Source organism: Aplidium turbinatum, chromosome 15, assembly GCF_918807975.1.
Source record: "Aplidium turbinatum chromosome 15, kaAplTurb1.1, whole genome shotgun sequence".
In the NCBI taxonomy this organism is placed as follows: Eukaryota; Metazoa; Chordata; class Ascidiacea; order Aplousobranchia; family Polyclinidae; genus Aplidium; species Aplidium turbinatum.
The window spans coordinates 23359440-23420387 of record NC_137486.1 but is presented as its reverse complement, the minus strand read 5'-3'; the positions used below and the strand labels follow the sequence as shown (position 1 = coordinate 23420387).

Genomic DNA, 60948 nt, shown 5'->3' with positions numbered 1-60948 from the left:
CTTTTCCAATTTGGAACCTCACAGCACTATTTTCGTATTAAAAGCTGTCAACTTTTCACGGGAGTGAAGAACGTTTATTTCTTTTCCTTGCAAAGCCAGGTTGACAAAGTTGACATATTCAGTAATACGTCATAATTGTGCTTCAAGCCTATGATGTAAACACTAATAGAATCAACGTAAGATAGTTAATTGGAGTGAGGAGGTTGATGAAAAAGACTACCGAATATTTAAACAACCACTGTCTAGTTAAGAGACAGCAAAATACGTCCTGACTCTAACGATGTCGGTCTCAAAAAGACAATTCAAAAGCGACCGCGAGATGACGTCACGACAACGACGGTCGATAAAGAATTTTACGATTGCAAAGAACGATTAGATTTGAAGGGGATTCATAACACCCAATGTTTAAAAACTTTTTAATAATTTTTTTTCTAGTACAGCTATAATGTTTAAAACAATAAAACATTCGCTAACTAAAGACTAATAATAAAGCAAGCATTACACGCGAGAAAGCTTCATTATCGAATCACAACAAAAAAATCTCATTGCGGACCCTCTGAAACTGCTGTACGGACCCCAGTTAGTCCGCGGACCTCAGTTAGTCCGCGGACCCCAGTTTGGGAACCGCTGCTCTAAATGCTTGTAAACTAAATTTTTCACAACTCCACGATCATTTCTGTGTTGATCCAGAATTGTGGTACATTTCATTTTTAATTATGTAAAAGTAAAATTAACTATTCTTACATTGTCTCGACATTGCCAGACTCAAGCTAAACAACCCAGACAGAAAAACTCGTCATTTTTACATTGATTCAACGTCTGAAAAATGACGGGTTTTGCTGTCTGGGAAATTTAGCAAAAAGCAACAGCCCAGGCAGAAAAGTTGGCTTTTATATCGTTTCAACGTTTAGCTACATTGAAAAGTATCAAAAAGCTTCTTTTTTTTTCTGATTCTAAAACATTTTGGCAGGTTGAAATGAAAGCTACACTCTATGTTATGAAATGAAACGCCTGAAAAAACAGCTGACTGGAAATCGTGTTACCTATACTTCTAACCCAGCCAGTAAATCAACCACTTTCAACAATGATTCGACGTCTGCAGACGTTAAATAAATGTAAAAAGAACCAATTTTGCTGGCTGGGAAAGAATGTGATAACCTAGAGTTCTTTCAACCAGAAAATCAATCTGCGAACGTTGAATCAATGTAAAAAAAATGATTTGCTGGCTGGGACGCGACAACTATTTTATGCTTTCATTCATCTTGATTTGTCATGAGATACTGCGATGCTAAGCAGCTATGACCACATGTGGAGAACCTATCAGTGCAATTCATCACAATAAACTCAAAATCGCTTGATGTAGTATGAATATGAAAAATACTGTAGGCTATTTATTGTAGGAAAAAATAAATTGTTTCAAAGTATTTTTTTGAATGTGAAGAAGGGGTGTTCTTCCCGGGCATCAGCACAAGGCTGATCACTCGCTAGTACAGCGAGCAGCAGTAACGCTTCGCTAACCATAACGGTGTAGCTTCCACGCTAGCCATAAAAACCTCCAATAAAGCGGCGGTCGATTACCCAAGTGGCAAGAATACGGTGCGATACCGATGAGCCCAGCCTCATGGGCGAAACACGTGTCTATCGCTGTCTATTCGATGCTACAATCGGCTGCCCAGAAACTTATTGTTTTGAATGTTCACAAATCATCAAAAGTAAAATTCGAACGAAGAAAATCGGACATAAAATGACTAAATGCCAGCAAAATTCGGGTTTTTAGAGCTTTTTTGCAACATATGTCTTCAGAATACACAAACTAAGCATTTATTTCGAAAACAAATAATTACAATATAAAATAAAAGCATTTGACTATGTGCATGCCAATTTTCTCAAATGTGCGATATTTAGCGGCTGAGTTATAAGCCATTAACCAGGGCGTGGCCAAACGGCCACGTCTCGTGCTTTTCGCGTGTCTTTGAAACGAATACCAGAAAGGGTTAAGCCACCGAACGTCACTGATCACTGTGATCAGCCAAGTGTAATCATCATTATCAGTTTTGCTTTAATTAGAAAAAAGTTCAAATTTATTGGTTTTATTTAGAGATGTAAATGCAAAAAAAATGAACCGTTTTTTTTTTTTTTTTTAAAAAAACGTGTTTTTTTTCAAAAAAAACTTGGGCCAAAAAAAATACGCGTTTTTTGTTTTTTTTGGCAGTTTTTTTTCATATTTTTCTGGAAAAGTTGCAAATTTTTTTACAATTTGCAGCTTAGTTTCATTATAGTATTCTTGAAAAACATTAAACTAGTAAAAATGGTTTATGGTTGTGCTGAAATTCCTAAGTGTTTGTGCTTGGCAGCAGCATGGGCTCTATCCAAGGGGGGGTGAGGGGGGTGATCAATAGGGTGTTTTTAATTTTCTCATATCGTAAGTTTGATTTGTACAGGGCACCAGGTTGTTACAACTGGTAAGATAACAATGTCTTTCAAATTTCAAGAAATTATTTCAACATTTACAACTTGCGCAAGGAGGTTGAAAAATTCGCAAAATTAATAAAACAAGCAACTTTACAACACGCAACCAAATAACCAGCTTTATTCAGTACTTTTAATATGCACGCATTTCAGGCACGTTTATAGGATAACAAAGCAAATATAGCAACAAAGCAACTATTCTTCTAACAACCTTTACACCGTGTTTCACCCATAACCGAGATAATCAGAAGCAGTGGCGTATTTAGAAAGCTCATTGGGGGGGGGGTGGAGGGCAATACATTGTGTCAGTCAGCCGTGTAGCGGTCCAGAATCGCCAAAAATACCGTCATATGATATTTGAACGGCCCCATACTTTAAATCAAGAGCGATTCCGCAGAAGTAAGTTACTGTTCCAATCAATGAACCAACAAAAGATATCAAACACTCCAAAACATAAACAATAATGGAACATAAACAATAAGTTAGTCCTTCCGACCTCGAATACTTTTGAATATTCTCGACGATTCGCAATGACAGCCATCGCATTAAACTTAGAGTTTGCGCTTGGCAAATATGGCAATGACTGCATCATACTCGAGTAGGCTACAATATCCTTGTTTAAATACATCTGAGCTAGACCATCCAAACATGGCTTTTAATTATTTTTGGCTACGGGAAATTTTCTTCGATGATGCTCCACTACCTGCAAAACGTACTGTTTCTGCTCCTCATCTCTGGTCAATGTCGAATTGAACTCTGTCATAAGCGCCACTCCTCGTTCTGCCAAATCGTTTGTCACCCTTAGGGCAGAAACTGTTTTCTTTGCATTTTGGTACGCCTCATTTTCAGCCCAGTATTTAGGATCAAGGGTTAAGAAGCTTTTGTCTAGACCAAGTATTGTGAATAATCGTTCAGTTGCAGTAGCGCAGAAATCAGACAGTTTTTCTCTCAGCAATATCGGTAGGTACCACGGCCCGGTTTGGCGGATCTTCGGATCCATGACTGTTTGCCATACTGCGAACCATTTCCCTCTTATCAATGTCAGTGACTCTGCTGTCAAACAGTGCAAAGGCAATGAGACCTTCCGACAAGTACCACAGGTGTCTGGAGTAAGCCTTGAAGGCTAATTGAGATACTTCTCCATCAGCATACGTTGTTAAGTTCTTCATAAAATTTGGGTTGTTGAGAGGTGCCTGTATGGCTGAATCACAGCTGTACCAGTGGCCTATGTAAACACTCACAATAAATAAGCACATGCGTAGCAATTGACTGGACGTTTTGGGCTGCGTCTGTCTTCGGCCAGCGGTACGAAGGTCCAGTTGGAATTGCTTCCTGAACAGCCATATTTTAAGGGAATATATCGCTCGTGCCATCCATCTGGCTCGATGAAGTGCACCAGGGTGACGGAATTTAACTCTTCGGCACTCCTCCGAGAAATATGATACTGAGTTCTAATAATTCAGCGTAATCGTCCCGAGGATGATTGAGATCTAGCTTGTCGCCGCTAACTTCAGGATTTCTGCGCGGACAGGTTGTAACTGATCAGAAACAGCAGGATCGTCCAGAGATGTGCTGAAGTTTGCTTGATCTATATTTGGCCAGAAGTCGCGGAACCGAGCGAATAAGTCGATGACTGGGGACTTAGAAACAGCATCTACCAGAGAGAAAACTTTTTCAAGGACAATCTCCAAGGAAATGACCTGAACTGCTACCTACCAGCCAAATTTTATCTTTAGACCTTGTCACCGCCATTGTACAAACGCAAATTGTTAGTAAACTGAAATAAATGCAACAGCACAACAGACTTGACAGTGTAATTTTTGTAGTTTTACGAGGTGTTGCAATTGTGACGCAACAATGCTTTATTTGTTCTGTGAAGTAACTTAGCCTACAAGTACCGGTAATTGCTTATATTCCGCTGCTAGATTATAGGCTAAACAACCTAAACTTTAGCTTCCTTGCGCAAGTAGTAAATGTCGACGGATTTCAACAAAAATTTGCCAAAAGGATTTTTTTACTGAAAGGAAATGAACACCACCCTGTACATTAATATTAACAATGGTTAGAATTTTGCGTATTACGCTAAAAACACCCTAGTGATCAACCCCCCACTCATTTGGCTTTGCAAAGGTTTTGTGATATTTTATTGATCAAATTTTGAAAAATATATTTTCGCTGTTAGCACATTTAGAATTTTTTATCAATATGAATATATATTTCATTTCATATATTTTCATTTCACTTTATCGTGGCGGATGGAGGCTGTCCTTAGTAATTCTGGAGTTTTTTTTCTGCAGATTGGATTACGGTTATAATATTTAATATCTTTTCAGGAATGCAGGTTTAGAGGTTTTTTTTGCAGATTAAATTACAGCTGTAATATTTAATATCTTCTCAGGAAGTACAGGTTTAGAGATTTTTTTTGGCAGATTAATTTACAGTTGTAATATTTAATACCTTTTCAGAATTATCGATTCTTTACTGTTTACATGTTTTTTGCAGACCTTCTGATGATCCGTTAGGTGAAACAATTTGTAAAGGCTTCAGATAGTAATAACTACATTTGATTTATATTTCATTTCAATATGATTTTTTGGTTTGGCAACCCTGAACTACGAGCCAGGCGTTTACACTGTGTTTTAACTTATAGTTTGCTTGGTAACCACTTTAACAAGACAAAATTCTGCCACTGCAAATGACTAGAATGACACCGCCAACCAATCAGAACATGTTATAAGAGGCTACCGTCCAATTGTGACCTTTCTCGCACTTAACCAGAGAGTTAATCTTTGTTTTGAACTTTATTTGGTAATTACAGAAGAAAGAAGAGCAATAGCAGTTGTGAGAATCGAACACACGTCAATAAAATGACTACCGTACTTTCTAACCCTAACCCCTAAAAAGCCAACCAGCTGCCTTAGTCGGCAGCAGTGGCCAAGTGGTTAGCGTGTTGGGCTCGCAGTCGAGAGCCTGCATGTTCGACTCCACCCCCCTCCGCACTTGCTGTTGTTTCTCTGGGGAAGAAACTTCACTATAAGTATAATTGCCTCTACCCAGTGATCGATTTCGAGTCATGGGTAGTACCAAAGTTAAGTTATAAGTTGAATAGACAACCGAAAACAGACATTGTCGTCGGCTGCAGCGTGGGTCAGGTGTACGTCAGAAGGCGTACACCGATGCATAGCGCTCAAGTCCGTTTTCTCGCAATGCAGGGTAAAAATATGAAAAACAAATAAACAAACAAACAAACAGCTGATAGAAAATCCAGCACTTGATTTGCTTTGTATCATCGTCTTTTCGTCCTTTTTCACGTCACGGAAAACGTAGTTCATGATTGGTTCGAGTTGTCATTTGCAGTGCCAGAATTATTTCTTGTTAAGTGACTACCAGTTTGCTTACCCAAAAATGCCCTTTCCGAAACATACTTTGTGAAACGACTTGGAAACCCTATGCTTCGATCAGAAAGAAGCTGATGCTGCAATGGGGGTCTGGGGGGCGCAGCCCCCAGAAGTTGTAATGACTATGACGATTTTAGCCCACTGTCCAAAAATCACCCCCCCCCCCAAATTCTAAAAGTGGATAGAGCCCCTGGGCAGCAGCATATGTTTTTCGCATATAGTCCTACGTTGTTTCACTTTCTTCTTCATTCTCAGACATGTTTGTGGCAGTAGACCTGACAAACATTGAATTAAAGCAATTTGTTACATGACATAATGTAGATGAGTTAATTTCTTTTTCCTTTTATGGAAGTTAGCCTTCGATGTTAGTATACCGGGACTGGTTATGCTTGTACACACTAAATGGTTTGACGAAATTTTGGCAAAAACAGGATGGCGGTATTCAGAACACACATTAATGGTACCTTGTTTGTGGTAATTTAATAATGCAAGCTATTGCCAATAGCTTCTTTAAACATGTTTTTTAACTTATCTGATAGCTTAACAACAATGTATACGGTATGCTTTATAAATGTTGAAACAGAAGTAGGCTATTCTTTTCGTGTGTAGTGTGTTGTAACTTGTAAGGTCTCATAGACACTTTGACATTGATGCTTCTTGCAGATCATTTGTGACATAATGCAAGAGATGTTATCACTGATATTTTTAGCTGTCCTAAGTGCATTTGTCAGAAAAGGTTTAGGTTAATGTTCCTTTCAAATGCCCACCACCCATGTTGACTATTGCTGGTAACTACCAACCCTGAATGAAGAAAGTTTCCCTTTAAAGTCGAGTTTTTCAGCACTGCTCAGTGTTCACATGGTGAATAAATGCTTCATAATACTTTTCCTGATCAGTATAAAGTTTTACCCATATTCCCGCAATGCAGGATATTACAAAACAAACATCAAAGATGAAAACTTATTCTATTTGGGAACTAGGTCTACTACTTTTTGAGATAAAAAGAAATTGACCTCTTGTCGTTACGCACCAATCAAACCATGATGCGTAACTTTATTCTTATTTTTTTATTGGGTAGACGAAAGATTGACAAAAAGTTTGGCAAAAAACAGAAAAGTGCTAAAGTCTCAAAGTCCTGCAAACTAGTTCAAATTGGATGGATTAACTGCAACCATACTTCTTTTAAAAATGTCTATGACAGCACAATGGTGTGATTAAGGGAAAACAAACAAGACTATGACATCACAAAGGAGTATTGAACCTCTTCAGGGAAAATAAAAAACATCAAAATGTTTCCATCTTTCACTACATTTAAATGTGATTTGGGCTAAAAGTTGGGACTTTAGCACTACACTGCTTTTGACAAACTTTTCATCAATCTTTCCTCTACCCAATTAAAAAAAAAATTTTTTTAAGTTACCCATCATGGTTTTATCGGTGCGTAACGACAAGAGGTTAATTTCTTTTTCTCTCAAAAAGTAGTAGCCAAAACTTGTTTTAATGTTCATAAACAGATAGCCCACCCAGAAAACATGGGGGTAGAGCTAAAAATTATCCAAATATGTTGAGCGGTTCTTGAGATATTACCGTTTTTGCATTGCTCCTATCTATGAAGCCACTTAGTGGCTAAAGTTATTTCACTTATTATTCGAGAACCGCTTGTGTGGTTTTCATCAAGTTTGCACCAAATGCACATCAACTGGAACAACCTCTTGACGTTGTACTGGAAAAGGTGTGGTGTGTTGGTCAAAAGTGCCTCTTGTGAAGCAGAGAAACAGGACACTGACTACCTGGTCCTAACATGCCCAATTGCCCATTAACTAAAATCCAAGGTGGCTTCGAAACTGTACACGAGTGTGCTACTGTATTTAACAACTGGCTGGACCAAATTACAGACAATACTTGAGATGTGCCAACCCTAGGACACTGTTACTACTATTTGAGACGATGAGAAATCTTTATGGTTCATGCGTTGAGACTTGAGATCTACAAAATTGCAATGAAACAATATACCAGACATATAGTCTGATTTGAAATAAGTTATACGAGTTATGAGACTGTTTGTTTGTTGAAAGAGACGCTAATTGCAATAACTTTACCCTAATTGCTGCATATGGTGACAATTAATGTCAAAATAGGTAAAAAAAACAAAAAAACGAATAAAAAACAAAAAAAACGATAAAAAAGAGCTTGTTTTTTTTTAAAACAAAAAAAAACGTTTTTTTACATCTCTAGTTTTACTGCATCAGCATGCACATATCTTTCACATAAAATGCAAAAAAAAAACGGAAGTCAAAGCGGTTTGTTAACTGCAGAAGTCCAAAATATGTGAAAATTAATAAAATCACTCAATTTCAGTCCCCCAAACTTCAACTTTCCGTAACTCAAAAAGTTTTGAACTTTAGGCTGTGAAACTTTACCAGTCAGTCTCAATTCACCATACCAGCAATCAAAGCTTTCACTTTTGTTTAAAAGGTTCGCAACAACGTAGATCCCGGGGGTGGGCCTTATTAGCTGCAGGTAGCCTACCTTATACAGTTTCTTCAAGTTACCAGGCCCCTAAAAAGGTTACTGGCTCCTAAAGATAATCCAATGCTCGGGTCCAAGCGCACCCTCCCAAACAGTGACGTAGGCTACGCACTGGGGGTCTTGGAAGTTAACCTCCTTCCTCCCATTGAGCTTAGTGTTTAAATTTTTATTGTTTATGATGGCTTCATGTAAGGGTTAGTCCTCCATATTTTTTCACCAACCAAACTTATTACAGTAGAATTCGCCTATAACGGCTTCGTTTATAACGTCAATTCGCCTATTACGTCACATTTCGCTCGGTCCCGGCAGAATTCCTATCTTTTACGTACATTGTAGTTCGGCTACAACAGCATCGCCTATAACGTCAATTCGCATGTAACAGCACCCTTCATTGGTCCCCAAACGTCTTTTGTTCGTTTATAACGTCACTTTAAGCCATCACCTTCACCACGAACAGTCAGTCTTTCAATCCAGTTAGCGCTGCTGCTTGCAAAATGTCTTCCCTTTATTTTGCTACGTCGTTCGCAGCAGGGACTTTAACTGAATTAACTTTTTTTCCGCGTGAAAAACTATCACGTGTAAAAAGCAGCTCTACAGCTGACCTTTAAACTGTATGTAACGAGCTGTAGCCTATTGCGCAAATTTCCTGTACCTTTCGCTGTAGGTTATTTTTTTTAAACAATTTCTTTGTTTACTGTATTTTCTGCTTGACTTTTGTCAGTTTGGTGGTACACAGTAAACCTGACTGGATTATACACCTCTTTCTTTAATCAAAAGACAGTTTTGGAATAGTTTGCAGTAGTTCGTCTATACTCTATAACGTCAGTTTTTGCAATCCCCTAGAGGTGCCGTTATAGGCGAATTCTACTGTAATAGTTTTTATGTAAATCGGGTTACTGGTACTAAACACGTATTTGCGTTGTAGCGCCTGCTACTTTTCTTATCTTTCCTTACGTTTTATTGCCGTTGTGGAACCTGTGTTTGTTAAGAATTTGAAACACTGGCTAGAATTTGGGCGTTTCCTTAAGAATCTATGCCACCTTAACAATAATTGTGCGTTCTCTGGCAATCGGCAGTTTGATGCACACATACGTAGTTTTACGTCTTTCTAGCGTTGTACATCTGCCGCATAAGAATTTGGAGGTCGACTTTGAAAATATCTGGGACTGGAAGCTGCTGTTGGATCCTTCGAGACAGAAATTGTCAGTTGTTTGGAGCTGCCCTCAGTCACTTTTTTGCAAGGTTTTATTGATATGATTAAAATGTTAGCGAAATACAATATAATTAATGAAGGGATTCTTCATATTTTGTCGACTACGAGATGAGTTTCACAAAAGATTTCAAATTAGGGAGAGAAGTGATCTGTCGGCTACAAGATGACAGGCACCAAACCAATCCAGTTGCTTGTTTGTCATTTTAATCACGGCAGGATATGTCTTGAACCTCATTCTCGATGTTCTCTCTAATAAACCTTATCTAGCTGTGAAAACATATCGCCCTGTCGACCGCCAATCAATCGAAGCCAGATTCGATAAATCACAAAGTTTATGAGATAAACAAAAATATCATTGCAACGCACAACGGCCGGTACATCAGTTCAACCGCAGCAACGCACAACGGCCGGTACATCGGTTCAACCGCAGCAACGCACAACGGCCGGTACATCGGTTCAACCGCAGGATGTTGGGCTCCCACCAACTCCCAAACTTCCCGGAGGTCAAATCCACTCAACGAAACATGCAAAGGATATGACGTCGTGAGATGGAGGATATGACGTCGTGAGACGGGAGGTTCTGGTTGACCAGCAGCGCCCCCATGTGACCGGGAGGGTGGCTTGCGTTTGGGAACAAAAAAATCTTTTAATTAATTTCAAGTAGAATTACGTGTGACGCAACAAAGATCGATAACACTCGGTGCCTGGAGGGCAACATGTCTTATTACGTCATAGTGATAATATATTGCAAATTACACAGATACCATTGGTTGCATGGGCAGAAGCTTGAGACAATATAAAAATAAATTCTAAAAACATCGCTTGAGCTTTAGGACGGGTTGTGCCAGTGGTTGTCGTGGAGTCCCGTCTTGCAACCGGCGTCCGACTTGCTGCTCTTGAAACAACACATCCAGTAGCTCCGGCCGTAAGGAAGATCGGAGTAATATCGTTTCGGGTGAAACCGACACATCGACATGTCCCCACGGACGAACAGATGCCTGCACTGCTTGCAAGGATCAGACAAGTATCTGAAACAACAAGGACATGAATACCGTGGAGATATTCTCTAGAATGAGTTCTAATATTTTCCACCAGTCGAGAAATCTAATAACAATATTTTCGGAAGAAACCATCTCCCTTCAACCTATTTTAAGTTAAAAATCAGAATCTTTTGTAGGAATAATTAGTAATTGTTGCAAACGTGATATAAAAACGACATCGTTCCTGTAGATCAGTGGTTGTCAACAGTTTTGACCTTGCGGCACCCCATCTAAGAGATAAATAATTTGCGGCACCCTGGCAAAACTGGATCAATTTTATGAGGTTTCTGTATTTCAAATAACTGTATGAAATAACACAGAATGAGTTGTACAGTATAACGCGCGTAAATAAATGTATTTATTCAAAAGTCAGTGTAAAATTTGGGCTTGACTTCTTGCACAAAGTCCCTTAATATCTGGATGCACATCCGCTAAAGCCACACGCCTTTCTTCCTCGACTATAAGCAGTCGTTCTCGTTGTTTAGGTTTTATGTTCGATAATACGGAAAATCCACTCTCACATAGGTATGACGTAGAAAACTGCAGCAAAAGCACAATAGCTTTTTTTCCAACGCAAGAATATTGATATTGAATTTTTATCCAGAACTTGTCAAATCTTTATCCAACAAAAGTTACCAATTTTATAATGGTTCGCAAACAATCGTGCAATTTTATAGTCGTGCTGGTTCACACAATCCGATAAAATCCATCACTGCAATTTGACTTTGTGCGCTATGAAACGCAAAATAAACCGATTATGATGCGTTTGGTTTGGTTGGTTTTGAATCTTTATCCTCGGACTGACAAAGCCTTGATAGGTTATTCCTGGTAGTTTCGCATACTTGTAGAGGCTCTTGACGCAGAGCCGGTTACCGAGATTGGCAGAGTGAAGTTTCCGATTGTTGAAGCAGAGCCACTATGTACATAGTGGCTCTGGTTGAAGTGTTGTTGCCGGAGAATTATTCCATTCACTAGGTGCCGCTGAATTGAGAGCAGTCCTTAGAATGCGTTGCTCAAGCGCACACCCCTAGAGCCAAACCAGCCCCGCGTGATCTTGAGCAGGGCGCTTAACCACTGAGCTATCGGGATTCGGGGCAGACGTTTTTATGGAAAGAACAGCAACGAGTCAAAATCTCTTTCACGCTGTTTTTCCTGGGCGAGAAAACAAAAGCTTACCGCGGATCAGAGTTAAAATAAATAAATAAATTCCGCACCGGGTTAAAGTTAAAATAAAGATTGGGCCGCAGTATTGCCATATCTCAATATCTCGCGGCACCCTTGAGCATTCCAATTGGCACCCCAGGGTGCCGCGGCACCCCGGTTGGGAACCACTGCTGTAGATAACACAAGCCAACACACTTTTTGTGTCAGCATAGTAAATACCATTCTAGGGTATATTTTGGGTGCTGAATGGAAAAATCACATCAGATTTTTTTTATCACATCAGGATTTTATGATATCTGAATGCTGTTTTTGGTAAAAATTGGTAAAATCGACTCCTGATCTATATTGGTTGGTAGACTATGGCGTTTCAAGGAATTTGAGCCCTTTTTTGTCAACAAAGTCTGCGATAAAGTCTAAATTCATTACGATAAAGTCTAAAGTCTACACAAGCGATACAAACATAATATTAATGAAAACATTGAGGTATTTCAAGACCTGTTTTTTTTTAATTTTTAATTTTATTGAAGTCTGGTAACTTGAACCCAATTCTTCAAACTTTATCTGCTAACACTAAACGTTCAACGTCCTTTTTTTTACAAGAGTACATTGTTATTTTTTTCGTGTTAAGAAGTATAGGTTTGGTGGCTGTGCAAGTGTGCATTGTGCAAATCTCCAATGCATATTTTAAACCTTTTTGTTTTCCCATCTTTTTCTTTTGTTGGTGCTACAGTTATGTGTTTGTAATGTCATTCGTTACATGCTTGCGCTAGCAAAAAAATAAAATTGAAGAAATTAAATAGAATAGACACATAAAAATACGTTCAATTCTACAGAAAAAAGGAAATTCACATGCACATTTGGGAAACGTTACTCTGGGACAAACTTTCGCTTGCATGATTTTCTTGAATGTTCTAAGTGGATTTAGGGTTTCCATTGATGCATTATCTTAGGTTTCCACTAGGGACGGTACATTACGGGACGCGCAACTCCGTTGTTCGTTCAACATTAGAAGGGTCAATTGCCAATTTGACACTTTTTTTACGCTTTACTGCTGGCTTGCTTTCAACTAAAAATCTTAAATTACTTTAAAACCAACTTCACTCTTCTTATATAACCCATAAAAAGTAAAAAATTTTGTAAATTACAAAAAAACGTAACCCTTCTAGTGTTGCGGATAAGCCAAAAGCGGATGAAGTTTCGCATCCCTATGATCTACAATCCCTAGTTTCCACACAAACTTTACATGCAGTACGTGGAGCCCATGACTTATCCTGATCACCCAGGCGAATTTTAAAGTATGCAAGATATGCTTGTTTCACAAAACTTGTTATGGTGTGCCTTTGGTTAGGAATAGTATAACTGCCACATATGTAACAAAAAACATCAGGGTCATTTTCACGCTTTCTCCTTGAAGATGCCATCCTGATACTTATTCACACCACAAACAGAATTAACACCTTGCTAATATGAAAAAATCTGAATATATGAAAATTCAAATAAGAATGAGTTATAGTCAAGTTTCACATAGGCTTAAATCTCCACGTTCAGCAGTAGCTATGGCGAACTCTTCACAAAATGACAAATATCAAAAAGTGGAATGGTACTAAACATTCAGGGGAAAATGAATGTAACCCTGCCAGTAAGGGGTGGTTTATGGTCAGTTTTCAGAAGGTACATAAGTTGAATGGTCTACCATAGACAGATGGTCCACTAGCCAGATGATCTAAGTGACCTTTTTGACCAGTGGACCATCTAGCTAGGGGGGCTTCTGACTAGTGTACCTTCTGAACATAGGTCGGTCACTCCAATGGTCATGGTGTCATCATACATCTCCAAATGTTACAAAATAAAATTATTTCCCTGATTATGACAAATTTTCAAACACTACTGTCTCATAAGGTCTTTATAAAACGGTAACGGTAAAAGAAAATTCGGCCAAAAAGCCAATATTATGAGAAAATATATCATGCAAAAATCTCAAAAACCTGATGTGATGGGTAAAATCTGATGTGATTTTTGAAATCAGCAGCCTCAATATACCCCAAATCACATCTTACATTGCAGACACAAAATGTTTTATCTTTTTTGTTGGCCTGTGTAATGCATTCACTACAGTCCTGTTGTGATGAAACAATAGAGTAGCAAAAGAATTGACAAACTACATTTAAGCAGCAGTCTATATTACAGGGTTTCCCAAACTGGGGGTCGCGTTACGAACTTCAGGGGTCGCAGAAAGTATAGGCTACCAATTTGCACAAAGTACTGCGTCTGCATATTAACACTTTTGTGCGAGATGCTGTGACAGTTATTAACTTTATTATGGGTCGCGCACTCAATAGGCTGCCCGTATTTTTGAAAATTTATGGAGTGAAATGGATTCGGAGTTAAAAACTCTTTTACTGCATCGCGAAGTGAGGTGACTTTCAAAAGTCAAAGCTTTAAAATGGCTATCCAATTAACGTTGAAAACCGAAATCGTGATTTTTCTAACAGAATGAAATTCAGTCTTGGTCCATCATTTTCGCAATAACATCTAGCTTAAACTTGAAATTATGTCAAATTTGCTTGAAAAACTAAACGAATTTAATTCGTCCCTCCTAAGAGCTCCAAAATGATTTATCTCAAATGTTCTCACTTCGCCTACCGTTCCAGTCAACAATATTGAAACCGCCTTGAGACCTGCACTAACAAACACTGAGCCACAGCTGGACTTGCTTTGTGGCAGAAAGCAGTCACACCTATCACACTGAATAAATGTATTTGCTTTTTTGTTTTGTTTCCAGTAGGCTGCCCACAGGCTTCGTTGTGATGGTTAGAAATAAATAAAAACAAACTGAACTGAGAACGGTAAATTGTCTTTGGTTTTCGTTAGACTTAAGCTTTTCAATAAATATCACAAATATGTGTATTTCGCACTGTTTGTCGTTTTAATCGTAAGGGGCCGCGAAACATTTTAGGAGATTAAAAGGGGTCGCGAGCAAACAAGTTTGGGAAGCCCTTGTCTATAACACATTACAAGGATATGATATTACAAGTTTGTGATATCAAAACAATCATGTACGATTGAGAGATTTCCAACAGTCGCTCACCCAACCGCGCATGTTTTCAAGAATCAGATTTTGGATTTGTCTCTCCTATAACTCGACCAGAAAAAAAATTAAACTGTAAATTTTGGACACGGATTAAATCTTTGTCCGAAAATCCCCACATTTGCAGTGGCCATTACATGCTTAATATCTGATGAGATGATGGCATCAGCATACATGCTTAATATCTGATGAGATGATGGCATCAGCATACATGCTTAATGTCTGATGAGATGATGGCAGCAGCATACATGCTTAATGTCTGATGAGATGATGGCAGCAGCATACATGCTTAATGTCTGATGAGATGATGGCATCAGCATACATGCTCAATGTCTGATGAGATGATGGCAGCAGCATACATGCTCAATGTCTGATGAGATGATGGCAGCAGCATACATGCTTAATGTCTGATGAGACGATGGCAGCAGCATACATGCTTAATGTCTGATGAGATGATGACATCAGCATACATGCTCAATGTCTGATGAGATGATGGCAGCAGCATACATGCTCAATGTCTGATGAGATGATGGCATCAGCATACATGCTTAATATCTGATGAGATGATGGCAGCAGCATACATGCTTAATGTCTGATGAGATGATGGCATCAGCATACATGCTCAATGTCTGATGAGATGATGGCATCAGCATACATGCTCAATGTCTGATAAGATGATGGCAGCAGCATACATGCTTAATGTCTGATGAGATGATGGCAGCAGCATACATGCTCACTGTCTGATGAGATGATGGCAGCAGCATACATGCTCAATGTCTGATGAGATGATGACATCAGCATACATGCTCAATGTCTGATGAGATGATGGCAGCAGCATACATGCTCAATGTCTGATAAGATGATGGCATCAGCATACATGCTTAATATCTGATGAGATGATGGCATCAGCATACATGCTTAACGACTGATGAGATGATGGCATCAGCATACATGCTTAATGTCTGATGAGATGATGGCATCAGCATACATGCTTAATGTCTGATGAGATGATGGCAGCAGCATACATGCTTAATGTCTGATGAGATGATGGCAGCAGCATACATGCTTAATGTCTGATGAGATGATGGCAGCAGCATACATGCTTAATGTCTGATGAGATGATGGCATCAGCATACATGGTTAATGTCTGATGAGATGATGGCAGCAGCATACATGCTTAATGTCTGATGAGATGATGGCAGCAGCATACATGCTTAATGTCTGATGAGATGATGGCAGCAGCATACATGCTTAATGTCTGATGAGATGATGGCAGCAGCATACATGCTTAATGTCTGATGAGATGATGGCGTCAGCATACATGCTCAATGTCTGATGAGATGATGGCAGCAGCATACATGCTTAATGTCTGATGAGATGATGGCAGCAGCATACATGCTTAATGTCTGATGAGATGATGGCAGCAGCATACATGCTCAATGTCTGATGAGATGATGGCAGCAGCATACATGCTTAATGTCTGATGAGACGATGGCAGCAGCATACATGCTTAATGTCTGATGAGATGATGACATCAGCATACATGCTCAATGTCTGATGAGATGATGGCAGCAGCATACATGCTCAATGTCTGATGAGATGATGGCATCAGCATACATGCTTAATATCTGATGAGATGATGGCAGCAGCATACATGCTTAATGTCTGATGAGATGATGGCATCAGCATACATGCTCAATGTCTGATGAGATGATGGCATCAGCATACATGCTCAATGTCTGATGAGATGATGGCAGCAGCATACATGCTTAATGTCTGATGAGATGATGGCAGCAGCATACATGCTCACTGTCTGATGAGATGATGGCAGCAGCATACATGCTCAATGTCTGATGAGATGATGACATCAGCATACATGCTCAATGTCTGATGAGATGATGGCAGCAGCATACATGCTCAATATCTGATGAGATGATGGCATCAGCATACATGCTTAATATCTGATGAGATGATGGCATCAGCATACATGCTTAACGACTGATGAGATGATGGCATCAGCATACATGCTTAATGTCTGATGAGATGATGGCATCAGCATACATGCTTAATGTCTGATGAGATGATGGCAGCAGCATACATGCTTAATGTCTGATGAGATGATGGCAGCAGCATACATGCTTAATGTCTGATGAGATGATGGCAGCAGCATACATGCTTAATGTCTGATGAGATGATGGCATCAGCATACATGGTTAATGTCTGATGAGATGATGGCAGCAGCATACATGCTTAATGTCTGATGAGATGATGGCAGCAGCATACATGCTTAATGTCTGATGAGATGATGGCAGCAGCATACATGCTTAATGTCTGATGAGATGATGGCAGCAGCATACATGCTTAATGTCTGATGAGATGATGGCGTCAGCATACATGCTCAATGTCTGATGAGATGATGGCAGCAGCATACATGCTTAATGTCTGATGAGATGATGGCAGCAGCATACATGCTCAATGTCTGATGAGATGATGGCAGCAGCATACATGCTCAATGTCTGATGAGATGATGGCAGCAGCATACATGCTTAATGTCTGATGAGATGATGGCAGCAGCATACATGCTCAATGTCTGATGAGATGATGGCAGCAGCGTACACCGTACATGCTTAATGACTGATGAGATGATGGCAGTAGCATACATGCTCAATGTCTGATGAGATGGTGGCATCAGCATACATGCTTAATGTCTGATGAGATGATGGCATCAGCATACATGCTTAATGACTGATGAGATGATGGCATCAGCGTACATGCGTATTTGCTTAATGACTGATGAGACGATGGCAGTAGCATACATGCTCAATGTCTGGTGAGATGATGGCATCAGCATACATGCTTAATGTCTGATGAGACGATGGCATCAGCATACATGCTCAATGTCTGATGAGATGATGGCAGTAGCATACATGCTCAATGTCTGATGAGATGATGGCATCAGCATACATGCTTAACGACTGATGAGATGATGGCATCAGCATACATGGTTAATGTCTGATGAGATGATGGCATCAGCATACATGGTTAATGTCTGATGAGATGATGGCATCAGCATACATGCTCAATGTCTGATGAGATATTGGCATCAGCATACATGGTTAATGTCTGATGAGATGATGGCATCAGCATACATGCTCAGTGTCTGATGAGATGATGGCAGCAGCATACATGCTCAATGTCTGATGAGATGATGGCATCAGCATACATGCTCAATGTCTGATGAGATGATGGCAGCAGCATACATGCTTAATGTCTGATGAGATGATGGCAGCAGCATACATGCTCAGTGTCTGATGAGACGATGGCATCAGCATACATGGTTAATGTCTGATGAGATGATGGCATCAGCATACATGCTTAACGACTGATGAGATGATGGCATCAGCATACATGCTTAACGACTGATGAGATGATGGCATCAGCATACATGCTCAATGTCTGATGAGACGATGGCATCAGCATACATGCTTAACGACTGATGAGATGATGGCATCAGCATACATGCTTAACGACTGATGAGATGATGGCATCAGCATACATGGTTAACGACTGATGAGATGATGGCATCAGCATACATGGTTAATGTCTGATGAGATGATGGCATCAGCATACATGCTTAACGACTGATGAGATGATGGCATCAGCATACATGGTTAATTGGTTAATGTCTGATGAGATGATGGCAGCAGCATACATGCTCAATGTCTGATGAGACGATGGCATCAGCATACATGGTTAATGTCTGATGAGATGATGGCAGTACCATACATGCTCAATGTCTGATGAGATGATGGCAGCAGCATACATGGTCAATGTCTGATGAGATGATGGCAGCAGCATACATGCTTAATGTCTGATGAGATGATGGCATCAGCATACATGCTCAATGTCTGATGAGATGATGTCAGTAGGTAACTGACTTTCTTCTCTTGAGTGATTGAGTTTATTGTCCCCCACATTTGTTTTGGCAGCAACAGTAGGCTACATGTAGACTAGCCATTAAAACACTAATATAATTGGAGATATTACAAAGTGCATTAAAGCCACTTGTGTGATGGTATTTCGGTGAAGATGACTAGCAGTCTTGGTTAAATGGTTAAAAATAAGCTTTAATTGTAGCACATTACCAACCTCTGCCTAAGAACACAGCAAAAACAACTACAAGTCACAGTGACACATTTTAAAACATTACTTTGGAGTACGGTACCAAAAGTGTGTGCTGGCACCAATTAAGCTTATAACTGCTTGCTATTGTGCGTGTATGTTTGTAAATAATATTGATGGAACAAACTCCGGCACCGGCCAAACTCCAGACGGGAGGTGATAGTGGCCCAGGAACCGGATATGATAGTGGCCCAGGAACCGGAGATGATAGTGGCCCAGGAAGCGGAGGTGATAGTGGCCCAGGAACCGGAGATGATAGTGGCCCAGGAACCGGAGGTGATAGTGGCCCAGGAACCGGAGATGTGCACGCAAGCTGTGTATGTAGCTGTGATCAGCCTGGAGTAAATCTAATTTTGTGTATCATTGTAATATTGTAGTAACGTAAAATATATGTAGTAGAAGTGCACATGTTGCCAGTGACATTGGTGCTATATGTAGTAGGATGATTATTTTACGACTTTTGAAATCAAAAATACTTGGGGTCTAATCAGGTGAGATTTTAGTCACATACAGACGATCTAAAATATTTTTTCGATCGCATGACTTTTAGAGGGTGCGCACTGCGCAGCCTTCCCAAACTTTGAAAAATTGAAGCGTGCTTTTATGCAAAGGCTCCTTGGTATCTCACGTGACTTCTCTTAAGGATGAAACGATTTTGTCATCAATTTTTTCAAAATCAATTTCAAAAATCGTGAAAAAATGAAACACCCTAATATGTAGTATTGCTATTTTGCATTCACTAAATGCTGGTATTTGCACAACAGTCTAACTCAGCGTTTCTCAAAGTGGGCGAAATCGCCCCCCTGGGGGCGATTTTGAACGCCAGGGGGGCAAAAAAATCAAAGGGAGCGATTGGGGGGCGAAAACACTTGAAGGGGGCGAATTTAGCAAACCATCAATAACAGTCCAACGCGCAAACCATTTACTGCAAATAGATGAATCCAACTTGGCCGACAAGGTATCGCTGCTGCTGCTCGGATATGTGCGTTTTGTTCATAATATGAAAACAAGAAAAAATGATGTTTTGCGCTCAGTCTTCCTACAGATATTTGGGCATCAAGCATATTTAATGCAGTAAAAAACTTCTACGAAGAGAAGGGGATTTCACTGAAGAATATTCTACAATACACAACTGATGGTGCTCCGGCAATGGTTGGAAACCATCGAGGGTTCATTGCACTGATGAAAAGAGCAATTCCTGGACTTATTGCAATACATTGTGTAATTCACCGTCAGCATTTGGTTGCCCGTAATCTCAGTCCTGAACTGCATGAATCACTAAATATTGTGATAAAATGCGTCAACTAGATAAAAGCGCAGGTCGAAATGTCTTAACTCAGTTTCCCAATTTGAGCGAGAATGTTATTACAGAAGAACAACGGCAAAAATACTGCTCACATTTAGACATGCATGCTTCATAAAGTCGACATGAAGCTTCGCTTTGCAGATCTCGTGGACCTGTCCTACATGTTTCAAACTGGGTGGTACAACCATTTTCTACCGGTCCTACAGACATAGTACTGTAGAACTGAACTTCAAGAGCAGTTCATTGATATGCAAACAGATGATGAGTCAAGAGTGAAATTCAGAAATGATCGATACGATTTGTTTTGCTGTCAGGTTGCTGGCAAATACGAGCTTCTCTGGAAAGAAGCTAGAATGTGGATTTTGTCGTTTCCTACTTCATGTATGGTTGAAAAGGGGTTTTCGGCTGTGACCTTGATGCTTTCAAAGCAAAGGAATCGCTTGTCAGTTCATGAACGGGTGATTTTCGACTCTATCTTACGAAGATGTCGCCAAACATTTCAAAACTTTGTAAACGTTGCAAAGCTCATCCATCCCATTGAACATTATCATGTTACTGTCAATTTCGTTGATTAAATTCCCAAAGCTAAATTTATCTATCACTCTATTATCGATGTTTATTTTACTTAACAGAATTAGGGGTCGAAATTTTGTTTGAATAACGAAAAGGGGGCGATGGACTAAAAAAGTTTGAGAAACACTGGTCTAACTCCTGAGTGCAATATATTTACAATCGATTTCGCTAGAATATTATCTTCACCTACCTAGCACATGCGAAAAAGGAAAATACGTAAAACGAACAAATGAAGCAAAGTTCAGTATCAACAAGCATGAAGTTTGAAGATAGGATCAAGGAAGCCAACTGAAAGTCTTCAATTTCAAACAATACTACATCAGGTTGGCAGAAAAGATAGCCAAGTTTGAAATCTATCTAAATGTTTTCTTCGAAGTGGACCTTATAAAGAACCGTAAGCATCGCCATGAAGGAGGACTGGATTACCGCTTCACTGCTTGGTGAGAGGGGCGTACCAACAACCGATCGGTTGAAGCATCGGTTATTATGACGTAGATATTGTCGAACGCCGGAAGCTCCGCTAGAGTTGCACTTTTCTAGCTGGAACATTCCGCCTCCGGTAAAAACGTTGATTCTGGTGGATCACTAGCCAATAAGGTACGTAAGAAGCGGGGTCTGCTACTATTCGGTGAGTCCGATTCGGTGAGTTCCTAACCTCTAACCCCTAACCCTAACCCCAAACCCCTAACCCTAAAACAGCAATGATATATAATTAGGCTACGGTACCCAATAATTTTTTAAAAAAATTGAAAAAATCCCCCGTTAAGAGATCGGACTCACCGAAACGGGCCATTCCGTAAGAAGCGAGTAGCTGGTTGCTAGCCTATAGTTTTGTTTCATTGCGTGCATTTTATACAACAACGAATCAAAACATTTGGTTTAACAATTCAAACATTTTCAATCTTGTCCTCATTGCGCCGTGGCCTCAAACGTTCAGTTCACTGCGGAATGTAGAGATGCTACCGTGGACACTCGATGATGTAATAAATGAACAACGATCGGCAACTTAAATCAACGGAAGCAGCTTTTGCGATGTTTCTAGTTGATTTGGGTCTCCTCAAATAAAGCAACACAGTCTGAACTGAGTCATGTTTTTCATTGTTATTGCACAAAAACAAGCAATGCTGTTGTCAATGTCAGGGAGGTGGCATATGCCTCATTTATGGAAATCTGGTAATTCGAAAATATAACCAAACGCAAAATCTGGGCTATATCGCTTAACCGAGTTATGACGTATCGCCCAACCGAGCTATGACGTATCACTCAACCCAGCAATGACGTATCACTCAACCCAGCTATGACGTATCGCTCAACCCAGCTATGACGTACCTCTCATCTTTCGTCCAACCGGAATCTGTGGATCGGATGTCGAAGTTGTTGATGATGAAGTTGAAGTCGCTGCAGGAGGACTTGATGGAAGCGAGGCTTCTCGTGTCCAGCATTTCAAAGACACGGCAGAGGACATGATCCGGAAGACGGAGAATCAAGCACGTGCTGTTGGAAGAGATGGATTACATGAAGCTATAGACATGACTGGAGGAAGAGGTTAGTTTGGTAACTGAGCATTCTTGCAGGTTAACACTCAGTTAGAATGAAAGTTGATAGAAGAGCTGTCATCATTGAAAAGCCTATACACAATGAAGTATGAAATCTCTGTTGTATCACAAGCATACGCAATATACATCTCGTAGTAGAAAACGGTTGGTGAATTATAAGACTCAACATCTCGGCCATCAGCATTCGAATTGTCCACGAGCAACCTTCTCACCGTTCATTAGGTTAAAAAAAACAAGTGTACAATATGACGTCATAGAGCTCACCTCTCGAACTGACGTCTACCCTCGGAAGGGACTGGAATACGAATCGAATTGAGATAGGTCGCCTCGTCCACCGTGGGTGATGCGGTGTCGTCACATCTGCTTCCGTGCATCAGCTTCTGGACTTTCCGTCGAATCTTCTGGAACTTCTCGCTAGGAGTTCGTTTCAGATTGCGACCGCTCAAGGGATGATGAGATCTAGGCTCTTGTTTAACAAGGGGCGGGGCTGCTGGCTTGGGATTGGTCGCTTTGGAAGCATGATTGACAGGTTTGTAAAACGTTCCTCCGGGGCAAACTTCAGCGCAACTTCCTTGTTCCGAAGTGGAGGAAGAGGGATACGAGCGGGAACGACAGGTTAAACATATTCGTTCTAAAACAACAGATTCTGGTTGAGTTGGGACCGAGTTCAGTGATTTCAAGGAGTTGAGAACCAAACTTAACACAATGCAACGAATCGTTAATAAGAAGTAGTTGACAAGGAACAAGGAGAGAAACTTACCACATCTCTGGTGAAAATAAGTGAAACTGGGTTCCCTTTTGCTTGTACACAAAAGCACCACTTTCGAACAAGCATAAAGTTACTCTACTGGTAACGGCAGGTTTATAAACTTGAAACAGCTTCATAGTGACAGGTGGGCACTGAGCAGTGGGCAACACTTTTTCTTATGTAACCAATTAACTTGTGTTTCATACTTCAAGGGGATTTCGTCCTTCTGCTTATCTAATGAAATTGTCACTGAACTCCAAAGATCGATATACCTTGCTTCAGAGTGCTGAGTAGCATACCTGCCATTGGGTTGGCTTGCTTCTCAAACTGCAGAACTTTGCTCAGGACATTGGATGACAATCGCGGTGGACCTGAAATCAATCAACCGTAATTATTTCTTTTCTAAAACACAAATGTTTAAATTGAATAACCGAAAAGAGGATATGGTCAACCAGTGAGTGACCACATGCTCTATCGTTACCACATTGACATAACCACATCGATACTATCGTTACTATACTGACACCTACAAAGTCACTTTCATGAATCTTAGGTTTCAATTTCACAGAATGGACTGAGAGCTTTTTGAAGGTTATTGCTGAAAGTTTTTGTAGACAGTGAGAAGGGAATTTAATGTGGCTATCAGCGGGCGGCTTTCTTCAGTCATTACGAATAGTCAACACTATTCCTTCCATGTAAAGTATGATCTGTTCCTTTCACAGTAACAATTCCAAGAAACTGGTTTGCAAAGTGATGGACTACTACTACTACTACTACTTGATCATTTGTAAGATAATTCACAACACGTATCTTTTGTACTTCACAATCAATAAGTCTGGAGCTGTCAGCTCCATATTGCCCAGTCCTACCGAATATTAAGTTTGGTGTGATATGCCGGCACTCACCAGTGCTTTCTATTGAAACAGCAGACGGCTCCATCTTTGCAACACTGCACGAAGAGTGGGATGGACTTCGAACAATCTGCTTCTCGCACTGGATTGCACTGGAGGGGGAGGATAGACACTCCTGTGTCTGCCTATACCATTTGCATTATGATAACATAAACAAGTCATCAACACAAAAATCATCAACGCTAAGGTTGTTTATTATTATAATTCTGATGGGGTTGTAAAAAGAGTGAAATGTTCATAATTTATTCCACATTCATTCTGCACTTGATAGTCTGGCTGTATGATTTTACAGCGCATCATTCACCATAAAAAGAATGTTATTTCAAATAAAAAAATTATTGATTTGGGAAACTACTTTTAGATTTCATTCAAATGTTTAATAAATAATTTACGTAATCTTAGTTTAACATAAATTATGTATATACAATATTTAATATTTGCAATTTTACATGCACCCCTTTGCATGGGGACAGTAACTACTATCAAAGTGTTACAAAGGGGCAAAGGGGTTAGTTCACTTCATAGCCGAAAACAAAATCAAAGATGGGATAAAAAAATCAAACATTAACATAAGCTTGATTGTTGGACTCTGCATGTTCTGACTGAAAAAGCTGATTTGAAAGTTAAACATGACGTTTCGAACACTTGCAGACTCTTTGAAATAATGACGCAGTCACAGAGTTTGACAAAGTAAAATTTCAGCTTGCTGTTAAATGGTTGGCTGTAACTTATTCCATCCACCAGGTGCCATTAAATAAAGAGCTGTCCTAGAAGCGTGTTGCTCAAACGCACTTTCAGAGAGTTTAAAGTATCAACACCAGCACTCAAACGAGTATCAACACCAGCACTCAAACGAGTATCAACACCAGCACTCAGATGAGCGTCCACACCAGCACTCAGACGAGTACAGATCAGTAGGCTAATTTCCTTTCAATCCAAGCTGTAGGCCACACATTTGTTGATCCAAACTAATCATTTTAACTATTCAAAAGTGCTAACTTATAGATATAAACATGATTTTTTTTTTGTAACATTTTCTTTTTTTATTTTTCCTTCATATCTTAAATTTTTCTGAAGGTGTTGCGACCGTGGCAAATTTATTTCAACTCAATAACTTACTTCGGTCACAAGCACGTTTTAACATTTGCGTTTTGTCGCTTCTACCTTAAAAACAACTGAACTGACATGACGAATTCAAGCACGTTTTAGCGTTCGTGTTTTGTCGCTTCTACCTTTGCTATGTTGACCGGTATTGCTTTTCATATGATGGTCAGAAATAAAAACAACTGAACTGACATGACGAATTTTAATTTAATAGTTCCAACATTTTATTTTTATTCCTTTCTGTACGTTTAGCGACGTTAAAACGATGTGAAAACAGTTAGGCTATGGTACCTGATAATTCTTTTTCAAAAATAAAATTTCAAAAACTCGCCGAAAATCAAAGACTATTTTAATTGAGTAAAGTAGCGTTATGGTCATGACGTCATTACCTTTCTCGCCCCCCAAGGTTTTTTGAAAAGTCGGCGCCTATGCTCAAACGAGTATCAACCTCAGTACTCAGATGAAAAAGGAACGAGACAAACCTGATCTTGGAAACAAAATCCTTCACATATCGGGGAAACACCCTTTTCCGACTAGATGAATTGACTGTGTTAAAAGTTTGATAAATTGCTGATAGGATGCTGCTTTGCTGAGCAGTTGGCTCGACAACCATGTCGTTATCATTCTCGTCACATGGAGCATCTTTGGAACCTGTTGTGAGAAATATTTAAACATTCAGAAAAAATGTCATACCAACAGTGTGCCATTCAAGCTCTAATCTGCAGATCAAGAGTTCAAGGGCGCTTAGAATAGTAGTCTGGAGCAGTGGAGCAGCTTGCAGCTGACCTGGCACATACCGGTAGTGTTTTGTCGATCAGACATGGCTGACTTCTTCAAAAAAGCAAATTGTGTAACGATAACATGTTCACCACATGCCAAAACATAAAATCGTTCTGTTGCAAATTTTGAGCTAAATAGTAATGCATGAAGATTTTAAGTTTGGTGACTCAGGTGCTGCATATATTTCACTTCTGTTCCTTTTTGTGGGAGCAAGTCTTTTAGGCGCAGACAGTTAGGCGCCGGTCAAATAGGCGCACACACTGTGGCGTCAGGATATTTAAGTGCGGAGCACTGTGGCGCCCCTTCATTTAGGAATTTTAGGGGCTGTTCCTTGTAAAGTCTTCAGATTATATCAGCTTGGCAGGTAGGGCAATGCTTTTCACACAAAATATCACATTAAACAGAAAAAAAATGTTGTTTTACTAATGCGCGTGCATTTATTTGTTGTTAGTCATGGCTTCCGTGAGTGAAGCTGCTTAAACCGGCAATGCTTTTCACACAAAATGTTATACTGAACAGAAAATATATTGTTTTTTTAATGCGGGTGTGCGGCAACTATTTGTTGCTAGTCCAGGTTTGCGTCGGCGAAAGCTTTATCAATAAATTATTCAAGTTTCCGAACATGACTGAGTGCACTTTTAGTTAAGTCAAATGATAACTACACTAAACATCAGTAAAACATATACTGTGGCCTGTTTTTTTTTCGCTGAGACTTTCCGGTCATTTGTCCGAAATGACTTGAAAAAACTCGGTCATTTTTCATTGATTTCGGTCATTTTTTCTGATGAAAATATTTCCTTTCAAGTAGCTGATACAAACCAAAATTTGCACTTCCTAACCAGCCACAACATTAAGTTTCGCTGAGAAACGTTGTCATACTTTATCTGAGAAAAGTTAGAACAGACAAACGTTTCTTCAACGTTCATCAGTGAAACTCAACCTTGCAACACCCGGCCGCAGATATCTTTTATTGCACACTAACACACGTTCAAAAATAACGCAAAACAAAAATGTAGTACAACATACAATAATAAGACATTAGATCAACGTTCAAATACTAAGTCTACGTCTTGTATTTCCGATTGACAAAAAATTGTAGAGTGGCGCAAGATTTTGACCGAATTGACTACATTTTTTTCGAACATTTTGCTAAAAAATCGGTCAAGGGCCGATAAATGACCGAAAAAAAAACCCAGAGTTGTCTGTAGCCTATGTTCAAGCGGGTGGTAGGTTGGAGTGAAGAGCAACTTAGTTTTCTGTCAAAACCCTGACCAGGTTTTGCCAAAGCTGAGCTGATGCAATCTGCAGACTTTATATATATATGATACTAGGAATAGCACCTAAATGAACGGGCGCCACAGTGCTCCGCACCTAAATATCCTGATGCCACATTGCCACAGTGTGCGCGCCTATTCGACCGGCGCCTAACTGTCTGGGCCTAAAAGACGTGGACCACTTTTTCTTTAATGAGTAACATCATAATATTAACATTTATATTTTTATGTTTATAAAAATTTGTATAAAATATTTTGCTGGCAATTGCAATTTTCAACAATGCATGTTGTTTGCAACGACATAATGAATTCTATCATGTGTTAGACAATATGATATCATTGTTGTCTGATTCATTGTAGCTCCTGAAATATACAAGTTTGCCTGCTTGACAAAATGTGAGAATACAAACAGATCACAATGCAGAACAAAATGTGATGGTTTAACTTTCCTCCCTACAAATGTAACATGCTTTCGAACTTAAAACATTTAGTCGACAAATCCTCCCACAGTTAACAAGGATAACAAAAAATAATCAGTAATCACCTTTGATGGGCTGCGTGATGAGAGCATGCACCACTTGGAATTCATTCAGCCCAAAGCATGATGATAGATTCCTGATAAAAAATAGAGATTTGACTTTTTCACTTTCTATAACGAGGGGTGACAAATATACGTGGACATAGCAAAACATCTGGAACTAAAGCAAAATAAACTGTGATATTTCACTGCTTAAAACACCTTCATCGGTTAATCAGGAACCAACATGCTGCAATTTGTGCATAGGGGAAAAACTAGCTCTTAAATTATTAAGCTGCTAAATTGGTAGATGATCCAGCCAGTTATGACATGTCGAGGCGGATATCGGGATTTATATCTAACCAGCAGGGGTGAGCCCAATATTACAAATCAATAGCTTACCTATCAGATGAGTTTTGAACCATCTCCGTTTAAGAAGACCACAATTCTTTACAATTGTCTCCAAAGCAATACTTAAAATATTTGTTTATTTCTACTTTGTCCTCAGAATATTCTGTAAGATACCGATGGTAAAATTTACTCATGGTATTAATTGTTGTAACAAATGATCAAGAAGTTACATTTAGAGTCCTCGCTTTCATTATCCAAGTTTTATTACACTCAATCAATCAATTGTTTATAATCAAAATGTGCTAATTATAAAATCACTAATTATAATATTTATAGACTGACTATAAAATATCATTAGATTTTCTCAGATTTCCTTAAAACCAGACAATAGAGCCAGGATTTTAATACTTTTCAGTATGCTAACTAAGGATGTGCCGATTAATCGGAATCAGCATCGGCAGGTATCGGCAAGTTTTGGAGAATCGGCAAAAATTTTGTAATTGGCACATCCCTAATGCTAACATACTTTCCATAAATGACTTTCAGACAAAGAGATTACAACCTTCACACACTTGAAAGAAAACAGGAACAGGTTCAAGCAAAATTGTTGTCATGTAACTTGCGTTTTCAAAAAATGTGATATTAGATCAGAGCTTCCCCAACTTTGTTGGTTGCAACCTTGACATGCCCCCCCCCCCCTTTCTCATTTAAAAATAAAAATATAAATAAACGTCAACAACAAAACTTTTACATGTTTCAGATTAGGCTATTGTTTACATATATTGTTTTTCAACTGAAACTTTATTTTCTATTTTCCACTATCAATTAATCAAAAGATTAAGTGAATCACAAATCTACTGTTCCTCGCAGTAATGAGAAGGATGTAGCTGCTTTTTCGAAGTCAGCAGTTTAATTCGTAGCTAGGGTTGAATACAACGCACATCACATGTCAAGTTTACAGTTAAGTTTGTTCTGAGCTTATGAATAACGCTCCAGAAAAAACTTGATATTCGCTGGGAATACACTTTTTTGCTGAAGCGTAGGCCACAAAAGCTGAATTGCCAAAGTAGGCTATTAAATTTTAAATATTTATTGTGGTGTTTGTTACGTTATTCTTTCAGTTTGGTACAACTTGCGGGATTAGTTTATGAACAAACAAAACAATCAATTTCAGGCCTCGAAACAATTTTTCCCGGTAGTCAAACATGTCCGACTGAAACAACTAGCAAGCTGTTTGGCGGCCAAGCACATGGCGGCCATCGGAACTTCGACACGCATCAGTAATGATTTATCCCATCAATAAAGTGTATTGTGAGGTCACTTGCATCCTGCTTATCGTCAGACATCAGCTGCTTGGTCAATCAATATTGTTAACAATTCAAGCATAGACAGTATGTATTGTGATTTATCGGGTGCTTTGACTGCTTTCTAATCCTTTGTGATTGACAAAGTGGCAAAGTACTTTATTCGCAAGACCGCTTACATTACGGACAAATGCGGTTGACGGAAGGATGAGACACGGCGGATAAAATGCGATTTTTGTAGGTTAATTGCCGCTTTCAGTTTCAAGGCCCGAATTTGGTAGGTCACCATACCATTTTTAAAAGTCCCTGATTTTATTTGCTTACATTTCAAAAATAAAAATTAATTTCTAGGCTAATTGTTTTTTTTTCAGATGTTCGTTAAAAAAGGAAAAGGTGGCAAAAATTTAATTTCGACTTAAAAGTTTGTTTCAAACAATCCCAATTTCTACCTACATTTAAATGGACGAAAAAAGTTGAATATCTGGCAACATTGTTTTCGAGGGACGACATCGGGGGGGGGGGGTGGGACGTGTTCAGGGGACGACATCAAGGTGATGCCGTCATCCACATCCGCATTAGGGTGGAGTGAAAAAATTTTTTTTTTTCAAATCAAAAAATCAGATTAACCAAAAGTGGCGTATGGACCTAAAACCAACTTCTGAGAAGGTTTTGGGTTTGTGCCACCTACACCGAGGTGGCCCATAATTTTTAAAGGTCATCCGAGGGTCAAATTTTATGAAAATCCCATAACTTGGAAACCGGTTAAGCTAGAATGTTGGTTTTTGGCTTAAAAGTTCCAGAAGGTCCATGTTTATATATGCTCTAATGCAACTTTTGTCTCTATTTTAACTATATAAGCTGATAATCATAAAAAATGACGTTTTAGTTTGAAAGCTATGCAACAAAGAAGTGAAAATGCTATATTTGAACTATTTGCACCCATAGTTGTGTGTTAAGGCATAATAGGTACAAACTGACTAAGTACTGCTTAAAATACTTTCTAAGTAGTTGGTACAAAGGATATGCAAGCAGCAATCATGGATATGTGACAAACAAACTCAATGACAAAAATGATGTAGCAAAGACTCATATGCAATAATGTTGCAATGCTATTTGACATTAAGTTTCAAAATTTACATCTTTGGTTTCCATGAAATTTATAAGAAACTACTTACAATTAGGGTCGCATTATAAAAATTATCATGTGGTGAAAAAATATTGAAAACCTTCAACCTGAAAGCATCAGCACTATCAAAGTCAGAAAAAATATATTTCGACTCTAATCCATTGCAAATTTGGGCAAGGCTGACTCTGCTTTGGTAAAGACCCTTGATAAAGACCAACCTTAATCCACCACTGTTTGCAATGAGTGTTACAGAAACCATGACATCAACTCATTTATAATTACACATATCCAATAACGATACACAGCCAGGGGCTCCGAGAAGGGGGGGGGAGTCAGGCAACTTTCCCCCCTAGCATAATATTAAAAAGGAAAAACAAATGCAGAGAAGGATGAATTTGAAACTGCTCAAGTAGGCTTCTTGAATGAGGCAGCTTTATTTTGAATTTCCTATCTGGCCTGGTTACACTTGAAAATGACACAAGCTACAGTTGATCACTTACTCCAAAAATGATATGACCACGAGAGTCAAACCAGCGCTGCATGATCTCGAGCCGGGCGCATAACCACTGAGCTAACACCGGTGGACTTACGCCTGGCCAATGCAGTTTTTGAAGTCAAGGTTCCGTTGGTCAAGCAAAAATAGTAGGCTACACGCTTAGCCAATCGCAGCAGCACCAGTTTTTAAGTTAAAACAATAGAAAATTGATGATGCAGAAATCAGTAGGCTTAACAGGCATCAAATTTTACGTCTTGAAACAGTTTAACAATGCCTACCTTAATACAAGAATGATTCGTTCTTGATGAGATACATTTGAAGTTGCATATGCTATGATCGAAAAATACTTGGAACTGCCTATTTTATTCAAAATTTTTTTTTATTTAAGTTGTTACACTATCATTTTAGTGGCAAAAATGGGCCCCCCTCAAACGTGCACAAACGAAAAACTATATACTTGTTTTTCCTTCACAATATTATGCTAGGGGGAAAAGTTGCCCGACTTTCCCCCTCTCGGAGCCCCTGGCTGTGTATTGCCAGTGGATATGTGTAATTATAAATGAGTTGATGTCATGGTTTCTGTAACACTCATTGCAAACAGTGGTGGATTAAGGTTGGCAAGGGTCTTTACCAAAGCAGAGTCAGCCTTGCCCAAATTTGCAATGGATTAGAGTAGAAATATATTTTTTCTGACTTTGATAGTCCTAATGTTTTCAGGTTGAAGGTTTTCAATATTTTTTCACCACATGATATTTTTTATAATGTGACCCTGATTGTAAGTAGTTTCTAATAAATTTCATGAAAACCAAAGATGTAAATTTTGAAACTTAATGTCAAATAGCATTGTAACATTATTGCATTTGAGTCTTTGCTACATTATTTTTGTCATTGAGTTTGTTTGTCACATATCCATGATTGTTGCTTGCATATCCTTTGTACTAACTACTTAGAAAGTATTTTAAGCAGTACTTAGTCAGTTTGTACCTATTATGCCTTAACACACAACTATGAGTGCAAATAGTTCAAATATAGCATTTTCAATTCTCCACATTACATAGCTTTCAAACTAAAACGTCATTTTTTATGATTATCAGCTTATATAGTTAAAATAGAGACAAAAGTTGCATTAGAGCATATATAAACATGGACCTTCTGGAACTTTTAAGCCAAAAACCAACATTCTAGCTTAACCGGTTTCCAAGTTATGGGATTTTCATGAAATTTGACCCTCGGATGACCTTTAAAAATTATGGGCCACCTCGGTGTAGATGGCACAAACCCAAAACCTTCTCAGAAGTTGGTTTTAGGTCCATACGCCAATTTTGGTTAATCTGATTTTTTGATTTGAAAAAAAAAAATTTTTTCACTCCACCCTAATCCGCATCCACTTCCAATTAACATTTCTAGACAAAATTGTAAAGAAAAAGTCACACCTATTTTGTGCGGAATGGCCCGTTTCGGTGAGTCCGATCCCATAACGGGGGATTTTTTAAATTTTTTTTTTAAATTATCGGGTACCGTAGCCTAATTATCATTGTCGTTTTAGGGATAGGGGTTAGAGGTTAGAAACTCACCGAATCAGACTCACCGAATCGGACTCACCGAATCGGACTCACCGAATAGTAGCAGACCCTATTTTGTGGTGTCTCATAAAAATTCAAGAATTAATTCAAGGGGAAAATTTTAAAATGTTTGTGGGAACTCTGGTCACTGACGCCGGCTTTGTACTATTTTTTCTCTCAATCTTTTCAGGGGACGAAATCGAGGGACAAAGTGTTCACTGTTCAGGAGACTAAATACCGGTAGGTTGCATACAACTATATGATACCTGTTTTTAATATCGACGTTCATAATTATAAAGAGTTATAATTTTCCTTTCCGCTCACAGACACGTTTTTTCACCTCAGTTAACTAATTGTTGATGAATATCATTCCTTTATTACATTGATTCAACATTTACAGATGTTGACTGTTGAGTCAATGTTTACCTATTAACTCGACAATTGCCGGCGTGAAATTGGAAGGCTGTGTGCCTTCCAGGATGATTGGGTAAAGTTAATCAAATTAAAAATTGCGCAGAATTCTGAACGCCAATCGTGACACACTAACATGCGGGTCCACAAATAGTGCATTATAATTGTTTAGGCCGAAAATTGGCAACTTTTAGAAATTGCCTTCAGAATTAGCTGGAAACTCTTGCCCCCTGGACCGCCTGCTTACTTCAGTATGTAAAAAATTGATGCCAATGTCTCAGCTAACTTTGCTTAGAACTTGCGTTTTTATTGTTTCTAGCTTACATTTTAATCCAGAAAATAATGAAATGAAGCATCAACTTCTTTGCACCATCAACTTTTTTAACCTAATTTACCTTGAAAGTGTAATTACATTCATCTATCACAACTGTTTCTTTTATTTAAACCACAGCAGACCATCTTAAGATAATCTTGTTGACAGCACTTTGGTTTTCAAAGTGCTCTGCATGATTATTATGTTATTGGTTTTCAGACTGTTTAAATTATTCGTTCAAGTGTTCACACAAATACATTCAAATGCAGTTCAGTGCATTTAACTTGTGACTGGACTGAAACTATTCTAAGCTAATTACGGTACAAAATGTAAATGCTGTCAACTTTTCCTGTCGGCTAACAGTCACATTGGTTCAATACAAACTGAAAATTGAATTGTTTCATTTTGAGAAACAATCAATTGAAAATATTACTCAACTTATTTCACAAGTTTTATAGGAAGTGGCTATTTTTCCACACTTAATGCTATGGTTACAATCAGATGTTGCCAGAGTTAAGATTAAAGTTAGGAAGGGTTAAGGTAAGGGTTAGAGTTATGAATAAGATTAGGGTTTTGATCTTTGCCCAGGACTAAAAAAATTTCCAAAATACAAGTTTTTGTTTTCTAAGCTTTTCTCAAATTAGGGCAGAATTCCTTATCTGGCAACACTATTGAGGCTATTATTACACTATATACAGAGTTCGATCTTAATGCTAGTCCACCAGCCAATGGCTAGTGAAAATTTGTGCGGACTAGTAAAAATGTTGCAGTAGCCTACTAGTCCGAGGATGCAACCTAGTTCGTACCCTGAACAGTTTGTACCTTCAGTTCGTACCCTGAAAAGATCAAGAATTTTTTTTTAAAAAAGCCGAAGTTGCTGATCGCAGTTTCCGCAAACATTTTAAAATTTTGCAATTTTCCCCCCCGAAAAGATCAAGAGAAAAACGCAGTTTCCGCAAACAAACTGAAAAGATCAAGAGAAAAAAATAGAACAAAGCCGAAGTCGGTGATAATAGGAGTTTCCGTTTTTCCGCAAACATTTTAAAATTTCCGGTAATAATCCTAAGAGTTTGCCGAAGTCGCTGATCGCAGTTTCAGCAAACATTTTAAAAGGGTTAGGGTTAAGAAAAGATCAAGAAAAAATTTAAAATAGCCGAAGTCGCTGATTGGAGTTCCGCAAAAAGCAAACTGAAAAGATCGAGAGAAAAAATAGAACAAAGCCGAAGTCGCTGATCGCAGTGTCCGTTTTTCCGAACATTTAAAAATTTCTGGTAATGATCTTAAGAGTTTGCCAAAGTCGCTGATCGCATTTTCCGTAAACATTTTAAAAGGGGTTAGGGTTAGTTAGCGACTTTGGCTTTTTTTTTTCTCTCGATATTTTTAGGGTATGAACTGTTCAGGGTATGAACTAGGTTGCATCCCTAGTCCGATTGCCTAGTGAAAATATTCGCCGGTGAAAAGTTTTGGTCTACAAAATGGCTATTGGCAACGTCACTCTGAAATATTGCAAAAATTTGCTTGCCAAAGGCGAAATTGCACGAAGAAAGCTGCAAAGTTGATCAACTGAACATGTGACTACTTTTTGACGCCAAAACACTTATCTTAATACGTCATCAGACAAGTGAAAAGTCAGTAAACTGGTCGGACTAGTGAAAAATCGTGCGGCTAGTTAAAACGGGGAGCAACTAGTCTGGTGGGCTAGTGAAAAAAAAGTTAAGATTGACCCCTGATATACCGTAGTGTAAATATAGCCACAGCCAGTTTTATATGACTTGATGGTGTGTTGGAAAGTTTATGATGGAATTGGGATAGAATGTTAAAAGACAGTCACGTTTTCTTTCTATCTCTTACCAGAAAAGAGACTTAGAAAAATTCAATGACATAGTTTAATGGGTTATAACCGAAAAGCAGTCAATTAAATTCACGGATAGTTCTACTAGTGAAATGATATATATATGAACATGCTTGAAGGATTCCAACGAGTGGTTCACCACTTCCAGCAATTAATCAAAGTAACAGTAAACAGCAATAGATTCCAATACTTGCGACTATTGATCTAGTTTAACGTAATCCACTCACAGCTTCTCATACAATTCTAATTTCAATCAGAAATTATATTAGTAGGGGGGTATGTTAAAAGACGAATTTTGAGTACAAACTCTGAGTACCCCCCAAAATTATGCCACTGGGAGTAAAAAAACATATTATGAAAAAAATTTTGGATTGCCCCTCCGGGAACTCCCCGCTACCGGGGGGTTTTATTAGTGATTGTCAAAATACATGGGATTTGATACCTAAAATTTGAACCGGTTGTCATAGAAGGCTGGGACCAGTATCAAAAGTTTCGTTTTGAAAAGTTAAGATAGGAATGTAACAGTTTGAGAAGTGTCAGGTGTATGGACAGGCCCATTTTGGCCCAACACGGTCTGTTTGGCCTATCGCGATTGTATGAAATTCAAAATTTTACCTTAATAAGTTTGAAACCAGGGTAATTTTTTGTTTAAAACGTTATGATTCGAATTAGTACTTTCAAATGAATCATATGCATGTCTAGTTGTAGAAAATTGATTGATTATATGACGTCATTACGTTTAAAATCAGAGACGTTTTGGGTAATGTTGTAAAAATTGTAATATAGGCATACAGCCAGTCATTATAAAGCATTTTCAATTTTCTTGCCCATGTTTGCTCTTTTGGAATATAAATATAATATATTTATATTGTGTCATTGTGTTATGTACGTGTCAGTTACCAATGCGACATATTATACATATTCAGTATTATATACTGTTATACTGATAAAATAATAAGAACAGGATGCTATGTAATATTAAATGATAGGTTGTTTGTGCATTTGCAGTTTGTGTATTATTTCGTTGTTTTGTTTTGGATATGGACAGCTTTGTCTGATGCAAATAAGTAATAATAATAGTTATGTTTCAAAGGTCCAATGTTATGGAAGTATTGTGTAGTTCCAGATATCAAATTAGTGTTTTTTTATCTTTTCATTAAGAGCTTCATTCAATAGTTGAACTGTTTCATTTGAAACACAGCATTTGATTCGGGCAGATCTGACATATGACACAGTAACAAGAAGTTAAGGATTCTCAGGGAAATCCATATTTCTCCATCTCTACTGTTGCCAACCTTCTTGAAGTATGTAAGTAGTAAGGCATCGTCATTCACAACTTCAACAATGTTAGCAAAGTACCAGTGTTACTCGCTTCCTTCAATTCAGATGGCAGCTATGAACTCACCAACTTGATAGGCTGGTGCTGCAGAATCAGATACTGGTCATTGGATGTGGAGCTTGAATTTGCCTCTGTAAGCATTGCATACCAGAAAGCACACTTTGTAGGTCTGACATTGTTGTAGTTGCACATGAACGTGAATTATCTAACTAGCTGATAAGGATGTTGGCATAGTTTTCAAATCTGGAATCTTTATAGTCTCGTTTCAGTCAGAATATTGAAGCACTTGATTTTAAGGAGAGGCATGTCTTCTTTGCATAGCGAATTTCAGTGCAAAATCTTTTGTTCTTTATGTGATCTGTTACAGCATCACTTTGAAGGTAACCACTCACTTCCTCAGAAGTGGTAAAAGGCCCTGGTGGATTTTGCACCTTCAGGAAATCTAAATCAGCAAGTTTACTTTGCTCTGATATTAAGAGCTTCTTTTTTAGAGTAACCCTTTTCTTCATAAGCTTTCATCTTTTCATTCCATTGCAGTCTAATTTCTTTGCTGTCTTATTTCTGTACTGGTTTTTCCCATTTCTTTTGTCAATCTGCTGAATATTTTCAAGTAAATCCGTGCTTTTATTGAAAACTACACTTCTGGAGACCGTATCAAGATTTCTTTTACCATAAATATTTATCTTGTAGTTCGCTAATGCGACACTACGTTCTTCACCCAGGTTGTGGACTGGCAGATTATCCAGTTTCTGTAGAACATCATCACTTGCCGATCCAGTTTTCAACAGCGATCCTGTGTCCTCATTTGCAGCAGGACCAAAACCAAACAGAGACTCTTTTTGAATTGCCAAGCCTTTTGCAAAAGATTGAAGGAATAGAGCAAGCAAGCTATTAACTTCGTTACAGTGTTCTTGCAAGCAAACATCGATCGAGCTGAGAATTGTTGGTTTAGGCAATGTCGATTTGAACATATCAATTGATGAAAAAGAAGTAACACACTCTGATGTTTGCAGGAAATGATGTGCCTGAAGCATAGTCAAGTCGGGCATATATGACTCATGCAAATATATTGCAACCCTATCATAGCTTATTAATCAAAAATTTTAGGCCCATTTCCAACTCATTAAGGCCAATTATTGCCAAATTTTCGATTTTGTACTATCGCGGTAGGCTAAATGGGTCATTTTGGGCCAAACTGGGTTTGTACGGACCAAACTATATACCTGACACTTCTGAAATTGTTACATTCCTATCTTAACTTTTCAAGACAAAACTTTTAAAACTAGTCCGAGCTTTCTATGACCACCGGTTCAAAAGTTAGGTGTCAAATCCCATGCATTTTGGAAATCGCTCGTTAGACCCCCCGGTAGCAGGGAGTTCCCGGAGGGGCAACCCAAAATTGTTTTCATAATATATTTTTTTACACCCAGTGGCACAATTTTGGGGAGTACTGAGATTTTTTTAATTTTAACATACCCCCCTAATATTAGCATCAACTTTGCTTTACTCGTAATTAATAACTTCAACTCTCGATCAACAATAATCTTTGCATCTACTACCAACTGCCACCACTACAACAATGATTTCTCACAATCAACTCATAATCAACTCCCATAATAATAATGATTACGCAAATTACACCACTATTTATAGAAGGTTTGTTCGGTCTAGTAACTTCGAGAAGGTTACGTAATGTTACATCATAGGACTGATTGTTCTGTCAAGTTGCATTAAATCGTAAACAACAGAAGCTTCTAGATTGTCACGTAAGGTAAACGATTCTAGAAAATACATTGCATAATAATGATTTCGCAATCAGTGATCCATTGGTAAACAACCTTGTGACATCATGACAAACAATATTTGGTGATTGAGAAAAACAACAGAATGTTTCAGATTCGCATCTTACAGAATGATCTAGAACTACGTTAAATAACAACGATTTCACAATCAAAGGTTACTACTGTTCATTGACCGATAATAACATACCGCTCAAGAATTTCATAATTAAAACAACACATTCTGTCAAGATACAAAGCAGCCAGTCGCGAGACCTCGCACATTGATTGTGATAAAGACTGTTTTATATCTCTTCATTCAAATCTTTCATCTACAAAATTTTCCATCTCATATTCTGCTTCAAACCGTATTCGTTTTTAACATCACATACATACAGCTTAGCCTACTTAGTACTTAAGCCTGGTCTACACTACAAAATATTTTGAGCTGAGCGTGGCTCATTCTTTGTTTATTTAACACAAAGCTTCTCTCGGCAACAGCGTCGCCGTCGGCCTGAAAATGTCTGGTCATTGCAAACTTTTTTTACACTCTGAAGAGATTCGCTTAACCAAGGTTCTGGTGCAAAATTTAGTTTGAGCTCTGGTCTTGGCATTTTGTGGGACTTTGGTGGAAAGGCAGTTTTAGTTTTCTGGAAAGATGGTATATAAAATATACTCTGTTTCAGTTAATAGGTTAGTTGGTGCGTGTAGATAAAAATTAAAAGGTTACCGGTAGGTTTAAAAAAGTCTTACATACCACATAGGCCTGCTTAGGGCTCTGTTAGTTTGGTTAAGGTGGCACTTTACTAGGCTTTTGGTATGATTAAAGTTGTCCTTCCAGCTAGTATGGTGGACGGAGGTCCTACCTCTTAGACGGATTCAAACTATCTTTAGCTGTTGGTCAGGTTTAGGTACCGGTAGCACTTCACCAGACTTTTGGTCAAACTTGGGTTGGCCTACCTGCTAGCCTTGCATTTTTTTTAGAGTTCAGTTCAGTTCATTTTTTTGTTGGCGAAAAAAAAAGACACAAAAAGCAAAAACACAATAAACACAAATAATTTGCACAACAAGGATGGCAGCGAAAGACCAAAAGGTCACCAAAGTCAGCTGCCACCCAAACATTTAAACAAAAGACCCAAAATTAAGAACATTAACACATATAGCACAATACCAGCATTGATTGCAGGGTTCAACTGTACAAGTTATAGGATAGCTCTAGGTCTACAATACTATTCTAGATTATTTTCAGTTGACCTACTACACTGTGTCAGTACAGTGATGGATGCGTTTGATTGATAAGTTTAAATCAATTTAAGGCGAATTTCCAGCCAGATGACATAACCAAGCAGAAAGTGACGTTTAAGCGTTTGAATGCACACAATCGCAAGATCAAATTTGCCAGTGTAGACAGTTTTTTGTCAGTCGAGGCTGGACAATGCAGGCGTTTGCGCTTTTCGGGCTTGTAGTGTAGACCAGGCTTTAAGACTGGTCTACACTACAAAATATTTTGAGCTGAGCGTGGCTCATTCTTTGTTTATTCAACACAAAGCTTCTCTCGGCAACAACGTCGCCGTCGGCTTGAAAATGTCTGGTCATTGCGAGCTTTTTTTACGCTCTGGAGAGATTCGCTTGACCAAGGTTCTGGCTCAAAATTTAGTTTGAGCTCTCGTCTTGGCATTTTGTGGGACTTTTGTGGAAAGGCAGTTTCAGTTTTCTGGAAAAATGGTACCTACTCTGTTTCAGTTAATAGGTTAGTTGGTGTGGGTAGATAAAAATTAAAAGGTTAGGTTTAAAAAAGTCTTACATCCAAGCCTACTTAGCTGTTAGTTTGGTTAAGGTGGCACTTCACTAGGCTTTTGGTATGATTAAAGTTGGGCCTTCCAGCTAGTATGGTGGACGGTGGTCCTACCTCTTAGACTGATTCAAACTATCTTTAGCTGTTGGTCAGGTTCAGGTAGCACTTCACCAGGCTTTTGGTCAAACTTGGGTTGCACACGGTCGCAAGAACAAATTTGCCAGTGTAGACAGTTTTAGTCAGTCGAGGCTGGACAAGGCAGGCGTTTGCGCTTTTCGGGCTTGTAGTCTTTAGACCAGGCTTTAGGCTTATACAGCAGAGCAGACTAACTTGAACAAAAAGCAGCTAGTACATACTTTTTCTCCTAAACAATTTAACAAATTCAGAAAGCGTTGCCAGCGTCAAAAATTGTAAATCAGTTCTGGTTCAAATCAGAACTTCGTTATGCGGGGTCCACACCGAGCTTGTCTAGCATTTAGCATACAGCAGGTGGCGTGTTTTCATGTCTCGCGTATTTCCGCTTTATGATTTGTGCTAACATGTTCACATTGGTTTCCATGGAAACAAGTCGTTTAGCGTATGCATGGAAGTCATTAGGTTAAATTGTTGGTTGGTTGGTATTTATAAGTAGGCCTACGTATAACCTAGTAATAATACCACAGTAAACCTCGAAATTCATAGCAAATCCCGACATCGCATCGATGTCCGCTCTGATGCTGCAACGGAAAAATTTAGCAATACTTTTGAAAACTATGCAAAAGAAAGACGGTAAGTAGAATTTTTTCATTGACATTTACAAACAGCCTAGACCTACTTCGTGGTTAGCCTGAGCCCTGATAGGCTACACAACAAAACGAACTGAACTAGCCTTCCGTACGGTATTTTTAATGAATTCGCACAAGACCTTTGGCGACTTCGGGTCTCAATTTTCTCAGTGGAGGACCGACCATTCTAATCTAATCAGACTTGCAATTGTAACACAGGCTACGTTGGCCTACCTGACTTTTTTAATTTCTTACCATCTTGGACAGCTTCACTGTTATTTATTTATTATTACTGTATTTCTTTTTCTCAATTAGCCAATTATAATTATCATTGATGAGTTAAGGGGTGGCTGCTTGACTTGAAGACCTTGAATGGTCACTTCGCAGCCTCCCGCTGTTGTGATGCTTTCATCATTTTCTTTTTTTTAATTGTAATCATTTCAACAGTTTTACTATATGTAGGCTACATTGTGTTTTGATTTATTGTAGGTTACCGTATACGTCTTTTTTGCAGCAGCCGATAAACATCTATCTATCATTCGTATAGGCTAAACATTAAGCTACCGGTAAACTTGGAACAGTTAGGCTACAATCCGGGACTACAATGTGTAGAGAAGCAGGGTCAGGTCTCAGTAGGTTAAGGGGTTCATTTGTGAAAATCCACACTCACACTCGCTCTATTTGTTGGTGCTAAATTCGTGAGTTTACTTTGCCGTTTTCTACATGTTTGCACCAGCAATGAAAGGTGAATTGAATGAATGAATGGATGTTAGAGGCGTTATCAAATTTTGAAGACCCTGGGATCATTTTTTCGTACGGTAGTTACATATTCACAAAGTCCCATCACAGCTTCATGTTCATCTAAGCGCAATCTCTTTCACAGTGGTGCCGAAGTAGGGGGGACTGGGGGATATATCCCCCAACAATATTTTGGAAGCATCCCCCCAATATTTTAGAGAAAATTCACGTTAGTTTCACGTTAGATGAGATGCAGAACAAAGAAGAGAGAGGCCAAAAGATGATGGCGAGATAGAAGAAAAGATTGGCACCACCTGGATGAGAACAGCAAAAGACAGAATGGTGTGGAAACATAATATGTGGAGGCCATCTGCCAGCAGTGGCATGACCGGTTGATGATGATAATGATGTAATTATATATTGCCAGTCATCGTTGGTGGATAGTGAAGTAGATGGTCAATTAGTGTTAGGTAGCCTACATGGCGAAACGAAGCAATCAGTTGGAACTTGTTACCCTTAGGTCAGGTAGGCCTTATCTTCCAAAAATTGTACTCGTTCAGCTGGGCATGTGTGGAATGTATTGAGAGATTACTTTGACAGAGGAAGGCATGGTGCTATGGCAATTAGCGACAGTCAACAGACAATGAACAAAAACAGTAGGCTATACTTTCCATGCAATGGAAAAGTTACGTAGCCTAAGTTATATCACAGACTTGCCTGTAAAAGCGCGCACTGCCCTGGTTAAAATTTAGCACAAACGTTTTGAAATAAAGGCCTAGCCTACTTTGCGCTGCGCGATTAAACTTTTTTGCAGTGAAATACAATTTGTAAGCATAGCTTTGCAAAAAATGTCAGTATAGGCTATACTGACATTTTTTGCAAAGCTATGCTTACAAATTGTATTTCACTGCAAAAAAGTTTAATCGCGCAGCGCAAAGTAGGCTAGGCCTTTATTTGATTGATTGATTGATTGCTTGAATCTTTATCCTCGGACTGGGAAAGCTTCTTGCAGAGCTTAATCCTGGCAGTTTCGCATACTTGTAGAGGCTTTGAATCACTGACGCAGGCCCGGTCACCGAGATTGACAGAGTGAAGTTTCCGATTGTTGAAGTCTTGTTGCCGGGGAACTATTCCATCCATTAGATGCCGCTGAATGGAGAGCAGTCCTTAACGTGCGTTGCTCAAGCGCACACCCCTTGAGCAACGCACGTTAAGGACTCAAAACGTTTGTGCTAAATTTTAACCAGGGCAGTGCGCGCTTTTACAGGCAAGTCTGTGATATAACTTAGGCTACGTAACTTTTCCATTGCATGGAAAGTATAGCCTACTGTTTTTGTTCATTGTCTGTTGACTGTCGCTAATTGCCATAGCACCATGCCTTCCTCTGTCAAAGTAATCTCTCAATACATTCCACACATGCCCAGCTGAACGAGTACAATTTTTGGAAGATAAGGCCTACCTGACCTAAGGGTAACAAGTTCCAACTGATTGCTTCGTTTCGCCATGTAGGCTACCTAACACTAATTGACCATCTACTTCACTATCCACCAACGATGACTGGCAATATATAATTACATCATTATCATCATCAACCGGTCATGCCACTGCTGGCAGATGGCCTCCACATATTATGTTTCCACACCATTCTGTCTTTTGCTGTTCTCATCCAGGTGGTGCCAATCTTTTCTTCTATCTCGCCATCATCTTTTGGCCTCTCTCTTCTTTGTTCTGCATCTCATCTAACGTGAAACTAACGTGAATTTTCTCTAAAATATTGGGGGGATGCTTCCAAAATATTGTTGGGGGATATATCCCCCAGTCCCCCCTACTTCGGCACCACTGTGAAAGAGATTGCGCTTAGATGAACATGAAGCTGTGATGGGACTTTGTGAATATGTAACTACCGTACGAAAAAATGATCCCAGGGTCTTCAAAATTTGATAACGCCTCTAACATCCATTCATTCATTCAATTCACCTTTCATTGCTGGTGCAAACATGTAGAAAACGGCAAAGTAAACTCACGAATTTAGCACCAACAAATAGAGCGAGTGTGAGTGTGGATTTTCACAAATGAACCCCTTAACCTACTGAGACCTGACCCTGCTTCTCTACACATTGTAGTCCCGGATTGTAGCCTAACTGTTCCAAGTTTACCGGTAGCTTAATGTTTAGCCTATACGAATGATAGATAGATGTTTATCGGCTGCTGCAAAAAAGACGTATACGGTAACCTACAATAAATCAAAACACAATGTAGCCTACATATAGTAAAACTGTTGAAATGATTACAATTAAAAAAAAGAAAATGATGAAAGCATCACAACAGCCAGTGATGGGCATTATCGGCGATAATTTATCGGCGATAATTATCGCCGATAAATTTTTATCGCTTATCGTTATCGCTTAATTATTTTTTCAATTATCGTTTATCGTTATCGCCAAAGGCAATATTTGATTATCGCCGATAATTAATCGCCGATAAATTTTATTTCGGATCAACACACAAGTGGAAAGATCATGAAAAGTAATATTTTTACTAGCCACCTAGTTAATGAAACTAAAATTAAAACCAGTTCTTCTTCAGTGCCTGAAATGTGTGTGCACAGGTCGTTGTCAGAGGAGAAGACACGCTCCCCTGCAGCGACGGCCCTGACAACACAATAATTTTTAGAGTTGCAAATTGCAATGCAATGAAATGCATGCAACAAGTCTCTTGTTGTTTTGCTGCAATCAGCAATCGCGAGTGAATTTTACAATTAAAATGTAAGCGCATGGCGGTACAGATTCCTTTGAAGCGAAGCGAAAGAAATGGGCAAGTGGTTTGTGAAAGTGTCGCAATACGAGGCCGCTTTTACATCGGAAACATGGTCTTTCGCGCCACCTCAGGATCAACTATTTTATTTTTGTGTTTTCTTTTTTCGTTGGAAGTGTTAGTTTTTAGTAATTGTCGTAAAAAAATAAAATCTCTCGCGTAAAAACATGAAACTTACTGTTTTAAGCGCACGAAATCTTTAGATGAGTAGATTAACTAAAATCGTAAGAACTTGCCTTGAGACGTGTACGTCACAAACTCAGTTTAAAAGACAAAATTCATACACAATAACAACACAAGATCGGTTATAGACTGTAAGATCGATTTTTTTCTAGCTTGGCGATATAACTGTAATCCAAAAATAATAACCAAATGTGTAAGTGCCATATAACTTAAAAAGTTAACCCATTTGTGCCGAAAGTGAAAGTAGGCCTACTTAAAAAAAAATTCGAAAAATTTAAATATTGCATAATTATGACCTAAAAAACATATCACAATTATTTTTTTTCTAATTGTGTTTGTACTTTTTGAGAAAAAAGCCGTCCTATATATAAGACGCTAGGCAAATCCGTTATCAAATTTCACAAGTTTCTTGTGCGTAATGCTTAAGTGTTATTACATTTTACTTATTGCTCAAAGTGATAAATGGGAAATGTCTTGTTCATGTTTTGTCATGTCAATATTGTCATCGAGCATTTTATTGAAATGAAAGTTCAAAAAATATGAAGATGAAAATTAGCAAAGTAACACAACATCACTGAAACAAGTCATTGCGGAATATGATATTGCTTGAAGCATTTGACCTGCAGACCGACATCATATTTTTTGCATCTTGTAGTAGTTTTTGCATGACAATAGGCGCATCGAGTTGCGTGATAAAATTATGCTAAATACAGTATTACCTTTCTCATTTACTTATGCGAATGCGACATAGCCTACCTCAACCAAATATTTTTATTCCCACTAATACAGTGCCTATATTGTAATTCTTATCTCAACAACTCAACGTTCTGCCATTGCTTTAATGATGGTGTTCACAAAGAAAACAAAAAAAATTATCAGTAAATTACAATAATTATGTTATTGTTCTTAAACAAACACGACTAATTTGACAAGCTTGATGGATTTCACAGTATGCACATTTTTACTACCAATAACGCTTGAGATTACTGATAAATTTTCAAGCATTTGGCGTTTTTTGGAATTTTTTAAATTACTGCTGACTTTGCTGTAAACAGCCCTTTGAGCAGAAAGCAAAATACAAAGTTTCAAATTTTTTATGGTATTTTCATTTGATTTATTCATTTTGCCTACTGCACGTTAGCGGCAGTGTAACTCAATTGATAAAAGCAGCCAACTGGTATCTGAAGGTATAATTATGAGCACGGCGGTTACCTCAGTGGTTTGATTCTGGATCAAGAGGTTGAAGATTCGATACCTACTGCCGCTGTTGCGATTCTATTCATGCATAACTTTAAAAAAGTTTGTCCCTTTACACTACAGTAACTTATATTATGTTCGATTTTTCGTCATGTTGATGAAAACAGTTCGTGCCGCATGGAATGGGGCAGCGCTAATCAAGAAAAAAAAAATTATCGTTATCGGACATTATCGGCGATAATTTATCGTTTATCGTTATCGCTTAACTTTTTTTTGATTTATCGTTTATCGTTATCGCTTTAGGCATTTTTCGTTTATCGATTATCGTTATCGCTTAACTGAAAAATGAGTTATCGCGCCCAACACTGAGTATAGGGGAGATGTAGGACCAATACACCAGCAGCGCCATATTTTCATCCCTTCAAATTTTTTTAAAGATGTGATTATATTTTTGGAGTCGAGTTTTTGCCAAGACTGGAAATATGAAGTTTCATGATGAGGTGCTTCGAGATTTGGCAGCTAGTGCAGCAGATGTAAAATATGAGGCTCGTTCAACCACACACAGCCTGGGCCTCGTGAGCACGAACGGTGCAGTGTGCTTTTGATTGAAAATTGTAGCGTAGCCTACCTTCAAAATACACATTAACGCTATTAGCCTATGTTGTGAACTGGTAAACTTCTCAAAAACTTAATCCTAAACAAACTAGGACCAGCATATTTAAAGGCTAGATTGCTTGATCACTGTGACAAAACAATAAGCAATCGAGCTGTCCATCGCGGCGTTTTAGTCGAAAACAGACTGCACGTGTCGCCCTATGCCATGTCGCGTCGCATTGTGTCCGCGCGTATGCAAAAAATAGCGACTCATTGTTTTTTATTACAAAATACAAAGTTTACAAAAACAAAAATTCACTCTCAATTCAAACTGAACCACTCAGAATAGATGAACGGTTTTAGCGCTCTTCCAGCAAGAAGGTAGCAGGCTAATATAGATTAGATGTGACTTTACGATGAACTAACGTGACATTACAAAGTTAAAAGCGACAGTGATGAGTGTAAATTAAAACAGGGAATATGTCAGTGAGGTGCAATACTCTGGAAGAATAACGATCAGTTAAGTAAAATGTGCAAATGAATTAACGGCATTCCACAATGATTTCCATAAGAAACGACAAAGCTCATCCCAATAAACTGTCGGCCCAAAGCAATACAACTATGACGCCTCACAGCGAGAAGTTTGAGTGGTTGGAGAGCTCATTTGCGCCGTGCGCGAAGTGACAGTCTACGCCGAAGCTGCATTCTCCTTTCAACCACCTGCCGAACAGTAATAGCATAGTTAGACGCATAATAAGATAAAATAATATTTTCACATAATCCATTCGATTGCGTCGTTGTTTGAAAAATAATCCATCTTGAAATAAAAACTTTCGACGATTTTGTCATTCTTGTTCGACGCGTGATGTTTGCTTAGGCGTATTGCACACCATACATTTTACTGCAGAATTGGACATCTGTGCGCAGTAATAGCATCAGGCTGCAATAAAACTATTATTTAGTGTTTAGTGTTGTGCATATCATGTGATCTGTAAAAGAAAGCATATTGACTCCTGCTCCAACTCCGAAATTCATTTTCAAGAGAAATAAGCGTGAAACTACCTTTTTCAAATAATTTTAAAAAACACAAAAAAAAATCCCAAAAACACTCTCAAGGGTTTTTCTTAACCTTGTTTTTGCTACACTGTGGGAATGCAATTAATTGTGTTTAGAATTCCCTTCAAATCAACAGCAAGAAGCTAAGATATGTTTATGTTCATCTCGAAACACTTGATGAAAACATATAACTGCGTGCTTTTGAAGAGAATCGAACCGAGGCCCTTCCGAACGTTATTGCAGCTCAGTGTGCTGTTGCGCAACCTATGGACCAACTCTGGTGAGCAGTGTATGCACTATGCAGGGCACTTGAGTGACTTACCGGTGGCAGATCTCCGTTTTGAACTTATAGATGCTGGAGATGTCTTTTCGCTTTTCTTCGTCGTTGTGAGCAAATTTGCATTGTTCTCCATAAGGACACCTACCGGTGGAGAGGAATACTTCACACATTCTTGTTTTAAACTTCCCGCTCAATTCCCTGCTTCCTGTATATGACGTCATAATGGTAAGCGTTCACAAACCATGTACAATTGGGTGCACAATGTAGTTTGTGCTGACCACAGTTGCATGTTCCAGCTAGCAGCATTGTGATCTATATAATTCATTTATTAGCTGCAATTGATTTTCTCTGTACTCACTGTTACAGTAGCCTATAATTAATTGCAGAATGGGTGGTTCGCGTTGCATCGTTGGCCAACAAACTAACGACCACTAACCGTGTGCAAAGTCGCATCTCGGCCCGTACTCGCAAATTCCAGAACTGGCCCAAGATTTACAGAGCCTTGTTTTGGTCCTGCCACGGATATCGCTCTTCTCCGCCTTCTCATGATAGAACTTGCATCTTCCTCCGTATGGACACGATCCGATGGTGTGGAACGTTGTGCATGGTGCAGTCTTCTTAGTTTCCAGGTGGGAGCGGTTAGAACCTGGTAAGTGGATTATTTAATGAGATGATAACAATACGATGACATCATAAACGAAATGGAGTGGGACTTGTTCTAGTGCAGTGGTTCTCAACCGGGGGTCCGCGGACCCCAAGGGGTCCGTGAAGCGATTTCTGGGGGTCCGCGAAAGTTTCCGAGTTTTCAACATGACGGATAAATTAAGAAATTTAAAAATTGTTTGTGCTTTGTTTATGTATTAGCCTACAGTGATTCTTAAACTGTAAGTCGCAACGCACTGGTGCGTCGTTTGAAATTGCTAAGGACATTGCACAAAGGTTTGGTTTCTTAACTAAAATATCATATAAATTACTTAAACCTTTTAATAAGGCTATGTTCAACTAAATTCTTTTAAGACAACAGATTGTTGATCAATGATTAATTTAGAAATACAAACGTTAGTCAGCAGTCTATCACCACTCACAGTTTTGCAATGACTGTGATTAAAACGAATTAATATTGATTTCAAATGAAAAAAGGGAGAAATTCTTTGTAACAGTCGCAAGTATTCTATTAACCTTTGATAAAAGTTATAGAAAAACATCAAATGAGCATATACTTATAAGCTTACCGATGTTTGATCCTGTGTGCCAACATATAGCTCATAAGTCATAACATAATTTAGTCAATCTCATCAATCGTCAAGTGCGTTGCGAATTCAGCAAATTCTTTCAAGTTTGTTGCTTTGAAACTTATGTAACATTATGATTCCATAAGGAAACGCGATATACCAACATTTCAAATTGAAAATTTTAGGGGTCCGCGACCGCTTCGAAGACACCAAAAGGGGTCCACCAAGACAAAAAGGTTGAGAACCACTGTTCTAGTGGGTTCTTGCCGCATTGTCATCTTGTGTATGTGGATCAGCCTCCTAAACCGCACAACACGTCATTCATCACTGCTCGATTTACGGATCTCGAAATGGAAATGCCAAACTTACAGCGCTTGATAGCAACACAGTCCAATGGCTGCAGCGCCTGGATGGTATAACGTGACTGCTACCGCTTCATACGCAAAAAGAAGACAAATGAAGTGGTTTATTGTGATGTCATAGTTGGTGGATGGGCTGGCAGTCTAACGGTGGAACAACTTCCTAGTTTCACTGAAGATGAATCGAATCATCACCGCACACCAACAACACAGGGTGAAGAATGTAGATCATTTATTCAGTTTGCTGTCAATAACGTGGCAAGGTATGACAAATAATTATGTCAAAATCGCATTACGACGTCAAACTTACGACATAGCTTACCTTCAATTTTACTGAGGTTGCCATCCAACACAATGACGTCATCTGTTGTTAATCTGTGATAAAACTGAACTTTAACCAATGAACCGTAACAAGCAATCCAAATGCCACAAAAGACTAAATTGATGTAAAATCGTTGCAATTAGTTTCCTGTAAATATTAAAGATAAAAGTTTTCTTAACTTTCTAATGATCTTTGAACTTGCAAAATCCTACACAACATTTCCATTTGATCTGTAGCTTATACATGTCTACTGTAGACTTAGTCTACTGTAGACATCACATTGTAAGTTGCTGTGAACTGAAGAAATAATTTCCTCTAACTTTTTGGTCACGTAGGCTGCCAAGCCAAGTGTGGATAAGCGCCTTCGTAGGATTATCATTACTTTAATAATTTATCGAGATTACTCGGATTCTCCCGTGGGATAAGCTTCCCGTGGGTCGGGATAAGCTTCCCGCGGAATAAGCTTCCCGTGAGATAAGCTTCCCGTGAGATAAGCTTCCCGTGAGATAAGCTTCCCGTCAGGGGCGTTGACAGGGGGGTCTAGGTGGTACTTTTGGACCCGGGCCCGGAATATTTGAGGGGCCCGGATTTTAAAAATTCCCCGCGACTTCAAACATAATCAAGATCTTAATATAATCAGATCTGAAGGAATTGCCATCAGAGGTTAAAACTGCTATTTTAGCCGTCAGATGGTAAAGTACCGGGCCCCCTTCTGGGTACTGGGCCCACCATCTCAGGGGGCCTACTAGTAATAGACTTTTGCGTGTCAATGACAACATGTTTTTTAGCTGCTAAAGTTTACTGTGTGTACTTCCATTGAGAAGATAATTTAGGTCCGGTACCAATGAGATGCTGGGCCTGGGCCCTTATATCAAAATATCTCTAAAATCACCACATTATCTTGGTCGTTATTTTGTGATAGAATTTCAGGGGGCCCACAGGTAATTGACTTTTGCGTTTCAGTAACAATCTGTTTTTTAGTTGTTAAAGTTTACTGCGTGTAGCCTACTTGTTCATTGACAAGATAATTTAGGCCCGGTACCGGTACCAATGAGATGCTGGGCCCTTATACCAAAACATCTCTAAAAACCACATTATCTTAAGTTAAAATGTGACAACATTAGTAAAATTACCTGCATTTGAAATAAAACAGGTTGGTTGCAATTGAATACTTGAAATCAAGACAGGCCCAATTCCTACAAAGGTGTGTTTAAGATAAATGTGTTTTAATTATTTTGGTTGTTTATTTTTTTGTATTTTGTGGTAAAACTTTGGAATTGGCAACTGTTGAACTGAAACCGCTTTATACACTGGTAGTGGTAGGGTCACCATACTTTGTGTACTACTGTTATAGGTTAAACCACGAAGTAGACAGCTCATTTTAAAATGATTGTCATAAATGGGCAAATTATATAAGACATTTGCATAACTTAATTGCAATGCCTTGTCTAAATTTTGCAAAAGCATAGATTGAAACCTTTCTTTAGCATACCGGGTAAGGTGAAAGCGTTCATGTTTTGTAGGTTAGCTTCTCGTTAGCACAAACTTTAAGAGTCAGGTACGATTGATTTTGAAGTCTGCCAATAAGTAAACAAGACACATGAAATACTTTTTGTAATACTGGACTAGCTTAAAGTATGGTTGGTCTATTGATATCCCATTTAACAATAAAATATTTTTTCTACATCTACCGGTATAACTTGCAAGGTAAAAGTAATTTTTGAAGTGTCAGAAGCTGCATTAAGGCTGTTGCACTTTTAGCTTAACTAACGTTTTGGTTTTACAGGGTGTTTTGTTTTCTTAAGCTTTACTTCAAAGTGAATGTTACTGGTTTACAACCGGTAATCTAGTTCTAGAATGGTGTAACCTTGCTATGTACCAAGATTTCATTCAGCATTTCATAAAGAAGATGTCTTGTTTGAACTACCGACATTCTTGCTTTGAACATTTCAGATAAACAAAACTCTCAAAGAGGAATTCTTTGAAATGGCTGAACATGGAGGTTTGTCAGAACCTAGCAAACTTTGCTTTGCCGTTATTGCAATTGGAATACATTCGTTTACTATGATTAGCAATGGTGCAGACGTGCTGTAAAAGTTTTGCAGATGTTCCAAACAAGGGAATGTTTTTCTCCAAGGTCTTTGCATAGTTTTTTTTTTTCAAAAGTTATGTTGAGCCAAATGTTAAACCTTGAATGTACCAGAAACCATGAAGCATTTAATGCCATCTTTACCCATGTCTTTAATTGCTGTGGTAAGAACCAGATAAAGTGATCAGCAGGCCACAAGCTTAAGAACGACCACCAAAAGTAAGACAAACAATTCAAAAACTGACCTCAAAGTCAAAGGTCAGCAAGTAATAAGCGAACATTGAGTAGTGTAATAGGTATATAATCAATTAACCTGCCTTTAACTGTAGGCCATAAAAATGTTTGTCTTATTTGTAGCCTATTCCATTTGTGCAGTCATATTTTGTTTATTGCTAAAAAATTGTGAACAGTAAACAAAATAGCATTTCTCATAGATTAATTAGCATTTCATTTTTAGCATTTACAATCCCGCAATTATAAATATCCCTGACTTTACAGAGGTAGCTATCAGCAAGTGTAACCAGCATATTACATTTAGATACCAGTATAATAAGTATTTTATGACAGTTGCCAGTATTTTGTTTGTGATTTCAAATCGTTGCTGCTTTATGTTTCATTTCTTTCATTCCAAGCAAAGATGAAGCTATAACTTGATAGACCTGTGTTTACTATTAGTTATATTTCTGCTGTGTTCTGTACACTGCTGGGTTGATGATTGTTTATGAAGTTATAAACGTTTAACTAGGTAGTAGTTAGCCGGTATTGTGCAGTAAGCATTATAACATTTCATTAAGCACCAGTAACCTATGAAGGCTTTCTGAGTACTGCAAAGTTGTCAGTGAGTGATGAAGCTGTTAGACCTTACCTAGAAACCTATTAACTAGTGTTACACTGTAAATATTGCTCCGTTTTGTTAAAGATCATAGTAATTTTCTTATGTATGCTGTGATTCCTGTGAAGTAGTTGCAACATGTGATGAAGTTATTAAACTTCATCTACATAAGTCAGCACTTATGCACCATTTCAATAACAACTGTTTTTAGCATGACCAATGGTGTTTGCATATGAAAAAATAATTACATGTAGAAAAGTTAATTCAACAGTTAGATTACAGCAACTGCTGCTCATAATAATTGTGCTTCTTAAATTCAACAACCACAATGTTCCAAAAATAAAGCAATTAATAAAAAAAATGTTTTAGTGAAATATAGCATGATTAACAACAGGTTTCTTGCTCAGATTGTTATTTTGACAGCCTTTTTGAATTAAAGTGGGGTATGGCAATAGCTTTGATACCCAACAACCCATGTCTATCTAAAGTGGTTTTTGAGTTATGGCGATTGGAGTAGGCAGAAATGTCGGAGTCGCGGTGGGGGGGGTAAACGGGGGGCCATGAAATTAAAAATTATTTCCAGGTTATTTTTTCCCAAATGGAACAGAATTAACTTAGGGACAGATCAAAATTCAAATAAAGGGAGCAAATGAAACACCCTAATGTACGCCATTCTGTGCTGTTATGGATTAACACTGTTCTGTTGTGAATTGAAAGTATATCACTAGATTGGTAAACTATTGTTTTTATCGTACTTAAGTTCCTGATTATGCACATTTGAGTACACTTGAGTTTTCATGTTAGCATTTTGATTGGGTACTTGTTAGCTTTTTGAAAGTATTGTATAGGTGAGTGGTTTAATCAATCAATCACTGGTTTATTTTTTTTCACAAAATATCACATCAAATGCACTGGTACATTACATAAAAGTGAGATAGGAAAGAAGCGAAAAACCTTATGAGGTCACCAAGTCAGCCTCCACCTCGGCGATCTTATAAGGCAAAACATAATTACCACTTGGTGAAAGTGTTAAAATGTTGTTTGTTGAAGCATTTGTGAATTCACTTTTTTTTGCACTTCTAAACTGTTTTGCTATGTTATGGCTATACATTTAAAAATAATAGGTTAGTGAAATTTCAAATGCCAATTGTAATTTTTGGAAAAAATTGCTTCTAAATGTAGGTAACCAATTTAAAATTCTCATAATTTTGTCAAGTCTTGTCCGATTTAAAAAATTGTATGAACTCAATGTGATAAGCATGTCAAATTTTGATACCAGCTTCTACTGTGTGATATAAGATCTGGGTTGAATGACCCATACGCTTCATGACCGTTGCCAGTATGTTTAGAAATCGTTAACACTTTTGGCTTTCATTGCAAGCAAAGGTGTAGCTATGACTTGATAGACCCGTGTTTGCTCTTATTTACATTTGTATTGTTTTCTCAACTGGTGAGAAAGTCTAGTAAAGTGAACCACCTTTCCATATCAGTGCAGTTAACATACACACTACATTATCATAAGTCTGCTTGCCAATAAGGGGATCAAAATTATTTTGGCCCCGGGGGCCCACAAAGGGCTTAACACAGCACTTTACTTCAGCTTTCTGGTGGTCAAATAGCCACTTCAGCCACCAAACAGTAAAGTAAGAATTTAGTTTAGTCTAGTATAGTGATTTCCCTAACCATGAATATTACCCGAAACACGAATTTCAACATAAACAGGTTAATATTTGTTTAAACTCAAACTGAAATGGCACAGGTAAGAAGATTGCTATCCCTGTTTCTGCACTAAAAATTGCATTGCACTGCACTAAAAACTGCACAAAACCGCTTTTCAGATTGCAGCAATCAGCAAATGTTTGATCGAGGCCCAAACACCTTTCCCAAATCAAATTGAAAACTTTCTGACTGTCTGCACTACCTTTGCTGTAAATTCTCTTCTGGTGAGCCTAGAATACTCTAGTGCCATGTGACAAATAAAAGTTCAAAAAAGCAGCCGCTAGATAGAGATAGTAAGTTTTGCGGTTCAAGAAATTTTAAGATTGCGCAAGATTTGTTAAATGACCATGCTTAAACGACATCAATAAAAGTTTGTAAACAACCTTTATTTTCATAACATAGTCGATGAAGGCCGAAGGGGGCCCGAAAATAAATTGGTACCGGGCCCGAGAAATCCTGTCAACGGCCCTGCTTCCCGTGAGATAAGCTTCCCGTGAGATAAGCTTCCCGTGAGATAAGCTTCCCGTGGGATAAGCTTCCCCTACCTGACTGGTTTTAAAACATTTCCATTATTTGAAAATATCGCGGCTCGTTGCACTGAATGTGTCACCACGACGGGGCGCTCGCAAGCAAATTATCGACCATATGACGTACCCGTTTCCTGACGTCAGATCATGTCTTCCTTCACCTGAACATTAAAACATATGATGTTAGCTGAAACCACAAACCCGTTGCAGCTTGTTATGATGGAAAGGGAGATTTACTTCTAAGCACTTATAATTTCCATCGTCGGTCTCTCATATAACCATGGACCCTTCAGACACGACCAGATCTGTCACATTCTGTGGATGTGATTTCTAAAAAATGAAGTTGGTAACCTCTGAATGAAACTTTCTAAATATATTTCTTTTTATTTCTACTTGCTTTGGTATGAACTTGGAGTTCTCAGCCGTTTTCCCATGAAGTTCACCCAAGTTATAAAACAATCAGCCCGAATCCCCAGTAAGCTGACAATAAATATAGTGAACATATTGACTAACTCGCTAAAACCATAATGCAAAGAAGTTTTCAACCCATGAATGGTATTAGACAGGCAAACGCGTAAGTCATTAAGTGCATACGTGGAAACCTTTAAGTCGAAGAGGACTCACCCTTGCCGAAGTTTTTTGTCGCCAGATCTTTGTTTGTTGCAAACATTGAATCGAGGTCACGTGACCAATCATCGGCAACTTTCTGATGACGTAACTTCAATGGAACAAATTCAGGGGCATTTGGATCGAATGACGTCACACTGGAGGGGAAGAGATGCTTTTCTTCATGGATCAACGAGCAGCGGGGGCCAAGCTCACAAAGTCCGTCGATGTGATATCTGTGATGTCAACAATGGAGTTAGCCTAATTGTAAGCCTTCAGAATCTCTGTCAATATCAAACTTAACGTTTATAACATGATTGTAGATGAATGGAATTTCAACATAACAAAACTGTGGCGACCTTTTACCAACTTACTTTGGGCAAAGAATGCTCTTTTCTGTCATGTGATTGGGAATGGTGACGCCGAGCCCAGAATCGACCAATGAGACGACAGCATTATCCTGGAACCTTTCATTTTTGAACTCATCGATAAAACTTGTGACGGGAAAGTTGACAAAGGGAGATGAAAACTTTCGAGGTCGGAAGGTCAAGATTGGAGTGTGCGGCGAAGACACTGAAAGACAAAGATCTGACCGCACCGCTTTGATTTAATTTCTGAATTTGAAAAAAATTATAGTATAGCCTACAATTAGGTTGGTGCGGACTTAATAAATATAATCAGCAGTTTGGACTTCTTAAATTCCAACTCGCCGACTCTGTCTTGAGGAAACTTCTTGAAGCTTGTCACACTTTAGCGAAGTTTGTTGGTGCTACTAGCTTTAACACATTTACTTAAATCAACAAAATAACTTTCTGAGGTTTGACGCTTTCAACTTGTAGATTAACTTCTTCACTTATGGAACGAAGAAGCTTTAAGATCAAGCGGCGCTGGTTCGACTCTCGGGGTGTGCGCTTGAGCAACGCACGTTAAGGACTGCTCTCCATTCAGCGGCATCTAATGGATGGAATAGTTCCCCGGCAACAAGACTTCAACAATCGGAAACTTCACTCTGTCAATCTCGGTGACCGGGCCTGCGTCAGTGATTCAAAGCCTCTACAAGTATGCGAAACTGCCAGGATTAAGCTCTGCAAGAAGCTTTCCCAGTCCGAGGATAAAGGTTCAATCAATCAATCAATCACTTTGCAACTTCGGCCACAACTTGTCTCCTGAGTGTCTGAACTCGCCGCATTTCGAACCCTGTACACTCAGCAGAATCGCAGGTTTGCTGATAAGTTTGAGCTGGAAAGATTGATCTACTTGCGTTGCTTTGAAACAAAATACTAAATAAACTGTTGAAAAAATAAAATAACTAAGTTCAAATTTAACTGAAAGAAACTTCGAAGCCGCAACTCACGATTCATAATAAAGTTCCTTGTATAAAAATTTGATTTCAAAACCACTCGCCGCCAATCTGCCGCTTTACAAAAGTCTAACAAAACACTGGAAAGAGCTTCATCTATTGTGGGCTTCCTGTCACCTGAGCAATGGAACAAACGCGGGACTGCCAGAGGAACTCTCGGAACACGTGACTAGACATCACAATGACAGCGATTCCTCTGAAGACACGGGAGGCGTTGTTCTCACGAGGATGGCCTGAGGCTTGTTGTGGAACTTGCGCTTGCTGATTGAAGGCTCTCTTGAAGAAACAAACAACTCATACAGTAAAATCTGTCCTTTTTACATTGATTCAATGTCTGCAGACAGATTTTGCTATCTGTGAAGGCACTTTCAACAAATTATTTGAAGGTTGGTCCGCCCTGATAGCTCAGTTGGATAGCGCGTGGCCCCGTGAACAAAGAAGTTACAAGATCAAGCGGCGGTGGTTCGACTCTCGAGTTGTGGGCTTGAGCAACGCATTATAGGGACTGCTCTCTATTCAGCGGCACCTAGTGGACAAATAATTCTTCTCCAACAACACTGTAACATTTAAAAACTTAATTAAAAGCTACCGGATTTTTGTCGGTGGTTCACAGTCCCTACAAGTATGCGAAACTGCCAGGATGATGCTCTCAAAGAAGCTTTCTCAGTCCGATGATAAAGATTAAATCAATGAATCAATGCTGACTGGTAAAAATTTAAAGTACCCAGAGAAAGCTTCTGGTTGCAGTGAGCCAACCAACGAAGCTGATGATCTACCACCGGAACAATGGAGGTCTCCGTCTTGCTTGACATCTGAAGAGGTCTCCGTCTTGCTTGACATCTGAAGAGGTCTCCGTCTTGCTTGGCATCTGAAGAGGTCTCCGTCTTGCTTGGCATCTGAAGAGGTCTCCGTCTTGCTCGGCATCTAAAGAGGTTATTGAAAAAACATACTGAATTATTATCATTAAATGTTAAAAGGCCTAGTGATATTTATTGAACGAATCTTTATCCTCGGTCTAAGAAAACTTCTTTGGAAACTTAATCTGAAGTTTCACATAATTTTAGGCCTGATGTAGTCTACAGGGTTTGAACCACTGACGCTGGCTCGATCACCGATGCAGGCTCGATACAGCCACTGACGCAGGCTTGATGAATGCAACGGTAGTTGTCCTCAACATGCGTTGCTCGAGCGCACACCCCGAGAGTCGAACCAGCGAACAGAACCCAAGAGTCTTGATCTTGCGGTTTCTTTGATGACGTCAGGCGCAACTGAGCTATCGGGGCGTACAAATAAATATGTCATAGGGACAACAAGATCAGGGTGCCCTATGTAGATTTAGAACTATAGGCGGAGACAGGAAAGATCACGAGTTTGGTGAGAAGGTGATCTTCACAATCACGATCTTCAAGATCACGTTGCTTTGGTGATCCGATCAAGATCACTTTTTGTGTAAGGTAGGCTGCTTTAAAAAGTGAAGTTTTTGATTAATGATCCTACAAAAGAACAAAACAATAAGCAACCTGGTTAAAGGTAGTTGGTATTGCTAGTTGTAGCTTTTAACTACCAGATCGCTGGCCTAAGATTTATAATAAGTTATAGTGTCGGTTGCTATTAGGCCTATCAATATTATTTGTATTTTGCGTGGAATTGCAACGTCACACCCAAGGCCGAGGGTGATCACAGAAATGACGAAGTCACAAAATTGCTATGAGTTTTATGCTTTGTATTTGAAAAAAACACCTTTGAACTAGGCTACATCATTTTTCATCAATTTTTTGTCGGGTTCATATGGGAAGCTTTTATTTGTGTTACTAAGTAGGGGAGAGTGGGGTTAGTTGGAAGGCGGGGTTAGTTGAAAAACGATCATTTTTTTAACTTTCGATAACTTTTTTGAATATTTACTGCAAACCTGTGAAGTAGTTTATAAAAGCACACAATCCATGTTAGTTTCGATTTGTTGAGTCAAGGTATGTTTGTTTGGCTGACAATTTTTTGTTTTCTTACTTTTGAAGTAAAATTTTTAGCGTATTTAAAAACATCTCATGCGTCGATATCGTTAAAGATAGGAAGAAATTTTTTGGTGTGTGTCAGCTGTAGGTGTTTTACAACACTAAGGGTCGAATGCAGAAAGGTAGCTCAAAACTAGTTTTAAGCAAGCCGGGCTTAAATAGTGGCTTGAGCCGAGTTTTGCGCTGCAGAAACTATTCTTACTTTAAGCTTAGCTTAAAACTCGTTTCATTTCAGGTTTTGAGCCACCAATTTAAGTCGCCAAAAATGGCGACTTAACAGCGGCAGATCTTGACTTAAGCATTTTTGCAAACTGGATTTCAAAGGATTCCGGTGAAGTTGTGTGTTCGGTGGAAGTTCCTGGCCATGATGCGAAAATACTTGTAATGCGTAATTTTGCATCAACAATGCACTGGGTATTTATTGAGAAATAGCCTTTCCTGTTCCAGAAAATTTCAGCGTTTTCACCAATTGCATCTATCACACAAGGAAAATAGGCAATACCATAAAACTTCTGTTTGGAATTTAGAATTTCTGCTGGCGATGATGGAAACTTTATGTATGTGTTTTTCCTTGCAACAATGTACGCTGAAAATTTTTTTACTGTACCGGTACGCAGGGCCGTAGCCAGACTGCAGAGCAAGGAGGGCCCAAAATTTTTTAGGGGGGGGGGGGGGCGAAAAAATTTAAATGGGCAAAGTTATTATATCTGTAGCTGTTGCTCGAGAATGTTTGGATTTTGCCAGGGGGGCAAGGCCCCCCTGGCCCCCGGCTGGCTACGGGCCTGACTGTACGGCATACAGTCGTTTGGTGACATTGAATCAAGTCACCATCACTCAGTTTAAAATGTCCAGTTGCATAGAATCTTAAGGTAACAAGCAACTGTAGCATTGGTGAAAGGGATTGACTTCGCTCTGTGAAACTATCGGATAGTTGCTGGCACAGTTCTACTACAACAGCTTTGCTAAATCTGTAGCGTGCATGAAGCTGGTCATCATCGTAATAATCAAATGGATTTTGTGCATCCCTAATCATCCTGCGTGATAAGTTAACCGTTGGTTCTTCATCTTCAATGAATCTTTCAAGCAAGTCTAATGTATCCATAAAGTACCGTATGTTATTGCTAAAAAGTAAACCGTTTTCTGGTAAAAAATAAACAAACGTTTGTTATCCTCCTCTTGCTAGAAAACAAAATATTGGATGCATGATTAACCAATGCTTATCACTTCGGCAATTTTATGTTTTTGTTGTAAAAACTATTTCCGAAGTATACCTGCAGAGGCTGTAGTAGGGCAAAGTGGGGCGTGTTGTCACAGGGGCGTGTTGTCACAGCACGATTTCCATGTGATAACCCAAGCGTACAACCACGAGTTTTCAATGGAAGGCATAGTTTTCAGTTCTCTTTCCTACAAGCAGTGAAGATTAATAAATTTGTCACCACAGCAGAAATTATGAGGAGTGCCATTGAATTTTGGGCAAAATCAGGTTTTATAACTAAACTAAAAATGGTCTGGAAAACTAAGGTATGATCATAACTGATCAGAAAAGAAGCCTGCTCTTTTCATCATACCAAACAGATAAGACATGCAAGTAGAGATGTACACATGGTTGTTGAAACCACCTGATTTCATACCACGGGGCGTGTTGTCACAGCTGTGACTACACGCCCCGAGGTGTGCATTTTTAATATTAAGAAACATAAAAAATTATTTGTGCTTATACAACGAGGTAATATGCGTATTTGTTAAAATACAACGCTTTTTTAGGAAATAAAAATTAATATTAGATAATGATACACACATATATTCGATAGTGACACATTTCTCAAGATGACATTTTTATTGTTTTTGATAATGGGCATAAAATTTTTACCAATATGTTGTAAATTAAATTTTTTTGCATTTCGCATATTTTTTATTCGTTCAGCCTGTATTAAAACCATTTTTTGTTGGTTTCTGTCATATTTTAGTCATAAAGCATGTGCAGAAATTTTGTGACAACACGCCCCGGGGTGGGGCGTGTTGTCACAGTCCATTCACTTGCATTAAACATGCATTTATGTAAAAACGAAATAATCCAGAAAAACTTTA

At 38.7% G+C, this 60948-nt stretch overlaps 1 protein-coding gene across 1 annotated transcript; it reads right to left on the bottom strand.

The window, feature by feature from the left end:
• Positions 1–9668: 9668 nt before the first annotated feature.
• LOC145784449 (uncharacterized) lies at positions 9669–28368 on the bottom strand. The gene is made up of 8 exons (XM_082596265.1): positions 28255–28368; positions 27880–27950; positions 25764–25932; positions 24172–24302; positions 23566–23637; positions 22783–23149; positions 22292–22456; positions 9669–10637 (listed from the first exon to the last, which is right to left on the bottom strand). The coding sequence occupies exons 1-8, from the start codon at positions 28275–28277 to the stop codon at positions 10439–10441; spliced, it is 1197 nt and encodes a 398-aa protein (XP_082452391.1). The 5' UTR covers positions 28278–28368; the 3' UTR covers positions 9669–10438.
• Positions 28369–60948: the final 32580 nt, after the last annotated feature.

Bases quoted from the DNA above. Each gene is read 5' to 3' on its own strand.
- LOC145784449 (XM_082596265.1), bottom strand. From the start codon at position 28,277: ATGGTTCAAAACTCATCTGATAG. The intron at 27,951-28,254 runs GTAAGCTATTGA...ATTTTTTATCAG, and splicing joins GTTCAAAACTCATCTGATAG to GAATCTATCATCATGCTTTG. The intron at 24,303-25,763 runs GTTTGTCTCGTT...CAAATGGTATAG, and splicing joins GATTTTGTTTCCAAGATCAG to GCAGACACAGGAGTGTCTAT.